Source organism: Esox lucius, chromosome 10, assembly GCF_011004845.1.
Source record: "Esox lucius isolate fEsoLuc1 chromosome 10, fEsoLuc1.pri, whole genome shotgun sequence".
In the NCBI taxonomy this organism is placed as follows: domain Eukaryota; kingdom Metazoa; phylum Chordata; class Actinopteri; order Esociformes; family Esocidae; genus Esox; species Esox lucius.
Genome location: NC_047578.1, coordinates 5,525,130 through 5,597,011, shown reverse-complemented (window position 1 = coordinate 5,597,011; position 71,882 = coordinate 5,525,130). Strand labels below are relative to the sequence as shown.

General features: G+C 44.7%; 3 protein-coding genes across 4 annotated transcripts in view; all 3 read left to right on the top strand.

The window, feature by feature from the left end:
• The first annotated feature begins 26,374 nt into the window (after positions 1 to 26,374).
• c10h18orf21 (chromosome 10 C18orf21 homolog) lies at positions 26,375 to 43,581 on the top strand. 2 transcript variants are annotated; one of them, XM_010891530.5, is made up of 5 exons: positions 26,375 to 26,700; positions 30,997 to 31,019; positions 31,947 to 32,158; positions 42,717 to 42,913; positions 43,083 to 43,581. In XM_010891530.5, the coding sequence occupies exons 1-5, from the start codon at positions 26,603 to 26,605 to the stop codon at positions 43,240 to 43,242; spliced, it is 690 nt and encodes a 229-aa protein (XP_010889832.2). In that variant the 5' UTR covers positions 26,375 to 26,602; the 3' UTR covers positions 43,243 to 43,581. The 2 variants fall into 2 exon arrangements, with proteins under 2 accessions (XP_010889832.2, XP_034150712.1); XM_034294821.1 differs by lacking the exon at positions 26,375 to 26,700 and adding an exon at positions 28,970 to 29,043.
• Positions 43,582 to 46,224: 2,643 nt separating this feature from the next.
• rp9 (RP9 pre-mRNA splicing factor) lies at positions 46,225 to 56,559 on the top strand. Its single transcript, XM_010891529.5, has 6 exons — positions 46,225 to 46,552; positions 46,816 to 46,846; positions 47,080 to 47,209; positions 50,111 to 50,202; positions 50,987 to 51,048; positions 55,633 to 56,559. The coding sequence occupies exons 1-6, from the start codon at positions 46,407 to 46,409 to the stop codon at positions 55,826 to 55,828; spliced, it is 657 nt and encodes a 218-aa protein (XP_010889831.1). The 5' UTR covers positions 46,225 to 46,406; the 3' UTR covers positions 55,829 to 56,559.
• A 4,090-nt stretch (positions 56,560 to 60,649) lies between these two features.
• elmo1 (engulfment and cell motility 1 (ced-12 homolog, C. elegans)) overlaps positions 60,650 to 71,882 on the top strand; it is a 90,731-nt gene continuing 79,498 nt past the window's right edge. Inside the window, exon 1 of the mRNA XM_029122971.2 lies at positions 60,650 to 60,774. The gene's annotated coding sequence lies outside the window, so the exon portion shown is untranslated. The remainder of the gene's footprint in view (positions 60,775 to 71,882) is intronic.

The window sequence follows — 71,882 nt, the reverse complement described above, 5'->3', positions numbered from 1 at the left end:
TGTTGGCTCGTTGTTTGAATACACCTGTGACTGTTGGTAACCAGCCAGGGAGCTTGTCTTTCGCCTTCGCTCTTCCACTGTCTCCCGTTGAAACCAGTTGACACTTCTTTCTCTCCCAGGAGCCCCCAGCCGGAACTTTAAGTGTCTTGTTTCCCTGAAATGAGCCGAGATCTCAAGCAACCGAACAAGAGGGACTGTTGTACATAGACAGTCTTATATTTCCTAGATCCGAACGCTTAATTAGTTGCAGTCCCGGAATTGTTCAAGTTCGCTTGCCCATGTGTTAATAAATAAATAAGTACAAATCATTCAGTGAATTTAATAGAATGTAACATCCAATTAAACATGTTATTATCATGTGTTGCCAACTAATATATGTAAGCACATAGGCCTATGGGTGCCAGGACACAGCAAGAGGTTAGCCATGGTATATTAGCCATGTGTATTGGCCATAATGGTTTTTGAGTACGGGAACAAATAGTGCCATCGCCAAGAGCACAGTGCGTTTCTGTTTGAATGCTGGATTGTTTTATGAATTATTTATAGTGGACATACGTGTGCAGGTGGGCCTGACAACTTATTGAAGTGATTTGTTTGATAATCAGATACAAACATGGTTTGGAAAGATGTCTGGCCAGTTGAATGGGCTGATAATGTGACGGTTGTTCAGTGTCGTTACTGTCGGCACACCTCCAGCTTGAGCTGATGAGTCGGTTGGTCAGGTTAACAGGATGGATGAGCCAATGGATGGAGCTGGCTTTAAATACTCTGCCAATGTGTGACCTGATGTCACGGTAGACCTCTTCCCACCATGTCTATCGTTGATAGTCATTACAACTTAGCAAAACCTTTTACAATGGGTACACTGCCATCTAGAGGATTGGTTAAACAGTACAGGATATTACAGCGGTACAATAAACAGAACCGCACCCCATTGGCAACTCTTCAGCCTGCCAAGAACTTGGGATGATCCTAAACAACACCCTGTCATTTCCTGCAAAATTCCAAGCAGTGATTCCCTTTGGCAGATCTGTTCACCAGAAATCAGGGACTGATTCATACAAATATGAAGATGTATACACCCAGTATTTTATTTTGCTCTGTATAAGAGTGTCAGCTCAATGACATTTATGTAATTCAGACCTGAGACCACAGAGACTAAAATCACCATTTGTGCGTAGCCTACTTCCTATGCAAATTCCCTGCATTACCATAACACGCTGTATGCCTGGTAGCTAAGGGCAGTAGCATATGGCTTTAAATTAATACGTTTTTGGTTTCCTATCCCTAACCTTAACCACAGTGTAGTGAACCTTAACCCTTATCTATTGTTTGTAGCACAACACTTTAATCTCCGTTTTATCTTGGTTTAACTGCAGACAATTTTGGTTCATCCAGGTATTTATGTGCTCTATACAATGACACAGAGAGTCTGTTGTGCTATTGTCATACAGTTCGAGAGTCATATGTGAGTATCATCTGCACACAGTGAGGGAAGAAAATACATTTTCTTCCCTCAATATGTTATTCTGTCTCTCACTGTTCAAATAAACCTACCATTAAAATTATAGACTGATAATTTATTCGTCAGTGGGCAAACGTACAAAATCAGCAGGGGATCAAATAATTTTTTCCCTCACTGTAGCAAAGGTAGTTAATGTTGTTCTGTAGAATTTGGCCCAGAGGTAGCATATAGAGATTGAACAGAAGTGGTACGAGAACTGATCCCTGAGGAACTCTGCATGTCATAGCCACCATATCAGATTCATGATTGCCAATGGTGACAAAGTAACTCCGGCCATCTAGATAAGATCTGAACCAATCAAGTACTGTCCCGGAGAGTCCTACCCAATTTTCCAGCCTGTCTAGAAGTGTTCTATGATCTACAGGGTCAAATGCTGCAATGAGATCTAACAGAACCAGAACTGTTATTTTATCCAACTCAGTATTCAGCAGTATATCATTTAAAACTTTTATCAGTACTGTGATGAGGTCGGAAGCCTGACTGAAATTAGTCTAAAAGGCCACTTTCACAAAATTGCTGAGTTGCATGAGTTTGGTCAGATAGTAATCGATTACAGCTGCCTTGCTTCGTCGTGCTCTGCTGTCTTCTTGCGGCAGCCAGGAGCCCCTTGTCAGCTCAGTTGAGGTACAAGGCCCGGAGAATGTGTTCCTTCTGGCTTGTAGGGATTCCAGTACAGACATTTTGGTTGAGAGAGCAGCAGAGTAATACCATAACAGCATCGGAGGTGTTTTGGAAGATACACATGTTGCAATGAATCAGGGCCTTACAACACTAATAACATGTTAAACTAATAAGATGTATATTTTTAAATGTTAGAGAAACTGGGTAAAATGCTAAACAATAATGGGGTCCTAAGAATATTTTTTAGTGTGTGGCACTAGAGACCTTCTAAAGCTGGGGAGTGTTTTCAGTTAGCCTAGGGCTTAGTGAGGAAACAAGGTAACGTGGAAAAGGTTTCTGGTCACGTCGGACTAAAAAAGAGACCCAAACCAAGGACTTCTTATGAACCAAGCTCAGCCCACCCAAACAGATGGTCTCAGTTCAGTTTGCTTCAGGGCTGCTTTGGGGTGTGTATGTCACAAAATGTTTGCAAACCTCTTTTTATTCTTACATTTCTTTTCTTACATTTGACATGTATTTCACATGTATTTCACGTGTTTTTCTTTTGCACTTCAGTAGAGTACACTGTGTAAACTAATCTGAATGTTGTGTCAACCAAAAGTAAACCACATTTATTCCCCCCAGCATGGGTTTTGGGTGTGGATCGACCAGAACAAGCACAGCCGAGCATCTCATCAAACCTCACCCATGAATTTCTGGTACATGGTTTGTTAAAAGTTGGCGGCAAAACTGTGAGTACGCCCCAAATCCAGGGAGTGTCACTGTTGCATTTCAACACCACGCTCAATAATTAGATATTCAATTAGGCCTCACTTAACTGCACAGTGATTTAATTAATCTAGTGTCCCCACACACTGAACTTGCTGTTCATTTGGTTCAGTCAAGCAATAAATCACAGGGAATCAAGGTCTATTGTGGCTTTGGCTCCTGGCCAACATTCTTAACCCGGGTTCAAGTACTAACTGAAATCTTTCAAATGCTTTCACTCACCCTGCCTGGATGGTCAGAATAGTCAGAAACTACTATAACATATATTTTTTTAATATTCAGTAGTTCTTATTGAGTCCTAGAAGTTCAAACAAGCCTAAAAGCATGTGGAATAATGTTGAATAGTGTTTGAACAAAGGACTGTCTGTCTTCTGACTACTCTGCTTATGAGGTTCAGTCATAGAGAAACTACCTATGACAGGGGAACTTAGGCAACCAGAACTGGCAAGGCATGTGAATTACAGGACTGACTAATGGGTTTTCCTATCTTTTAACCTGGGTCGGCACAGCAAGTGACCGATTATGACCAGACTCTTCTTTCAGACCTTTGCTCTCCCAAAAGGACATCTTAAGCTACTGAGCCCAAAACACTGGTTAATGTTTCACATGCTCCAGAAGCCTCCCACTGAGAGACAGAGAGTTGGCATCTGTTTTCCACAGTGTGTGTGTGTGTGTGTGTGTGTATGTGCGTACGTGAGACAAGTACAAACAGTGAGACTATACCAAGTGGTCCCTTATTTTCCTCATTGGGAGCAGTTAAGGTAAGGCGGTGTCTCTTGCCCTCCCAAGCCCTGTCCCTGTGCCAGCAGCTAATGCTAGTTGTGACTAGTGACCAAGAAAAAGTTGCAAAGAGGCAGGGGTGCCATCCGCTGTTTATGAGGCAGGGGTGCCATCCGCTGTTTATGAGGCAGGGGTGCCATCCGCTATTTATGCAGCAAACCTGCACCAGAGTCCTCTAAGTGATATTGTGAGAGGGCTTCTTCCAAAATAGCCCACTCAGCACCCTCTCAACTCCAGCCCCAGGCCCACTAGGAGACCTCTGTAAAACAAACCTACAACACGGCACTCAAACTAACCCACTTTCATTAAACCTACCCCCCAAAAAACGCCCACCTCAAACACACACGCAGACACAAACAAACACACACACACACACACACACACACACACACGCACGCACTCCAAAAATGATCACTTGTACCAGTCTCCCCAAGGCTGTCGTCCCGTTGTCCCGGCAACACAACAATGTCTGCGAGGCGACAGTCTGTGAGCTTCTTGTGTTGCACAAGGGACAAAAACAGGTGGGGTGGGGGGGCGGTGTGAGGCTTGTTGTGGGCAAGCTGCTCAGGCAGAATGAGCCTCAAACAAAGTTCTAAGAATCCTTTGGAAGAAAGAAAGGCAAATGGCCAGCTATTGCTTTTTGAGCTGGGATTTTATATTATAAACCTTTGTTATATTTAGTGGTGTCTTTGCAACCAAAAGGGCTACAGGTTGCCATGCTTAGAACATGACTGAATATTTGCTGGTTAAAATCCCCAAGTCAACACTACAGAAAAAATTAAAATCCGCAAATGTGCCCCTGAGCAAGAGACTTTAATTGCTAATGTAGGTCACAAGATTAGAGCATCTGCTTAATGCTTTAAATATAAATATGCTCTTGTGCATTTTGAACACACTTTAGATGAACCACACATCCATCACATCTCACGGAGGTCTCATCACATCTCACTGAGGTCTCGTCACAGAAGATATTCAACTGTCATCGGAACAGATGTTGCAGATACTTTGAACCGTACGGGAGCAAAAGAAAATGCCACGATCAATTGTCAATCACTTGAAACAAAGAATAACAGCATACAGAGGAACGTTTTATTTCATTGCACGTCCCAGACCATCAGCCCTTTCCGTTACCCTTGGTGACGAATGAGCCCAGCGCTATAGAGTAACACATGCCTTCAGGAAATGCATTCATTGCTCTTCCGCAGCTCCGGCTTGTTTCTGCACAAAACAGACAAGGCTTCCCAGGGAAGTGTTGATGCCGGAAGGGCCCGGCCAATCAGCTGTAATAGTACAGCCTCTGGTCGGCTTCTAGACCGACGTTCGATCTGGAGTCGGGCACCGTTCCTCTCCCTCTCGGTTTCACACACGGAGAAGCACGTCGTCAGTGCCAGTTGGGTGAGTCATGGCCCGGTGGCATTGGCGGGACCGAGAAAGCCGACGCACTCTGATCTGCCGCCCCCCAGTGGAGCTAGATGCCCCCAGAATCCTTCTGTTTGCACCTGATAACACTGCTGGAATTGTTCCGTCCGCTCTTACTCCCTCATCGCATTTATCAAAATGCACGGGACAATAAGATCGTTCAGAACCAGCTCTCACCGACGCGCTTGTTCACCGCCGCTGGCCTCGTAAAATGTGCCCGCATCCTCTGCCCACTGGCGAATATCAATCATGCGCGCAGCGATATTCAATCGCTTGAAACTGAACTGTCTGCCAGTGCATGACAGAAAAGCTTTTGTATAGCTCTCTTTTCCTTCTCTGGCCCCTATGCGGTATTTGGTTTGTTGTACAACCATGGTTTTCTATCTATCAAAGTTCTGTATACACATCTGCCACGGATTTAAGCCAGTGGCATACTTTGTGTAGATAGGCAGATTTTAATAAACACTAAAATAGGGGTTTATAATAGGTGGTATATCAAAGTACAAACTTGGAAGTACATGGGAAACCACAGCATACTGTTTGTCTTGAAATGGTCAAAACCTCCCCTGTGTAATTGCGGTGTAATAACAACATGTGTGAGAATGGCTAACCAAATCACCGTTGGCTTCTGGAAGTCATGGATCGTGTGACTGGCCGGTATTCGGATGTGATTCATTGATTATCTTCAATATGACTAATGATGAAAACAGAGTCTGACCGTTTGACATGAGAGAAACACTGCGGAGGCACATTTTTGAGACCCCGCACGCCGTGCATTTAACTGCTCTAATTGTGTGCATAATCCCTTGATTACGATTCTAATAAGTTGAAATCTAAAAAAAAAAGAAACCTTTTTGGATTACATCTTTTTTTTTAATTGACTGACATCAACTCGATTTGACTTTAATTCCCACCTGTTATTCCCCCCTAATTTGGGATGCAGGCTGTTCCGTCATCTGGGCGTAGTTGGCCGATAACAATCTTAATCCCAACCGTTGAATACATTATCATCCTGTCGGTTTGTTCCTGACAGATGGGCGTGCGGCTTCATCCAAGGAGTAATGCCGTCAGCCCAGTATCAAATGTATCTCTCATCCTCCCTCCGAACACACCCTCTCCTCGACAAGAAAAACAACCCATTAATTTCACAACTCAGTGACCTAACACTGACTGCATTTCATCTTCTTCATTGTGGGAGAGGACTTCCTGAAAATAGACTACCCAGCACCATGCATTCGTTTAACATTTGGATTTCACCCTTTTTCGCCCGGGGTAACCTGCTCATCCCAAATGACCCATTACTCCCCCACATTGCGCACAACTTCTGAGTCCTGAAGCGCAGCACTCTACCTGAGAGACAGAGAACCGCTGGGACGCGGGGGAAGATGAATAAACCATGCTGGTGCCGGTGGGGCTTGGTGCCCCGTCTGTCCCCGGAGTCTGTAAGTAAATGCCCGTCAGTGTCAGCAGTGTACCATCCGCAACCCCGCTCCCCCCGAAGAGTCACCTTCACGTCTTAGCGGCCGGTGCCCACAGCTCAACCACTCGGTCAAGCTCCTCGGGCCGTGGGGAGGGAAGAGGAGGATGCAGAGTATTCACTGCCACCCCCCCCCCCCCGTACATGCCCCCTCTCCTCTGGGCCCCTGCACCAAAAAGCGGCACTGACTGGATCTGAAACCTTGGAAGAGATGTGAACAGGCCGCAGAATACGCCGTAAGATGACTACGGCCATTTATTTGGAGTAGTGGCAGGGGTTTTCTACTCTGTTCAGAGACAGTAAAAGCTGTTGAGGCGGGACAGTTTAAACACAAACAGTATGTTCTCACGCACATACATTTTGTCCGCAGTATCAAATGTGTGGCGTTATCCCCCCCAGAAATGACAAAACAGATTAGCGTTTATAAGCTTTGTTACCTTGAGGAGGGAAGGTGTTTAGGGGAAACCAGTATAGGGGAAACATCCGTCTCTGTAAATATTAATACGTATTAAGTACTTGTGTGACTCCAATACTAAAGACGTTTTACGATGATGCCAAGTCAATGATTCTCATGCAAGGCATCAAATCATATTGGCCCAGCAAAACATTTCGGTGTTAGCAGCAATGGCGGTTTCAGTTGTGGACAGAATTGTTAAAACATTTCATGAAATAGAACAAGCTTATCATCTGGGAGTTGGTGGCGAATAAGAGTTTTTTTGGATAAATAATCGTCTTGTTGAAGATAAACTTCTGTATTTCTGGCTAACGGCTCTGGTCGTGCACGGCCTGCAGCCTTACAAATTCAGTCAAGAACTAGAAATTCGGCCTCAGGCAGGTCGGGCATCCTTGTCATACAGTTGAATAGTAGTAGCATTTGAATACAAGCAAGCCACTCAGTCCCGCTCCTGACTCCTACAGGTAACTACAGATATCTGCAATGAAATTCTGCCTAACTAAAACCCCAATTCAAGATATCTGTAATACCATTTTGACTAGGCGGAATGAAAGTTAAAGATATCTCCAATTTGAGATATCTGAAATCAAAATTCATTCGGAGATATCTATAACTTGATTATAGATATCTACAATTACATTATGACTGTCTTTAATTCCATTTTCAGATATCTTCAATTTAATTCAGACTGGTCAGAATTCCAGTTCAAGGTATCTACAACTGCATTATGACTAGTTACAACTTTATTTAAGATATCGCAAAAGAACGATGTAGAGATCTTAAATTGAGGGGGATTTAAGATATCTTGAACTGGAATCGTGACTAGTCAGAATTAAATTATAGATATCTGGAACTGTAATTACAACTAGTCATAACTCAGTTGAAGATATCAATAATAGATAATGCGGATATCTGCAACTGATTTAAAGATATCTGTAATGAGAAACCTCATAGAGATGAATGGCAATAGTCGTTTTAAACTGTCTAGTCAAAACTGAATTACAGATAACTCCAACTGGCATTTTGACTAGTCAGAATGACGTTATAGATATCCTGAATTTGAGTTTTGACTATGCGGAATAATGCTGCAGATATCTGTAAGGAATATCCAGTTTAGCGAATAAATGTTAAAACGGCTTGCCATATGTTTGGCACCAGTGGAAACGAGGCACAAGAATAGCTCCGCCCACTGTAGCCGTGATTCGCTGGCTCTCGTTGGAAATTAATGACACTGCGTTCACTCTTGCATTCGGAGGTATTTCAACAAGGAACTTTTCAGACACTTGTCACATGCCCTAAATACGAGGTTTGTGTCAAACTGGGATTTTACATCCTTGAGGCGGGGTTTCCAATCCAGCTTGACCTCTCATTGGCCTTGAAAGGTGCAATTGAAGTACGTGCTAAATTGTGCATGCAGTGATACTGTGTACTTCATATGTGTCGTACGAAAGTGACCCCCCCAATGTGGGAACGTGTTATATCATTCCACCAAATGTTTCAGGGAATTTTCCATTACCTCTATGCGCAATTTAATTTGGCCTGTCCTAGAGGTATATCTCTGCATTTCTCTGTAGATTTTTTTTAATTAAAATACTGAAAAATAATTTCCCCAAACTGCGGACGTCAACTTCATGGAGCGTAGCATATGGTGAAGTTTACATTATCTCCGTCACATGCTCCAACTCCTCGAAGACGGACTGCTTCCAGGGGAATCTGTGTCTGCTTGTTTCCAGACACAGCTGAGCGGTTTCACAGGAGCTCTGCAACTCTTTCCACATCAACACCTGGCGGCGTCCCAAACGCTAACTTATCTGCAACAATGACAGCCACGGAGTCTTCCAAGGGCAGTCACATCTTAGAGTAGTTTGTCCCCTCAGAATTTTTTTTCTGAGGGGACATTGCCTCCACTATCTAAAATAATTTTGATTACCCCACGCGGGTTTGTCATGAACAATGTGACAAGTCACAGCTGTTGCTGGAATACAGTCCTGAGTTCATTTTTAAAACATCCCCTTCATCCAGCCCTCCCTCCGTCTCTGTTCCTCATAATGCTCTCCACACTTTAATCTCCCTGAGGTGAAATGAAGGTATTGTTCTCAAATGGAGGCACTGTTCCTCTCCTGAGAGAGTCAAGGTGTTCAGCCTGCATGGTGTTCTTGTTTGTTGCCAGTCTCTGGTTATATGAGGTATTTCCCTCTCTGTGAAGTGAACATACCCTAAGGTAGAATTCACAGAGTTACGGTGAGAAGACAAAACATTCTCTCTCCTGCTTTCTATCTCTCACTAACAGGATACAACGCACCAACCGTGCTCTTTCACCTCGACAGTTTAGGATACACAGCCATTCTTTCTCCCAGCAGACATTTAAACAATATTGTTGGCTATTATGCTTCCAAACATTTAATAGTTCAAACATCTCTGTGGGAAAGAAATCAGTAAGAAAATCAGGAAAACAGATGTTATTGATATATCAGACTGATTATCACTCAGAAGCCTAATTAAGCCTCAAACAGACTGAAATCTCAATCACATAGTAATTTGTTGTGCCAATTTGTTGTTTGTTTATTATATAATTTGTTACTACAGGCCTATAACTAGTAATCAGATAGGAAATGTTAGAATCCAAGCTGCTTCATACATTGTTGGCTGTATACTTATATACAGCTCTGGAAAAAATTAAGAGACCACTGCACTTTTTTCTTTCCAAAAAAGTCAAAAAGGAAGGTCTTGAGTGAGGAACAGAAGGGTTAAAATTAAGAGACCACTGCAAATTGAACGCTTCTGTTTCTGACTCAAAACCTTTGTGGAATCTGAGCATTGACAATTACAATATGAATGTACGTTTCATTGGAAGTGAATGTGCCTAGATAATGAGAACAACAGAAACCTCTCTGTTTAGATTATCTCTCTGTAGGTTGTGCTCTAATGACCAAAATAATGTTTACGATGGCCATTTGGCATGGGGGTTACTGTCTTGGAAACCTGATCTTTGCTAGGTAGACACACCCTTCAATGTATATATCAGCTTGTAACCAACATTACAGTGAGAAGAGATGGACTGAGATGAGATTGGAGGTTGTGTAAGGAAGACCAGGTCCATAACCTCATGAACAAGACTATCTAATGCTGCAATAAATAATATCATTTCTCTCTCCCTTGACAAACGAGTATGCTAATTATTACAACCACTATACGAAATGGCCCATTTCTAACATGATGGTGCCGTGACCCGGATGGATATGTTTTAACGATTCTGCTGAACTTCGGCTGGAGAGCTTAGGGGCTAGATTTGCAATCGCGAGGAATAAGTTGTTTTTCCTGGTTACTGGTTGCTGAAAACACCTGAACAGTGAGTCGTATAACTACGCCATAGAACGAACTGTCAAGATTGCAAAAAGCGTTTGTTTGTCAAAGAAGCCCTATGACGACCCGACTAGGCCGTGATTTTTATTGAGTGGAATCTGTCTGCGGGTGCGGACAGTCCGTCTCAATTTGTTGGGGCGTTGACCGGTGTGTTTCAGTGCTGAACTGTATTCCATATCGCCATAGTATGATGACACTGCATTTTCCTTTTGAGGATTAGTGTGTTATATTGTATTTTTCGGCAATTATGCAGTGACTTGTACAAGTAAAAATATAATGCCATCCAGTTGTACAAATACAACAAGAGGACTGCAGCCTCTGACGCGCATGATGCGTTCATGTTTAAAAAGCAAGGCGCGAATAGGATACCATCAAGAACTAAAATGATCAATAACAACGATGCCTGGACTCGAAATGGACAGAAAGAAAAAGAACGTTTTCCGGCTAAACAAGATGGATTCCGAGGAAGTTGTATATGGACAGATGGACAGTGTGGTACATACAAAGAGAGAAGACAACGGAAAGTTAAGATGGCAGAGAAAAGACAACAGTCGAAAGGTGGGAAAGGAGACAATCAAAATGGACGAAGATTCATTCTGTTTGACCACCTGGCCGAACGACAGTAGTCTCAAGATGGAGTCTCTCTTATGGGATCCTGGAATTTCTAACACCTTCCTAGAAAAAGGTGGAGGATAGAAAAAGGTGCAGTGGTCTCTTAATTTTTTCCAGAGCTGTATACTCAAGTTTGTTGAGGAATATGACTTAGAAATGCCTCAGAGGCTTAATTCAACTTATTATACTATTAAACTTAGTTAAACTGTCAGTCGAAAATGTTACTGTAAACAAGCATTACAGAGGCATAAAAAACAATCAAAATGTCAGCATGTCTGTAAACCCATAGCTGTTTATATTCATTTGAAAGTGGTATTTCTGCAGATCCGTCCCTCAGCTGTTCTGGGGGGATTTCCACTGTTAGTTAAAGGATTTTACTTTTACAGGTTTGTCATTGACTTGATGCTATTGCTAGATGTGAAGTACACAAACAATGTTCACAGTATCTTGGAAATTGTTTACTGGGCAACCCAGGAAGGAGTGACAGGAGACTGAAACAAACGCATACCTCACCATTTCTCACTTCAACTGAGAACAAAAATGTATTCCCTGTTTAATGAGTTTCTCCAAAATTGCCATTTTGTCCGAGGAATTAAGGTGCAATAATTAATGGGTATAAATACGGTATATCAGCAATATCAAAATATCCAAATAAATGTACCAATCTCAGACTCATCACATTTAATGACCTGAAATGAACACAAGGCCAAGAGGGCACCAGACATTTTGTGGCTCACTATCTGTAAGTGCACAGAGCCCACAAGGAAATGTGCACTGGTATGGAAAACTCCTAAATATGCAGTGCAGGCAGCAATGTCTGTCAGTAGACAGGCAATCTGTGAGATCTTCCTTAGCATCTCACTCCCCTGGACTTTCTTTGATGACTTTCCTTAAAGGCATAGTGCAGTGAAACATAATCCACACTGAGAAAAGGATGACATTGCACTTTTGGTTTAAGGACTTTCAGAGGAAGAAAATTCTGGAATTTACGGCTTGTTGGGTGGAGAAGGATGTTACTTCATTGACCTGAGTATGGTGGACAAAAAACTGGGCTCTAGACTATCTGGATCAGAACACTGTCTGCCAATCAGAACACTGTTTGTTAAATATCCTAAAATGTGCATAACACCCACTTCATCACATTACAGGAGGCTAAAGAAGGCTCAGGGAAATAAACAATAAAAATAAAATATGCTCTGGAGTTCTACTCATTAAATAAACACATATTGGTTTTATTTGGCATATCACTATGTATTAAAAATGAAACAAGGCAACAACAGAAGTCAGACCTCGGGAACAATGCACCACTCCCCAAGGCTCATCTGCTTGTTTGTAAATGAGGTCTTTACATGCCTGTACGTTTCAAGTTTTTTCGTCTGGGGACGGGGGGTTCGGCGCAGTGAGCAGACACGCCCCCTCATTTATACAAAATGCACCCTCAGTTATTTCATCCTGGCGCCGGCCCTGCACACTCATGCCAATGGGCATCACTCACTCAAGTTCAGTCAAACACACGCCAGGAGTGTCTGAGAAACCACTCGGTTACCGAGACTCTCTGAGCATGTGTGGCAACCAGACCAAGAGACACACGCAGGTCTTGAATTTGCTGGCTTCAAGTCCAACAGGTGAGGGGCGTGACCGTGAAAAAATTTGGATTCACTTGGTATAGCGCCACCAACTGGCCGTCCTTCGTATCTCTTGCAGGACACCGTTGCCCCAAATCCAGTCCAAATCAGGCCAGTGGCGCCAGACGCAAGTACTAACACAGGCATGGATTGAGACTAATCCAAAGTCCCACCCCAATCTTATCACCGGGTAATAGTACCCGCGGAATAGAGATGTCGACAGCGGTAACCATACCGACTCAGCTCAGATGGGACGAACATCAAAGTGAACCAAATGGCGCCCTATCCCCTAACAGTTTCATAGTTTTCACCGGGGCTCAGGTCAAGCATAGTGCACTTTAAGGGGGTGTGGTGCCATTTGGGATGCCAGCCATTTAACACCGTTGGCCAATAGCATTGCATTCACCGAACTGCCGCGTTCAAATCCCTGCTTTGACTAGGCTACAGCTCAATTCCTGGCCTAGATTGAAAACAGCCTGTAGTCCGCTCACTGGATTTACATTCCATTCTAACGGCCAACCCTTTTAGAAAATGACTTCATTCCTCAAGTCAAAATGATGCCCCTTTGTTCCCCGCTGTGCCATGTTCCCCGGAAAAGGCTCAGTGAGGCACAAAGCCAAGTAGGAACATGAGGCGCATTTCTAAAGACCGCGCCCCGACGCCTTCCCCCACCACTGCCCAACCCCCCACCCGCCTCATTCCTCTTACCTCTTCGCCCCAGTTTGCAAAGGCAATCTCGTGCCTCCTCATCTGTGCTGCTCATCCATAACCTTGAGGGAGACGAAGAATCATTAATACCAGCCCCGACAGCCAGGCAGCGCGTGCCTCCAGTAGCTCGCCACCTCACCGTGCAGACCCTCGTTGATCTCGTCTAATTATATCGCCTGACAATCGTGTTTGCCTGATTTGTTGGCAGAAAGACAAACGCGGTTCCCATCAGTTGATTCTGCAGGTGCTTTCCCTAGAACTCATTAAAACTCCTGTTTAAACAGCTGTCCAACTTAAAAAAGTAATCATGAAGGACTTTTACTTCACAATGAGGCATATGTGGTATATTGTTCATGCCAGGCATCAAGGAGCAAAAGAGGGGATATATTTAGGGCTCAGGGGCGCAGGTAGGTAGGACTTAAATGACAATAATATTTGATATATTTTGATTTATAAGGGCGAAATCGTTTAGTTTTGCATAGGCCTATTAGCCAGCCAGCTCTAAAAAAAAACAGCCTAATTGTTATTAAGTAGCCATAGCCTAACTAGCTCAAACCACTTATTTTCCTTTCACGATAATACATATCAAAAGTAGCCAAGTGCCCATACAAAGGAGGAGAGCAAGCAACAGCTGCAGAACCACCGAACCACATAGGAGGCAGCCAATGCCACCATAGCTCCGCATAGACTCCACCCACTCTTCTACACGCGACGCCGGGATAATGGCCCCACAGCGCCCACAACCTCCGACTGTTCCAGATAATCCTTTTGGAGTACAGGAGCCAGGTACCATGTACGTTTAGCCTAGAATCCTATCCCAGCAGCAGGTTTTCTGTCCAAAGATGTTCATCTAATTGCAACCGGTTCAAAGCCCTGCTATAGCTTAATTGATTACGTAGCTAGTTCGAATTTGATTCACATAATTGTATTGAGTCATATCACAACTTGCTTTAGCTACTATGAATGGCATGATCTTCCTTGTTTGAAGCGGGCATATGGGGCAATTTATTTAAGACCGCATGGCTGCATTTCCATAGATATAGAATAGTGAATAGAATTTACTCGTGTGTGCGCGCGTCACAGTAGGTGCGCGTCTTGTTAGAATGCGTTACGGGCACTGCAGAGCGAACTCATGCAATGCAACGGCATGGTTCTATCTCCATGTCTTGGCTATGCCATGAGGATGCATAATTTTCTCTCTTAAAAGGTCCATTGGTGTGAGGGAGAGACTGGGGGTTGCATATACTCTAATTATTCACATGCACCTAATTGTAACAGGCCATTATGTAGTGGTTATTTGGGTCTTGCGTTGGTTTATTGTTAATCTAGCCTAAATATGGATTGAAGAGTTCATTTGATATTTTGTTTAATTGTATTTTAGCTATTGTCTATTATTGTAGTTTAGCTATTGTCTTGGTAAGACAACTGTTCTGGCTGCAGCTCCAGTGATTTTAATAGGTGAATGCCCTTTCTATCTTGCAGCCTGTATTGCCAATCATTTCTTATGAGTCTGTTTTCTGTCAGTGGTGCTTAGCTGAGTTGGAGGTAAACATGTCATGCCAAATGTCACCTCAAAATCACTCAGTGGTCTCAAAATGTGAAAAAAAGAAGATTCGTTGAGAGTGACAATCAGCAGAATTCAATACAATTTCAGTGCTAGAAAATGAAGACGAATTGGCCCCCTTGCTAATTTAATCTGCCCCATCAGTCACTCTATCACAGAGACGGGCTTCACTAAACATTTCACCCACAAACATGACAAGGCTGATCTTAAATCTTCGCCTGCTGAAGATGTGAATAGAGAGAAAAGACCTCGGTCGACAGCTTGTGACAGCTCGTTTGGGGAGAGGAGCGGGAGAGGAACCGAAGGGGTCCACGGTTGATCGGGTACAGTGTCTCTTCGGTGTAATTTTGGTGTCTCTTCGGTGTAATTTCGGCGTCTCTCTGTGGTGTTAAAAGCAGACTGTTCCACTGGCTGCAACACAAGACACGAGCGGGTGGGGGGGGCAGGCTGCTCCCATGTCCTGTGTTGCAGCCCATGGCCCAGACATAGGTCACCTTCAGCCTTCAGATACACCCCTTCAACAGCTGCTACTGCCGCTGTACTGGAGAGGAGACAGAACAAAGGAGTGAAAGGGAATGGATAAAATGGTGTGTGGGTGTGGAAACAGAGGTGGGGAGAGAACTGGTGAAGAAGTGAGATGGTGAGGAAAGAGACAGAGGTACAGAGAAGGAGAAAAACATCAAATTCACATTGCATTGAAAATAACATGTCGCCTCCTTGACCCTGCCACGTTCTCGCTCGAACGTCCAGACGAAAGCTCCGCTTTGCAGACAAAAGCACGGATTGCTCAACTGTTGCTATCGACTCAGGGTGCCAGTAAACAGCGACAAAACACATCCTGAGTTTCACCTCCGGGCAAAATAATTTTTGTTTGTTTGTTTATTTTTCAGAAGAGGAACCACTCTGAATGGATTTAAGTTGGGTTTAGATGAAAAAGAAATGCCCGTGAAATAATTTAAGACAGACCAAGAGAAAGAGAGTGAGCGAGCAAGGGGGGACAGCTGTACAGAGCATATTAAAGGTCACGGCAGTGTGAACTCCACTCTGGCTCTATTAGACTGAAGGTCTCTAAATGTCAAGCTTTCTTAGGCATTCCTTGACGTTCATTCAAAACAGCCAAATGTTCCACAGAACCAATCTGGTTAGTTAAATATCTTCCAATTCTTATTTCCATCACTTTTGTCTTTCCACCAAACCTAACCTCAGTAGAATCCCCACACTTAAAGCAATGGAATAATGTCACTCTCGCTCTCTGACTCTCACTCTCTCTGGTTTTCATAGTGAGGTACAGTTATCACAGAAGCATCTCTCATCTCCCCGTGTGGAAATTGGTCCAACCTAGTTTTGTTAGACTACAAGGATATGAGCTCACAGAGGACAGCCAGCCGAAGGACGAACAGGAAGGTCCAAGAAAAAAAAGGCAGACAAGAAGAGCCGAGGGAGAAATTCAATGCCCACCTTTCTATTCAAACAAAACCAGCCAATCCCAGACTACATGGAAAAGAAGTAATGAGAAAATGAAAGAGTCGGAACTTTCAATGTGGCCTGAAAAAAAAAGAAGATCAGTATGAAGAGAGGGGTTGTGGCGGGGAATACTAATTTGAAGTCTCTCTGCAAGTCACAGAACATATATTTGACATGTTTTGCGTTGAGGAGCAAGACCACCTATTTTAAGGGAATCAGCCACCTACTTAAAAAATCTAATATTCTTTCTGATTTGCTTATTTCAGTCTTCTTGTACTGGAAAGCATGATATTGGAACTTGCTCGAGGGAACTCTCTGGTGTAAAAGGCCACCCGTTTTCCACATTTAATCACTTTATCTGAGCCGCCTTTCATTACTCAACCAACAATGGAATCAAATGACGGAACTGAAATGCGTTAGCACCCAAAATATACCGGCAACGCGGCACGCAATTAATGAGACCAGTAATTAAGGTATTGATGTACTTTATTAAGCACCACTTATTTTCCACAATCGCAACAATAAAAGCTCAGGGCGTAGCGAGTACGTGCCCGGCACAGCTTTCACAAAAAAAATTATCACGCAAAAAACATGTCCCGTAATCACAGAACCCATACAGAAAAACGCACAATGATGTATTGTACCGTACGTGGTGTGCTAATGAACTGGCTCCACCGTGAACCAAGTGTTACAGCGTTTGCTTCCCTTAAGCAACACGGGTGCCATTAGTGGCACAAACCACGCCCGGGGAAGAATGTACACATCAGACAACCTTGGCTGACGACAACGCAACACAGAAAGGATACGGAGTCAGACAAGGCTCGGACCACATGTTTATTCCCCATATACTCTATAAGGTAGCGCCCAAATTGCCTCACACTCCCAGTTTAGCGGCAGGCCCGTTGCACCGGTGCCTATAAAAGGAATAGGATGACCTTTGAAAGGCAGATTTAGTTCTGCCGCAGCCCAGTACTACGCCTGGTGTTCTCTGGGCCGCCGCCGTTCCTGCTTCGGCTCCTCCCACTTTCTCCGCGGGTCACTGGGGTGTGGGCGTGAATCCCACAAGGTACGCCGCTAGCACCGATAACAAGACGCATGTCCGTCCCATTGGCCCAACCACAGGGGCGCATGGGGCGACAGAAAATAAGTTAGTTGTCCGGACTTTGACTTAAAGGGTTGGCCCGCATTCTCTAGGTGTTCCAAATGACAACCGGTTCCCTGTACCCAATGAGCCACTGTAGTCCCACACTCTGCGGAGTACCATTTGGGACTCGGCTGGTCTCGCAACTCACCCTAGTGTCGAGCGATTCATCATATTGATTGGGCCGGCGGAACAGCCAGCTACCAGGGTCCTGACAAACAAACAGCAACAGATCTTAACAAAGGATGGCAATGACTTCAGTGTTGCTCGACAGAGTAGTCGCTCAGTGGAATGTAATGAGAGCACTGCGACAGAGGATTATACAGGCCTTCAGCACAATTGCCATATTTACAGAATGTCCGCTATCTGAAAAAAGCTCAGCTTTTAGATCCAACTGTGGACTGGGATGTGCTTGACGACCGCATATGAGGAAATGCAATAATGATTCTTTTAATGTGGTCTTTTGTAAATGCATACTAAAGCATTAAGGATGTGCTCGGCTATACAAGTAATGGTGTTACCCAGTCTACAGCTGTGGTATACTGACCATGTTACACAATAATATAGTATAGAATGATCGACTGTAGTATACCTTTAAAGGTCTAGAGCTCCACATTAGGAGTTGGCAGCCCACTCATGATCGCAGTATTGTAATAGTATGCCACTATAATAGTTTCACATTATTTTAATTGGTAATAACTACACTGTCACTTTAATAGAAAAGTAACCCTTTGATGGTTTGAAGCTTGTTGTATATATGCTGGCCTGGTTTGTCCACACAAAGAGCCTGTGTTTCGCCTCCGGGCTGGACCAAACAACCACCATTTGTAAAGCTGGAAATCTTTGTCCTCTTAATTCGGATTATGCATGGCACAGACTAACAGCTGCATATGTACAAACTCTTTCTCTCACACACACACACACACACACACACACACGCATGCACGTTTACACTTAAACACAGGGAAACATTACACCAGGGGAGATTACCTATTGCCCCAATCTGCACTTTAATGCTGGGTTTTTAACAAGCCTGTTAAACTGTGGGAGAAATAAACAGAACATTCTGGAACATGATGCAGTCAGAGGGAAAGACAGCGGATGGAATAGTTAATGAATGTAGGCCCCGGAATCAACATTTTCAGATGCTCTCTAAGTGGGAATTGTAAACAGCATGGTTTGCTGAAGCAGTGGTGTATCACACAATAGGGTGGCTTGGTGTTAAACAATTCCCTGGGTTAAACACCGAACCCCACTGTAATGCTCCACCAATCCACCAAATTAAGGCACATTTTATTTCCCCACATTCCATGGTTGCCACTATTCCTGTTCATCTTGCAAGTGCTGTTGAATCATCTCAACTGAGCAAGTGATTCCATAAAAACGATTCGTACATTCGTCTTATTTTTTGTCATTGAAGTTAGACCTCTAAACTGATTTTGATATGTTAATAGGAAGGCCTTAGGCTAAGTAATCCACTTGTTCAGAGAAAAAAAAATGATAATACTTTATTATAGTGATGCAGTTTTTTTGTGGTGATCATGTTTGGCGCTAAACGCCCCCTCTCCTTGGGGTCAAAATGCCCTGTTGGGTATATAACCCCTGAGAATATATTGGTAATACTTTTGCACAGATAACATAACATATTAATAGTAATCAGAAGTTGTTTGAAATTGTAATACATTTTATACATAGTTTTTTGCATTTGGATATTGGAATGTGCAATATCACAGTATAAAACTGGTTTGTTAACTCACTTAAATACTGCTATCAAGACTGAATTATCTTCAATCTTATACATTATATTGATAGAATGATTTTGACACCTAAAAATGATATACATCTAATGGGGGTTTAAAAAAACAAGGGGCATTTTACCCCATAGGCAGGGGCATTTTCCCCAGATAGTGGGGTAAAATGCCACATTTACATAGTTTGGCATTTGATTAAGTTGCAATAAAATAGAATCATTCTGCCCAATAATGTTTTTCTAAATGTATTTGTCTGACTATAGTCAATATGTTCATATAAAAATCTGATTAAACATAGCTTTTTTTGGTCAGGAAATACAGGGTTAATGGGGACAAAGAAGTAATCGTGAAGTTTATGATGTTTTAAATAGAAATAAGGAACCTCTGGTGGTATGGTTTTATTTTTAATAATTTTAATATTGCTCATTCTTAATTAGGAATGAACAAAAGGAAGACCACAAGATCTGTTAAATGGTGCTGTAAATACAGTGGGGAGAACAAGTATTTGATACACTGCCGATTTTGCAGGTTTTGTAATTTTTATCATAGGTACTCTTCAACTGTTAGTGACGGAATATAAAACAAAAATCCAGAAAATCACATTGTATGATTTTTAAGTTATTAATTTGCATTTTATTGCATGACATAAGTATTTGATACATAAGAAAAGCAGAACTTAATATTTGGTACAGAAACCTTTGTTTGCAATTACAGAGATCATACATTTCCTGTAGTTCTTTACCAGGTTTGCAGACACTGCAGCAGGAATTTTGGCCCACTCCTCCATACAGACCTCCTCCAGATCCTTCAGGTTTCGGGGCTGTCGCTGGGCAATACGGACTTTCAGCTCCCTCCAAAGATTTTCTATTGGGTTCAGGTCTGGAGACTGGCTAGGCCACTCCAGGACCTTGAGATGCTTCTTACGGAGCCACTCCTTAGTTGCCCTGGCTGTGTGTTTCGGGTCGTTGTCATGCTGGAAGACCCAGCCACGACCCATCTTCAATGCTCTTACTGGGGGAAGGAGATTGTTGGCCAAGATCTCGCGATACATGGCCCCATCCATCCTCCCCTCAATACGGTCCAGTCGTCCTGTCCCCTTTGCAGAAAAGCATCCCTAAAGAAAGATGTTTCCACTTCCATGCTTCACAGTTGGGATGGTGTTCTTGGGGTTGTACTCATCCTTCTTCTTCCTCCAAATACAGCGAGTGGAGTTTAGACCAAAAAGCTCTATTTTTGTCTCATCAGACCACATGACCTTCTCCCATTCCTCCTCTGGATCATCCAGATGGTCATTGGCAAACTTCAGATGGGCCTGGACATGCGCTGGCTTGAGTAGGGGGACCTTGCGTCTGCTGCAGGATTTTAATCCATGACGGCATAGTGTGTTACTAATGGTTTTCTTTGTGACTGTGGTCCCAGCTCTCTTCAGGTCATTGACCAGGTCCTGCCGTGTAGTTCTGGGCTGATCCCTCACCTTCCTCATGATCATTGGTGCCACATGAGGTGAGATTTTGCATGGAGCCCCAGACTGAGGGAGATTGACCGTCATCTTGAAAGCCTTCCATTTTCTAATAACAGTTGTTGCCTTCTCACCAAGCTGCTTGCCTATTGCCTATTTTAGCCCTGATGTCCTTACACAGCTCTCTGGTCTTGGCCATTGTGGAGAGGTTGGAGTCTGATTGAGTGTGTGGACAGGTGTCTTTTATACAGGTAACGAGTTCATACAGGTGCAGTTAATACAGGTAATGAGTGGAGAACAGGAGGGCTTCTTATAGAAAAACTTACAGGTCTGTGAGAGACAGAATTCTTACTGGTTGGTAGGTGATCAAATACTTATATCATGCAATAAAATGCAAATTAATTATTTAAAAATCATACAATGTGTATTTCTGGATTTTTGCTTTGTAAGTAGGAAAACCTGCAAAATCGGCAGTGTATCAAAAACTTGAAAAAATACTGTGATTGAAAAAAGAAAATTATGATTTAAATTATATGATTTATTATAATTTGTACACACTTAATTAATAGTTTTTTCCTTTAGAGTGAGAAACCTTTTACCAACATCAGTTGAGGACCACTATGAAACACTGACTACATGTGGTGAAAAAGTGGTTGATTTTGTGTCTTGTACTCGTTTTTTATGCCATTCTCTTCAACAATTTTGTGATATTCAACTTGTAAGACTGTGCTTGATGTTAGCAACTCACAGTGGACTCGGGACAGTTGAAGTCAAGATATGTGTCCTCCAGAGCACATTAGCTGTCTTTCTGTTTCTCATCATACTATTCCCTCAACCTGGAAGTCTACACCAAAATCATTACGGGCCACATGGAACCTACTCTCTGAGAACCTACTCTCTGAGAACCTACTCTCTGAAAACCTATTCTCGGGGAACACACTCTACGACAAGAGCTGATATCACTAATTCAACAGAGGTATGTTTGTTCCAATTTGTATAAAACAATTCTATATTAATCTTGGTCAACATTGTGCAGTGCCTTGGTTGTCTTTGTTTACTTTTTCCTTCATGGTGTTTAGTCTTGTATAGAATATCAAAGCATTACACTGACATTCACATTGAGAGAATGACTGCGAGTATGAAAGAAGCGAATGCCAGACTTGCTTTTCAACTAATGCACTGGAAGGAATCAAAAGAGAAATGTTTTCCAAAGCCCTTAGAGGAGGCACTTTGGCAGCAGTCAAGAAAAACACATGTATGCACACACACTGAATCAAGATTGAGTGGCTGGCAAAGGAGCTGAAATGGGCAGTGTCTTTTTGTAATGGTATCATGACACATATGCAGTGCTGAAATAGCAATTCCTTTTGAGAAGCAATGATTAAATAGACAGTGGAATTTGAGGAGTGGACTTAATTATGAGTTATGGATGGGGTCAGGGGTTAGGAAGAGTCATGTTATAATAGGCTACTTAATTGAGGCAATCCACAAACGATTAACATAGTCAAAACATGAATTGATTAAAGTAATAATAACATCTGATGGTTTTAAAACGGTGTGATGTCCGCACAGAACATCTCTTCATATGGTTCTAAGACATCTTGATTTCTTCCGTCTCAGCACAATCGGAGTTGGTGTTGCGTTACGGTTTGCCTTTATTCCTCTGCATGCTGACTGTACACTTTCCGTGTCTTTTAGCCAGGACTCTTGGTACTGACGCTTGCCTTACAGCAGACACTTCATCGCCTCTTCAGCGTGCCCGCTATGAGGACACGAGCAACTAAATACACGTGCGCGCGTCAGGTGGGCATTTCAGTTTCATGCTATCTTTTTGAAATCCTTTAAAAAATGTATTTCAAACCAGGTTCATTATACAAGGCAAATGTTTAGAGGTTATCTTTATCATCTGAATGTTTTTTAGTCTGAATAGCTTTGTAACAGACATTCAAGAGCCCATTACCTTTCATCATTAAGAAGAATGATTGGTGAGACTATTTAAAATGATGTGATGTAGGAACTGAACAACCGTTATTGAGGCTATACGCAAGGGCAAGCGCGTACCCGCCAATTTCTTTCCTCACTTCTCTTTCCCTCTTTACTTCAGAGACAGCCACATAACAAAATATTAATGTAATGGAACATTGCAATCAAATTTAACATTTGAAAAGAACACCAGGGTATAGACCAGTATTGTGTGCGCGGTAACGCATAACTGCTATGCTGGGCAGTTTCAATCTTGTTTAGGATGGGGCCATGCATGTCTGACAGTACCCCATTAAGTGGAACATTTACTCTCCTACAAAGTGAAAGGCCATCACTAACACTTCAGTCTAGGCTATTCCATGTATTCCCGCCGCATCGCAGTCATTCATTGCGTACGTCCGCCACAATAATTTGAGGCTAGTTAAATGTAATAAGGCTAATTAACACATTGTGTATCATAGGCTACGTTGACCTCAGCATCAAATTATATACGATATACGATTTTAATCCTTGCAGTAGGAATCAAAAGAAAAAGCACAATGAAATAGCAAATAGGCGTATCCTAAAAACGGTGTAATATGCGCATAATTACCAGTAGGAAAACTCCTTGCAGTCCATGAGAAGATAACCCGAACCTCACTCTCGTTCGATGCTGCTCCGCAGATCCCGTCTGAATGAGCCTAGGCGCTCCGGACCCGGGTAGTCAGAACAGCCTACACTCGTCATCAGATCTCCGAGAATCTCATTCGTTTTTAACAATGCCCCAAACTTACTCTGTTCGCTCACGTCTCCGCGCGCCACGGGCTGTAGCCTAGTTCGTCGTTTTTTTTCATAGCCCGTCTCCACTCTACGTGTGTCCTCCGTTCCTTTGTGAGCGCGCGGTTTCCACATCGCTTAATCTGTCCAATTTCAAAACCACTGCCCCTGGGGCATTTTTTGCTGGAGTCAATGTGATGATTTCCCTAGATCCATCAAGTTAAGCTAGTATACTAGACCAGGGAGGTCTGGCCATGTGATCTCCGAAAAAAATTTAAGGGGATATAATTCCAAAACCGCCAGTGGCCTAATTGCGCAGAAAACTCTATTCCTCGAACAGGATCATCCTCGATTCGCATGACAGGGTTCAGCTTCTAACATTAGTCAGTTCAGGTGGCTGTTTGCCTAAACTATGTCCCACATTTCATGAGATTAATTTCAATGAGAGGACAGCAATCATTTAATTTTACCTTAATGACCTAGGCTAAAATGAAGTTGGCATTAGATGCAATCGGTCTCTTTTTTTGAAGGTCGGCTACTGTGCAATGATTTTGTCATCCAGTCTCAACAGCCTTCGCAACCTGCCGCTCAACCGGCTCTTAAGGCAACTCTCCCGGCTCCATGCACGCACGGCTCCCACCAGGGAGCAGGGTTCAATAGCTGTCTCTCCACTTTGACTCCTCTGATTGATAATGTCTATAAAATACTTTTTGACAACATCAAAATTCGCGGGTTTCGTAACCTTGCACCAAAAAGAGCATACTAAATATAATCTTAGCAATTGTTCAAGGGGTGATACAAAACAACATTGTAAGCACATAAAAAAAAAAAAAAATGTTTTTCTTTAGAATTTTTTTTGTATGTGTAAATGTAGGGTTTAAGGGATGACCAGTCTTTCTGTCACCATGATGCAGCAATTCCTGATGTCAGTGTGTGCACTCAAATGCATATTTGTGGTGCCTGGCCAAGATTCGTTTTGGGGTTTCCCCCACCTCTCAGTAAAACACTTTAATGTTCATTAAAGTTAATTTAATGAAATTAAACAGATTTTCCCAGATTTAGCCATTCAATAACAACTTTCACTGCAATTCTACCCATTGATTCTCTTATTAGTATCAGAGTGAGAACGACTATAAGAAAATCAGTAGGGGCCCTCTGGAGCCTTGCATGTGTTTAGCCATGATTACAACAACTTTAGATGCTCTGCAAGACTATACCAATCTAAAAACTGTTAGCCACAAGGGGTAATGGAGTGACTGTCTGTGAGACAAAATCAAGCAATCAGTCAAATGTATTTCATAAAGACCTTTTAAGATCAGCAGTTGTCACTAAGTGCTTTTACAAAACACCCAGCCAGTAACCCCAAAGAGAAAGCAACAATATAGGGTTGTTCCACAGTGGCTAGGAAAAACTCCCTAAAAGGGTAAAAACATAGGAAGAATCCTAGAGAGGAACCAGGCACGGAGGTGTGGCCTGTCCTCTTCTGGCTGTGCCGGGTGAACATTTTAAGAGTACAAATTGTTATTATTAATAAATGCATGTGGGCTGTGTCCAGAGTCTAAAAAACATGATATAAGTCAGAAGCATGAGGAGAAAGGAGAAGGAGAACTGGATGAAACTTGACCAAAGAGGACAGCAGCTGAAGCGGAAGGTTTGCAAGTGGCTGTGGGTGCTGGCGTCTGCTAAAACGTGAAATATATACCATCTTAGAAAGAATGGCCATAGCAAAGAGGTCTGCTAAATGTTTCCTCATTTTAAGACATTCATTTTCCCATCTAAATGCAAAAAGATGCCCATGGCCAGGGTTTTCAGAGGTCAAGTAGGAATGAAATGCAGGCATGAAGCACTCTAATATCTGGACACCCTACTCCACTGAACCCCTAGCTGAACGTGAATGAAGATGTCTCTGGGGGTGCTGTCTCTAATCTCTCCCTATACTTCCTCAACTGTCTCTGGGATAATCGGGAAATCACTTGTCTGTGTGGAGCGGAGTGAAGGACTGTTTTGACCACAGTGGGCCAACAGACAGACCACTGTCCGCTTTTGGGAAACCGCTAGCTCCCACTGTGGAGGGCTATCTCTCTACTGATAGCAACTGGCTGCACCGCAGCTTAGGCCTATTTAAAGATGCATTACCGGCTTTCTGGCCACTGGTTGTAAAAGTTGCATTGTGGAGCCAGAGAAGGTCCCTGAAAACGGTGTACTATGTCTTTCATGTGAGTTAGAGTTCTAATGTGAGTTAGGAAATAAGATGCAATTTCAGAGAGTGCCCATATTTTTCCCTTGAACATAATCCCAATGAAGTGGAAATCTACCACTGTTGAAGCCCTCCTCAAGATGAATCAGGCACTGACAAAATCAGAGTGTTCTCTCCAACCTCCGTTTCGGGCAAAGCAGCCGAGAGACTTGTCCCTGAGTGGGCAGTAGGAGACGTCTTTCCCAAAATCGATGACCGTCAATTTATCTCCGACAAGAGCCTCTCCAGCCTCACACCCCATTATACCACCAAGCTGGGCATGCGCACAGACAAGGCTGCTCCTTCGGAATAGGTGTGGAACGCAGATTATTTATATTCCATGTTAGTAAGAAAGATAAGCGGGATAGCCGGGATGTGTTTGGCAGTGCTTGACTTGGCCCTACTTCTAATTTTAGGGAAACCGCGTTCCGGTTCCTTTTATAGGCAAAAAGAGACGTCTGGGATAGACTACTTTAATGGAACAAGCCTTATTAAAAGATACATTTAGATGAACATAGTCTAATGTGAGATTTGTCAGTTCCTTCACTTATTCTGATCCAAGTCATGCGCTGATGTTTGGCAAAAACACGTCACGGTTTGACTTCCGAAACACAAAATTGGGGCGGAGTTTGTGAACCTTACATTCAGTCACAATTTACCCATGATACATTGCGGTTTTATCCTGTAGAACACTGTCAATAATAACAGGTTAAACCGAAGTAAAACTAGATACCGTATTGATTTATATTACGCTTAAAACAATCTGCACGACAATTTGACGGCGACATTCCTATTATTTCATTTCTTAATGCGCCAAAAAGGGTAAAGTGAGGAGTCCAGGAAAAGTTACCGAGTTCCCATTCGTATTCTTCAGTTGTATAAACATAGAAATAAGCATGGCATTTACAGACACCTCAGGATCACGCCAAAAGTTTTTAATGAAGGCTTCGCTTCTCTATCAAGATATTTGTCCGGAGCAATCACGTTTTCTGATGTAAGTTTACTCTCTTTTGCCAATAAACAGCAAGGTAGCGATCGTTTCTTTCGCTGGTATCATCACGTGTTGATGTAATGATCCTATTGTGACACTAGGTGGCGGAGTAGCACAGTTAAATACATTTTAAGTTTAATCGTGGCTTATGGCTTTACAGGTTGGGTTATTTTGTTAAGATTGTTCCAAATGTTCACGTTAAGCCGATGTCAGTGAGTCACACACTCAAATGTTTATGCATTTCGATATGAAAGTTATATAGTGGTATGATTTCACCAATTAAATAGTGGTTGGTGAGGATTCTCCAACCACTATGGCCTCTGGTTTGACATGACAGTTATTACGCTTAAAATATTTATATTATAAGTATAATTTTCACAAGACTTATGTCTTTTTCATGGGGTATCAGTAACATAATATTACACCATACATACCAAAATGCGTGTTGTGTAAAAGTTTTCCAAGACAATTTTACTGGAAATCAAACACACCCCCTGGTCATGCCAGAGAGACTTTTGCAGAGATCGGAAACATCACTAGAATGGTATTAAAGGCCACTGGTTACCTTGCTGGTAGGTTGTCAATGGGGCAGCACAGTGCATTTTGGGTCATTGTGCGACGACGTCAGGTTAACACTGTGAGCCAACTGTATGCTCTCTGTCAGAACCTCTCAGCGCCCTCTTCTTAGACCTGCAGTTTCTTCCCGGTCAGGTGATCAAAGTCCCAAACATAGGGTTAGGGTTAGGTGTGTGTGTGACTCATGGAAAAATACTTTTAGGGATATTGATGTAGGCTATTGTGACCTTTAACAGACACCAAAAGAACTGGCTTGCTCATCATGAGCAGACCAAGGTCAACTAACTTGACACGTGCCAGGTGTCAACCTCTGTCTTTTTGTTAATCAGGTGCTGGGTTTAACTGGAGGGAAAACTGAATCATAAAAAAATCTCCTTAAGGCCTGCTTTTTCCATCAGTTCCAGCTCTGTGCCTTTTACTGAGACCCTCTAATCAAAACAGGAACCTGTTTGGGTTTTCAACACCTTCTCTGTGTCACACAGTGACGAATGTATTAAACTGCTGTTAAAAAGAGGAAGCTAAATGTAATTGCTGTAGAAATCCTATAAGCCTCAGGCTTATGGGGCTGCTATGCTGGCCGGGCCTGTGTTTAAGTTGGGTTTGGGCCAGTGACATCCAAATTTCCCTGGCCCGTTACTGCTCTTACTCACCTTAGCCAGGAAAATTGTGGGGGAGTTTTAAAATGGAAATGAAAATCAGCTGTTTTTTTTAAAAGGCCCCCCTTTGGGATGGATTTAGGAATTGTGTTTTTATGGGTCGTTGCTTTTGCCCGTTAACTGTTTCTCCAGGTTTTAGTCTTTTTGTGTAAATGATTGATTTTTAGAAGATGTGTTGTACCTGTTGTCCACTGATCACACCAGTCTGTAGCTGGACGGCTGTTTTGGTTCAATAGATAATAAGATGGTAATTTTTTTTTAAGCCATTCAAAGGGAACTCCACCAACACTTATTACTATAATTATTGAAAAGCAACAGGGACTTATGAAACAAACCCCCCCCCCCCACTCCCATGTAGTTTCAGGTTAAAAGTCCTTTGTTTTGGGCCTCTTACGCAGCGTGATGAGAGGCTTGTCGGGCAGAGGCTCAAGGGCTGACGTGCTTGTTTACGTTACAAAAGAGAGAGTAAAATGCTAGATGGACATTTTCTTTAGTTTGCACAATCATTTCCATTGTGTTTTTACACCACACAGGATTGTGGGCCGTCAATAGTGGGAAAAATCGAGCGAGGCGGGAAAAAGGGGGTTGGCAATAGAGCGATCCCCGCCAAAGCAGCTTGGCGACGCGCCCTGTAAGAATGTGGCGTGCATTGATAACAGTCTTTATAAAAGTGTATTTATCTTCACGATAAGTCAACCCGCAATCCACACTTATGGCCGTCCCCTGAATCTCCACCCGGGGTTTCAGCCGTGCGTCACTCGACTGTTTGAACGTCAGTGCCACTGCTACCACTCACTTATTACCACACGCGGTTTAGGGGCCTGGTGTCGGTGTCCTCAATCCGCAGCCGCTGTCGTCTGGGGGGGGGGGGGGAGGGGCTGGCACGTGTTCAGGTGAGGCGGTAGACGCGCTGAGATGCCCTACGGCTTTGTGCCAGTCACACGCGGTGAGGGGGGGGGGGGGGGTTTGTGGTTCGCGACAGAGCTGACCTAAGTGCGCACCTCCCCCATCCGCGTCACAGGGCGTAGCTCCAAGGCACCGGTGGTCACTGTGTGATGGCCCCCCTCTCCATTCTCCTCCCGCTGCGCCTCCCCTCTCCAGCCCCCGTCATTCGGTAAGTGTCTCTGCTTCCCCTCTCCAACACGTTCATTAAAACCCCGTCTCCTTCCCGGCCCCTGTCAGCGGTCGGCAGAGTGTCCCATTGTCCTACATGTCTGTTACATCTCGGCTTTAACCGCCCCGCCCCGCCTGCCCCAACCCCCCCCCCGTCCATCCCAAACCCGGGTCCCTACAATGGGTCCCCCCCACTTTTCCCCCCGCCAAACTGTTCTGTCGGAGCATCATTATTACTGGGGGCTTGGTTAGTGTACACAAAGTTCCCCCATCCTCCACACTGTGATCCTATCAGGTGTCTGTAGCCCCAGTTGCATTCCCCACTGTAAACTCCTAGCTGATAGAATCTCCCCTCAAGTGGACTCTGCTATGACGTTTGAATCTCCCGTGCCCTTAAAAGGAGATACATGTGAAGTATGTTAATTAGATTAGCAAGCCCCCCCCCGCCTCCCGCTACCACGTTTTATCTCCTGGGGCTGGCTCGTCAGGAGAGTACAGTAGGGTGAGAGGTCTGCCGAGAAGAGGCTGAAGGGCTGACGTGCTTGGTTACATTACAAAAGAGAGAGTAAAATGGTAGATAGACCTTTCTTTAGTTTGCACATTTCCGTAGCGTTTGAATTTACACCGGCCTGTTGGAGACGCACCACATGGCATTGTGGCCATCAATCATGGGAAATCGAGTGATTAGCTTGCGCAGTCTATAGAAACTTGATACAGTTCTGACAGAATTGTCTTCACACTTGCCAAACTCCTGGGGTTGCATGTGGTGCATGTGATGCATGTGGTGCATGCGACCCCTGAAGGCGGCGCCTTTAGCTATCGATATCTGCAAGTTTACAAAACCAAATCATCTCAAGTCTTCTTCGATATGTCTCGAAGCGCGTAGTGCATGGTTAACAAGCCCTTCCTTTGTTGACGGAACCGGGCCATTTGGAAATTCACAAATTAACTTGCGGTTTTGTAGTTTTATAAATGAGGTCACTTTGCTGTTGATTTAGGTTCTGAAGGTTTCAGAGGCTGTGTGCTGGTAGGAGGCCTAAAACAGTGGTTCTCAAACACCTCCCAGCCATTCCATATATTGGCAATGACTGACGGGCAGAGGTCCGTCCGTCCGACATCTGATCTGAGGCCAGTTCTCAAAGCCTAATTTCTCCACGGCTGCAGAGTGCTGCCAGTGTGGCCGCGACAGCTGTCCTTGGGCCGAGTAGCGCCGTGAGATCGAAAAAGCCCTTTCGGAGTCTCCCGTCCCGCCTGTTACTGATGCACATGCAGCTGTGTTTGCTGCCTTTACCGCAAATATCACCCGTGGCTTTGGGTGGTGGTGTAATGTGGCTAATTTTAGTGGGACTTGGGAGAGGCTTAGGAAACTTTTTGTCCAGATATTCCTGCAGGTTCCAGAAATAAGAGGTAGACCGTTTCCCCCCGACCTGGCTACAGGGGGAGAAGCTATTCGGAGGGTTTGGAGCCATGCTCCTGTGTGGTATATTGAGGACCTTGGTTGCTTTTCTGCCGGATTTATTCCGCCGAACTTAGAGCTGTAGTGCCCAGAATAGTATTGTCCCTTAGCCCCCCCCATGGCCTCACCAGTTCAAAAGTGAAATCTGTGGGCTGATTTACGGTTTAGTCAGAATGTTGAAAATGCCGTTTTAAAACACCTCAAGTTCTGCTCGAGTTTACAGTTGAATCAACGTCAACTTACGAATTTAGCTTTTGCTGCGTTTTCAGAAAAGTACACCTCGTCTTTTGACGTGCCCCTGTTTAGAGCCTTCAAGGAGCTCTGTGAGGGACGTAGGACGTGAAGGAGAAACCAGCCGAAAACACTCCCAGCTACAGGGAGTCTCCTCGCATCAAACAGTGTTCTGTCTAACCGCATGAATTATGCAGCGACTGCAGTTCCAAAAACAGTAAACCAACTTTTTCTTTTGCCTTTTTTTTTTTTTTCTCCGTTTCACAGGCGCAGTTGCGAGGCTGTGAAAGGTAAGCGGTGCGACTACGAGACCTTGAGAATCATCCCATGTCGTCCTCACTGGCTTTCCTCTCAGAAATGTCCGCCCCAACCCCTTATACAGGCCCAACACCCACGTTTGGCCGGAGCCCTGCGCCCCCCTGGTCGAAAGCTAAGTGAAGGGAGTTAGGGGTGCGTCCTTATCTTCTGCCCACGTGCTGTTTAAGGGGTACAGTGTGAGCATGCCAGTAATCCGTGGTGCTAGGCTGGAGGCAGGTGGGAGAACACACTGCAGCCGATAACACACTGCAGCCGATAACACACTGCAGCCGATAACACACTGCAGTCCCATGCTGATCTCACTGACTTGGATGCTGATAGCGGTCCCCGTCACACTCTCACAGAGTACTGTACATGACCAGCTCCTGACAGAGTAGATGTGCTTTCTCTTGTTACATTCACTTTCCCCTCAGACTCTGGTATGTTCAAATCAACACTCATATCTATGACGATATGTATTTTACTTATGTCCCCTGGCCATGATAGTGGCATTCATGTTTTTTTTTTTTTTAAAGTCTTCTTTTTTTGGGACTAATTTTCTACTTGACAGTATTAACACAACAAACATTGTTTGAATTAACAACACGACCTGCTGCCCTTTACACCCAAATTATTTCCATGACACTACGCATGTAATTTAGTTCCAGTTGTTTTCACATCACTCAATGTGTAATTCACATCCAGTTGTTTTTACATTATTCAATGTGTAATTCACATCCAGTTGTTTTCATATCATTCAGTGTGTAATTCACATCCAGTTGTTTTCACATCATTCAGTGTGTAATTCACATCCAGTTGTTTTCACATCATTCAGTGTGTAATTCACATCCAGTTGTTTTCACATCACCCAACGTGTACTTTACAACCCAGATCTGTCCCTCTCCTTGCTCCTTGCTCAGCTCCAGCCAAGACCAAGCCTGTCTTTGAAGAAGAGCTCTGCCCCTTCTGTTTTGAGTGGCGTCGCCCAGACAACCACCACGTCCGTCTGCGTCCCAAGAGGCGTGCCTCGGCCCGGGTACAGGGTGTGCTACGGAGGCAGGGCAGAGGCAGGAGACTCAGCCTGACTCAGATGGCCATCCTGCGGAGATTCAGGGGCTCTTCCTCACTCCTGGTGAGACTCATAACAGCAATTTTTGGATGTCATGCTTCAATACACGTAATGCATGATGTGAATATATTGGACAGTTCTCCACTGGACCTCTCGGCCCACGTTCTGTGAGAGTTCATCCTTAATCCTCTCGCCACGCCACTGTCCGGGAGAACCGATCAGTCATTAAGTGGTTGAGGAGCTGTGGGTTTGCTGGTGAGCTAGTGGAATAGTGTCCTGCACTCCTGGACAGTGTCATGGACACTCGTGTGTTTCCTAGCATGGAAAGGTTCAGATATCTGCCACACCTGTTTTGAAAGAACCTTTGGTTTCTTGGTCGTTTTATTTGTTATTTAATCAATATAATGCATTGTACAATTGAATGGGTTTTTGTCTGTTTGTGCATTTACTTTGGGATCCAACCTGTGTACATCAGGCTGCGTGAGTGGGGAAGGCAGAAGGAAGACTTTGTTCCATTTTCCGCACGTTTGCATCCCCTCTCCTTGATTACCATTGGCATTTTTATGAAGCAGTACAGACAGGAAGGGAAACCGGAAAACATGTCAGTCAGTCTTGTCTTTTCAAACTGTCCATATATTGTTCTCTTATGTCAAGTAAACAATATACAGTCTGAATGGAAAGTGACCTGTGTTCACAAACTAAACGGGACAGGTGTGTGTGTGTGTGTGTGTGTGTAAATTGATTGATTGTAAGAACGACGGTCAGTGGTGTTTGTTTGTGTGTCAATGGAATGTGTGTGTAGAAGGGCCTCTGCACTGGGAATGTAAGCAGCTTGTTTAACAGTCTGATTGATTGAGGTAGAAAGCTGTTCTTTAGCGTCTCTCCTGGATGGTTGCAGCTTGAGCCACACCTCTGCCCACCTCAAAGGGCTGATACGGTCGTGTGTGTCTTCTCTGCATCACACTGGTGCATCTTTTTCGCATGCCTGAGATTGAGGAAGCACTGTTGCCTATTCACTGACCCTGGTTGATGAGTTCCCTGGCGAGTCTTTCAGGTTGGTGAAATCTCCCTGCAGCGTGGCCTACCCCTGTATAATAAAACCCATGACTGTTTATCTGGACAAGAGGGCGGGCTCTAGGTAGTTCTATTTAGGGAATCATGTTGTGCTAATATTTACAAGTTTCCTAAAACCCATGTGATCAGGCTAAGATTAGACTACTTCTAGGTCCGAAGGATGTTAAATAAATGGTTTCAAGTATACGTTGATTTTTCATTAAACAATCACACATAGTGATTTATTAGACACAGGAGGTTAATGATTTTAAGAAAGCTCAAAATTTTTAAGCCTTTGCAGAACTGCAGTGATTTTGCAGCGATGTGTCTTGTTTCTGCACTGTCTTGTTCGGTGTGAAGTAAAGGAGCCCCAGATCTTCAGTCTCTTCTCCCTGTGATTGGCCAGCCAGATAATTATCACGGCCAGTCGGCTACGGTAAACACGATAATGATCACCTCAATAGTGGGCTTATGATAGACTAGGATCCAGATAGTGATCCCAGCTAGAATCAGTGCGTGATAGGCCGTGGTCCTGATAGTGATCCCAGCTAGGATCAGTGCGTGATAGGCCGTGGTCCTGATAGTGATCCCAGCTAGGATCAGTGCGTGATAGGCCGTGGTCCTGATAGTGATCCCAGCTAGGATCAGTGCGTGATAGGCCGTGGTCCTGATAGTGATCCCAGCTAGGATCAGTGCGTGATAGGCCGTGGTCCTGATAGTGATCCCAGCTAGGATCAGTGCGTGATAGGCCGTGGTCCTGATAGTGATCCCAGCTAGGATCAGTGCGTGATAGGCCGTGGTCCTGATAGTGATCCCAGCTAGGATCAGTGCGTGATAGGCCGTGGTCCTGATAGTGATCCCAGCTAGGATCAGTGCGTGATAGGCCGTGGTCCTGATAGTGATCCCAGCTAGGATCAGTGCGTGATAGGCCGTGGTCCTGATAGTGATCCCAGCTAGGATCAGTGCGTGATAGGCCGTGGTCCTGATAGTGATCCCAGCTAGGATCAGTGCGTGATAGGCCGTGGTCCTGATAGTGATCCCAGCTAGGATCAGTGCGTGATAGGCCGTGGTCCTGATAGTGATCCCAGCTAGGATCAGTGCGTGATAGGCCGTGGTCCTGATAGTGATCCCAGCTAGGATCAGTGCGTGATAGGCCGTGGTCCTGATAGTGATCCCAGCTAGGATCAGTGCGTGATAGGCCGTGGTCCTGATAGTGATCCCAGCTAGGATCAGTGCGTGATAGGCCGTGGTCCTGATAGTGATCCCAGCTAGGATCAGTGCGTGATAGGCCGTGGTCCTGATAGTGATCCCAGAGGAAGAGAAGGTATTTGGTCAGTGCAGACCCAGTATATTTCATGGAGACAGAGGTTGGATACAAGGACAAACGAGATAAGCACTTTGTTAAGTCAGTGTTCTCTTTGGTCGAGAGCGTGGTTAGTTTGTCAGATTCAGCTCTCTCCACACACTCAGCGTAGAATACTGTATATATATACACTTTTGTTTGAATTCCTAAGCGGTGATCTGCTTTAATGTGTGATTAATGGACATTGTTGGTATTTCCACTTGTAGGACTTCCCTATAGCCATGTTTTTCGCCATATATGAGTTTGATTTACGTCAACGAAGGTTCGTAAACAAATCTTTTAACGAAGATGAAGAAATAATGCCCTCAAATCACGGAGAAATATTTTTTTGTTTGTTTGTTCACAAGAATCTCGCTGAAACCTGAAATCCAAAACAGCGAATTGAATTCGAATGGCCCGAGGTATTCGCCCCATCCAACTTCCAGGGTCGGAGGTCACTGGCCCAGGCAAAAAATAGAAGCGTGTAGAAGATTTTCACTAGCTGTGTCTACGTGCAAATCCACCAGCCCCTATTAGACAAACGAGTTTGGGAGTAAACTGATACCGTTAAGCAGACATGGCACTTTGAAGATAAGAGGAAGAATGCCCCCGGACTCTTTTCCACCTCACTAGGGGGGCCGTTTCTTTGTCAACACCTTCGAGAAGCACAGCTGTCATGCCCCTACTAGGCTGACCTCCTCTCTCTCTACATCCACCCTAATCACGGTTATTCTCCCTCTCCGGGCCGACACAAGACCTCGCCAAGGAACGGGGATAAAGGACAAAAGGAGAGCGAGAAGGATGGTCACAGAGCCTAGCTTTACCAGGGCTTGGTATATGTCAGTGTTGCATTTGTTGGTTGTTTTAGGATTAGTGGAGTTATTAACTGGACTTCCATGGCTGCTAATTATGACTTGTTTGGTGGCAATCACTTGGCTATTCAGCCAGTGAAAGTAGGAAGGATTTGCTATATGATGCTGAAGATGGCAGTAGTTTCAGAAGAAAGCCTCCACGTAGTCATTTCCAGAATGCTTATTTGCTCCTGTCCAAACACAACAAACACATGCCTCATACGGGCTACATGCTGTTCTCATGTGACCTATTTACAATAAAGCAGTTCTATGGGGACATAAGGAATGCAATGTTGTAGATTTCCCTGCTTTCTAATGCATCTCAAACAAACCACAACAAGTGAACTGTGTATGGATGAGAAATACCTACAGAAAGAACAACCCTACATGAACAGATATCCCTGAATAACACTGCAGATGCCGAGGATATTAAGAGGAGGATGTCGGAAGCAGCACACACTCTTTCTGTTTTTAGCGTGGCAAACTATTTAAACGGGAGGGTCTGTCGCTCTGTTTACGTGGCATCGCCCTCCTCTATTTTTATCGGCGGGTTGAAAACCTATTGATTAAATATCCCTCCCAAACGCCAGCCTCACTGTCCCCAGAGAAAGATGATTGCGTCTGCTGTTCCTTTCATTCTGTGTAGTGCGACGCTCGGCTGGCCATTTAAATCAGATGTGTCTATGAAATTGGTCGTAAGGACTAGGCAGAGCACCGAGAAGGAAATGTCTCATATCTGTCGCTCCTTTGTTTTCCGGTTTCACTCGTCTGACGGTCCTTTTCGAACGTTACCCTCTTCGTCCTCAAAACCCTTAACATTGCAGACTTATTTTAAAGGCCAACCCAATCATGCACGTCCTTATGCCTCCATGCACCTCCTTATGCCTCTATATACCTCCTTATGCCTCTATATACCTCCTTATGCCTCCATGCACCTCCTTATGCCTCCATGCACCTCCTTATGCCTCCATACACCTCATCATGCCTCCAGGAGCTGCCAGGACAGCAGGTGGAACATTCTATTACTCTGCTTCCCTGTCGCCTGGAACGGGAGAAAGCGGTGCGCTTTGACACGCTGAGAGAGCAGGAAGCGACCAGGGAGATGGCAGAGCGATGCCCTTGGGGCCATTTTAGACAGGCAGTAGGAAAGCCGCACCATTCTGATGGACCTCATATCAGGCTGCATGTGTAGGGATTGGCCAGGTGGTGAAGGGAATTATTTTAAGCATCTCGCATCAGCATATGAACATTGCCGCCACACACACACACCTGCACCTCAGCCCCATTTTTGTACTTACATGCACACACACACGCTCCACAGTTCCAGCATCCTCTCTTTCCCAGCCAGCTGGGCTAATTACTATTTCATCTGTAGCCTCCTCTCACTGGGAGGAATGAACTCTCCGTGACACGCGGGCACATGCACACACACACACACCAGTCCTGCAGATGGGCTCTTCACACACAGTGTTCACACTTTTATTCACTCACTCACACTCTTTCACACACACACACACGCAGTGGGCTCTGGGCTCTGTTAGTGTTCATAGTGTAGGTGTTAAACAGGGGGTGTCTCCACACACCGACCGATCCTCTCTGTGTAATGTGACCAGGGCGGGGCTTTGGCTGTTCTCCCTGTCTTCAAAACATGGCGGTGTCACTGAGGGGCCGACCGGCAGGCAGCCAGGATGTCTGAGCGTTGCCCTTCATCAGGCTGTAGACCATATCAGGTTTGGTCAGCGAACACTGTCCTCAATTTTCCCTCTATTCAACAGGGCCTAGCAGGGAGGAGGTGGGTTGTCATTTGGGACGCAGGCATTGTCACTATGTCCAGGATACAATTACTCTATTACTGTGACCACTTGTCGTTCACCGTGTGTTACTGTGACCACTAGCCGTTCACCCTGTGTTACTGTGACCACTAGTCCTTCACCCTGTGTTACTGTGACCACTAGTCCTTCACCGTGTGTCACTATGACCACTAGTCCTTCACCGTGTGTCACTGTGACCACTAGTCCTTCACCCTGTGTTACTGTGACCACTAGTCCTTCACCCTGTGTTACTGTGACCACTAGTCCTTCACCCTGTGTTACTGTGACCACTAGTCCTTCACCGTGTGTCACTGTGACCACTAGTCCTTCACCGTGTGTCACTGTGACCACTAGTCCTTCACCCTGTGTTACTGTGACCACTAGTCCTTCACCCTGTGTTACTGTGACCACTAGTCCTTCACCCTGTGTTACTGTGACCACTTGTTGTTCACCGTGTGTCACTGTGACCACTAGTCCTTCACCCTGTGTTACTGTGACCACTTGTTGTTCACCGTGGGTTACTGTGACCACTAGTCCTTCACCCTGTGTTACTGTGACCACTAGTCCTTCACCTTGTGTCACTGTGACCACTAGTCCTTCACCCTGTGTTACTGTGACCACTTGTTGTTCACCGTGGGTTACTGTGACCACTTGTTGTTCACTGTGTTACTGTGACCACTAGTCCTTCACCGTGTGTCACTGTGACCACTAGTCCTTCACCGTGTGTCACTGTGACCACTAGTCCTTCACCGTGTGTCACTGTGAACACTTGTTGTTCACTGTGTGTTTCTGTGACCAATAGTCGTTCACTTTGGAAAAACATCCACATGATAAATCCATCTAAAGCCAGCCTGTCACTATCTCCATTATGTGTCTGTCATAGGCAAGATTAGTGTCTTCATAGGCATCTCTCTCTGGTCTCCAAAACACCTTCCCTGGGGAGGGGGGGGGGGTTTCCAGTCTAACTCACCTACTGTACATCTGAATTCATTTAGTGGATGGACATGTTCCACACTTTGTACGAGGTTCGGAGGATGCCGACCCAGACAGAGTTCAGTGTTGAGTTAGTGCAAGCTCAGATCTCCCTCTGGGTCCTGACGTATCGATGACTCCTGAATCTCCCAGCTCACTGTGATGCCAGGGTGTCACCCCAGCTGGAGTCAATGTCATGGCGGTTTAGAACTGGCCTAGCCTGGTCTGCTCTGCAGCACGGGGAGGGCTGAGACAGGAAGAGCACAAACTTCTAACAGAAGACAAAGAAGTGTGTGTGTGTGTGGGCGGGCCTGTGTAGGACCACGTGATCCATCGTCTATGTGAGCCATCTAGTTTATGCATTTGTGGAATGTGCCTGAAACCTCCCAGAGACTGACTGGTTGAACATTTTCAGTTCCTCTTACACAGGCCTGACAGACATGGAATGGCAGACAGACATACTAGCAGATGGAGAGACAGGACAGACATACTAGCGGATGGAGAGACAGGACTGACATACTAGCGGATGGAGAGACAGGACTGACATACTAGCGAATGGGGAGACAGGACAGACATACCAGCGGATGGAGAGACAGGACAGACATACCAGCGGATGGAGAGACAGGACAGACATACTAGCGGATGGAGAGACAGGACAGACATACTAGCGGATGGAGAGACAGGACTGACATACTAGCGGATGGAGAGACAGGACAGAAATACTAGCGGATGGAGAGACAGGACAGACATACTAGCGGATGGAGAGACAGGACTGACATACTAGCGGATGGAGAGACAGGACTGACATACTAGCGGATGGAGAGACAGGACTGACATACTAGCGGATGGGGAGACAGGACTGACATACTAGCGGATGGGGAGACAGGACAGACATACTAGCGGATGGAGAGACAGGACAGACATACTAGCGGATGGAGAGACAGGACAGAAATACTAGCGGATGGAGAGACAGGACAGAAATACTAGCGGATGGAGAGACAGGACTGACATACTAGCGGATGGAGAGACAGGACAGACATACTAGCGGATGGAGACAGGACAGACATAGTAGCAGATGGAGAGACAGGACAGACATAGTAGCGGATGGAGAGACAGGGCAGATAGACATACTGGTGGACGGACAGACAGTAATGATCTAATTTTTAAGGTTAGGATTCTAGGTTTGTAATCACGAGAAACGTCCTTACAGAGCTTCTCTACTGCAAAGAGACTGATGTTAAGGGCTGTTTGGGACAGGACAGGAAGCCACAGTAGAGGAGGGCTTGGGTTGCCACTTATCACGTCAACCTGAAACCTATAATTTTATAGTTAATAGATGGTCATTTGCCTTATTTCATCACGATGCCTCTGTAAAATGTATGTATTGTCATTTCAGAAAACAACCATAATATATCTCTCATATATATTACATACATTGTACTGTGCAGAAGTCTTAGGCATCTGAAAGTCAAACTAAGGCCATTTATTTGGAGAGTGTTTTAATTTAATATATATAATATACAGTATAAAAGTACATGAATATTATATATTATACACATTCATGTACTTTTATATATTATATATATATATTAAATTAAAACACTCTCCAAATAAATGGCTTGAGTTTGACTTTCAGATGCCTAAGACTTTTGCACAATACTGTACATTCCTGCCAATTGCGGCAGTTACATATTAAAAGAGTTGGGATGTGCTTTTCTAAGTAGGCAAGTATATTTTATTACCCTGATGACAGCCCACATCCCAGTACCCCCCTAACACAATGCATCACCAATGGCTCCATTATCACCCACATTCACCCTAAATGGTGTTTATGTCTGCTTTCCTAAAGCAATTGCTGTTGCAGCAAGTGGTGGTATTTAAAGCAGGGGTTTGGAGTAATGCTTCTGTTGGGGAGGTTTTGTAGTCGGCTGTCCTCACTTCATCTTCAGATCAGCTGGCCCATCTACCAATGGCACTTTTAATTGATGGCCTGTTTCTATTTGTAGCTTATTTAGAAATGATCATGAAGTTAGTAGTCCTCCGTGTTGATGTCTTGTCTCCATGGCGCTGTTTTCTTATGTTTATGACCACCTGTAACTTTTACAAAATGAAACTGTTCCTGTACTGACGGCAATATAAGTAAACCGCTGCCTGCTAGTTTGCTGAGTAAGAGTGGCAGCTTTACTACCAAAATGGATTTCTACTGTATGTTATAATAGTGACCAGAGTGGGTTGAGTGTATACTCAAAGTCCACTATTTAATATCCAGGTTGAAATAAAGTTTATTAGTAGCTTTATGGATGTTATGGGCATTCTTCTTGAAAAGACTGAACATATTGGTAAATGTCTTTCTAAGTCTTAGGTTAAAATAGTTGTCATTTTGAAGAAAAGACTTAGGGTGATCGCAAACTATGTAATTTTAAATGTATTCATTTTCTATTATTGCTTTAAATAGAATAATTTACTGGAAGTTAATCTGAAATTGACATTCAAATATGACTAATGTCTCAGTTCAAATGTGTCATAACACATTCTTTGTCATTGAGGTTTTTTTTTTAAAAGGTCATCAGTCTGAATAGCGAACCCCCCCCCCCCAAAAAAAAGAGAAACCCACTGCCATGTATGCCAAAAATGCACCAGTAAAAGCATATAACTAACGTTTTCAACATATGTATTTATTGAGGTGTATCCGGCCTACGATGTCTTTAATGTGCATATGACACCAGCCATCAGCTGCCTCTGATCAACGTTCCCGTTAGGCTTCATCTGAACAAACAAAACAATGGTTTCGACACCTGTCAGTCATCACATATCTAATTAGGGCAGCCTTTTACACATTTTCAAATGTGTTTTTCCACAGCACTTTAATCCAGACTTTTCTGGAGTGTGTGTGTGTGTGGATTATAGCTGTTGACTTGAGAAGTGACATGTCAGTGACATCACAACAGTGTCAACCGGTGTCAACCCATCTACAGGCTCCGCCCCTGCTGTTGATTGATTGGCTGGAGCAGCTGATGGGCTCCGGGTGGGCTTGGTCTCTGTGCTGCTTTCTGCTTTATAAGGACAGGCATGTCTTCATAGTAGGCATTCTCCCTCGCACTGTCACTCAGGTTCAAAGACAAAGAGAAGCTCTGCTTGCTCGATAATTAGGTCTGACAGGGCGTCACAGGTCCAGCTAAACTGCAACTCTGACAGTCTTTGCTACCTGGCTTATCTGAACTTTACTCCGAGAACTTCTCTGTCACTTGTTTGAATCTCTCAGCAACAGGATGGCTACCTTCATCTCGGTGAGTTTCACATCGTCAAAATGCAGCACTGACAATACTATATTTACGGAAACTACATTTTTATTTATCAACGTCTGTGGGTGTGATTCCTTTTCCTTGTGTGTGTTTGGATGTGTTGATGTCGTGGTAGACGTGCATCCCTGCTATTGTGAAATGGTCGTTTTTTTTTTGAGGGTGTTGATATTGTCGGTTGGGGTTGATAAACTAGGATTGGTTATCGTTTGGTCGTAGTAATGCCCAACGTAATTTACCACTTAAAACATGTGACCTGCATGAGTTGGCTGTTGCTGACTGTTGGAGGATGGGTGCCTGTTCTGTTTGTGTTCTGCACTTTATAGGTCCATAAAGCGTCGAGGACCACGTGGTCGGGCTGTTGCCGGGCTGTTTATAGTCGCCTCTCATAAAATACTTTCACCTAAAGGGCACAATGGGTTGTTGTCGGGCAGAGGCTCCGGGAGGTGTCTTCGACAACATTTTATGGAAAATTGGCACAACGAGAGGATGCTTTGTCATTCAGAAGTCATCTCTGGTCAGCTACTTTCATCTCTGGAAAAAAAAACCCAGAGATGATTTAGGGAGCAGATGTTTTCCTCCCAATGGCAGAAGTCGTTTTCTGCTTTGAGTCAGAGAGGAGGAAGACTGTGAGAGAAGGACTATGAAGGCCTCTAGATCCATTGCCTGGGGCCAACCTAAGGGGTATCAGTGCCGTGTCCGGTCAGCTGTGGCTGTGTTAGTCTTTTTATAAAGGTGAAATAAAAAATGTAATGTAGCCCTCTAGTCACACTGGCCTCTCACCCCGGCCTTTCCACCCACAGGCCCTAGGGGTCAATTTGTCACTCCAGTCAATGTGATGGATAGAATGGGGCAGTTGACCCACCTGACTCAGGCACTGTAATAGTGCATTGGCTTGCACTCTTGTGTCGTAGCTGTATGGAAGATCCTCTGTAAATGCATATTGATGGGTTTTATCGGAAAAGGGCTGGGTCTGTAGAGGTCCGCTAACCTGCCGTGAAACAACTGTAAGTTTGACTTCCACTGGGGACATCAGTAAATAAAATTGAGCCCTTTGGGCTAAGCGTTTGTTAAATGGGGTTTATTACTGTTCTCCTTCGGTTATTGGTAGAGGTTTCTGAGTGAGGTCTGGATGTGGGTTTTCTGCCCCGGGAGACGGGTGTGTGTCCTGAATGATGCACTGTAAGGCTAGAATTTCAGGTGCACACGAGGAGCTAACAGGAGTCTGACAATCTCCTCTAACTCCTGGAAATGATTGTCATGCGTTCACACCCCCCTCCTTCCCCGTCCCAGATGGCTACCTGCCACACATGTAACAACACGCTGAGGCACGCCGGTGTCAACCGGGACTTCATGAGGGCCCTCTCCCGGAGCCCCGCCACGCCCCGGAGTGCCTGCAAACCCAGGACTCCCCAGTCGGTCAACAAAACCTACAGCGTGGGCACCCCAAAGTACGGCCCCAAAGACCAGACACCCAGTGGTACCCCAAGGTAAGTGCAGGCATTACCACGGACCCCACAGTTCGTCTATGGGTCGTGTGTTTGATTTCTATAACGTCTCGCTGATTAAGTCCCGGTAAATGCACACTTTGAACGCGGAAGTGGGTCCCTTCTACTCTGACAGGTAAGCGTTACCGGTGCTGTGTTTATGTATTACCAGATCAGTTTCCACTGAGACCACCAGCTCCTCCTCGTCTGCCTCCAAGCCAGCCAGGGGGAAGACGTCCGCCTTCTCTCGCCTGAAGCGGCTACTCGTCCTGGAGGATAAGCAGAAGACCAAAAGCAAGGGGGGGCTCAAAGACTTTCTCTCATCCCTCTGAAGGACGAACACGCTGGCACCCTTTCGCCCCCCCCACCAAACCAAAAGGCACCATTGGTTTATTATACGTCACGCTTTTACCAAATGAATCTCAACAAAGACACTTTACAAACAAACAAAACTAATATAGGGTTCAGGCAGTGGCGAGTCTAGATGGATGGTTTTCCGCAGCTGTTACGAAATGCAGTAGCGGAGCACGGGTCAGAGCAGATATTACCCAGCAGCACCAGGTTCACTCAGGCCTGCTTGCAATTCAGAACGGCCTTTTTGGAACTCCAGCGTCAAGGCTTAAGATGTGGCGGGGGAGGTGTCACCTCTTAATCAGTCGTTGGGGGGGGGGGGGGGGTCTAGTTTAAAATGGTCCAGACTGCCGTGTTTTGCACCTGCTAACAGTTGATCGCATGACGCTGTCAAGTTGAGGGGTGAAGAAAGCTCAAAATGTAAGGCACCCAATCAGTGGGCGGAGTAATGAGGATAGGGTTTTATTCACTTGGAAAAGTGATTGTATTTAAAAAAAAAAAAAAAAAAAAGGGATTTTTCTGTCTTTCAAATAAAAACTGCTTTGAACATTCAAAGGTATTTCATGGGATAGAGATGGTGTGTGTCCAGACAAAAATCGAGGCATTGTGCTGCTTTGTTGACAACAGGAACTAGTGGTGCAGTTGCATGTTCAATTCCAGGAGGATGCCCCCCCCCCCGCCCCCCCCTTTCTTCCACCCAATGACGTGAAGGGCAGTAACCCTGTGTAACCTGCGTACCTCAGGCCAGATTAATCAAACACCACAAGTGCTTGCAGCACCTCTTGTTGACGCAGTTAAACAAAGATTTATTTTATTTTTCACATGCCGTCTTCCTACCCGCTCAGAGCACAGCCTCGATCAGGAATTCTGATGTCCCTATCGGATGGTGGGAACTGCATCTCAAGCAAAGGTCAACACTCCTCCGTGGCATTTATTACGCTGCAAGCTGAGTAGCTTGTTTGGAGTTACACATTGTTTTCCATGGAGAGGGGTAACATTTTTACAACCACATTTACATGATTAATATGACTGCTACATTTATATAAATGGTTCAGTTTCAAGCTTCTAGATTTGTTTGTTTCTTTCTTTCTTTAACTTATTTTTAGTTATGTTCTTGGTTGGTTTAATTTTTTTGCTGAATTTTCAGCGGGGAGGAACGATCTCCTTTTGTGAGGTCAGCCGACAAGTAGGGCTAATATGGACATTGTTGACACATTTCTTTATGTGGCTCTGCGATGTGGTGAGCATGCTACTTTCATGTAAGGGCAACATCTTTGCATAGTAATGTGCAGAAGTCTTAGGCACCTGAAATTCAGCATAAGGCCATTTATTTGGGTAGTAAGAAAATATAATATGTAAATACATTCATATATTATATGTGTATTTTTTTTGCAAACGAACACAAACTATCCTAACAAATGACTAGTTTTACTTTCAGGTGCCTAAGACTTTTGCACAGTACTGTATATTGATGGTTTTGAGAATCATGACTGGGACTAAGGGAACGCATGCCCTGTTGTTTACATTGGAAAAGGCTCCTGATTAGCCTGAACTTGTTGTCAAGAATTTCAGTAGTTTCTGTTTTTTGTTGAAGATGCTATTCGTGTTGAAGGCTAAATGTTTTTTTACCTGTGAGATTAAACAGTGTTTGTAAAACAGCGTTTTATAATGTTGTTATGACATAATTTATAATGACTTTGTTAACAGAAAAATATTTCTGTTTTGATTGTTTGTAATAAATCTAATGTGTGGCTCTGTATCTTTGCACGGCCTGAAATACCTCATCTGTATTCCTTCTACGCTTATCTGAAATAAAAACATTTTTAATATTTTATGATGTTGAATAATGCAACTAGTGAAGATGTACTTTAGTTTAGGACTAGACTTAATAGAAAAATTCAAACTCCATGGAGCATTCCACTGAGTTTGATGCCTAGTCCTTGACTAAAAAAAATCTAGTTCAATATAGAATTCCACTGAGATTTTTGTTGACCAGAACTGGGCTAAATGTTTGTCAGCTAAATCGGCCTAGAGTCAGCCTTGCAAGGTAGTACAATGCTTTGTTTAGTTAGCCATGAGATCAATGTATTTTAACCGATAACGCTCATGAGATATTGCTAACATTTCAGTAATTTAAAGCGATTGATAGGTTCTATAGAGCTACAGGAGTTGAATACTGATATAGTTGACACCATATAATCCCATAAAGCCTAGCAGCAAAATGTGATACTGGCCCTATTTGCATTTCACCATTCATTTATCCCATGAGGAATTTTAGAATCGCTTCAAATAATATATTTGTTAGGTTTAGACATACCTGGTTTAATAACAGTGTAAATCTCTTCACAACTAGGTGACTTTGTCAACATATTTGCTACAGTTAACTCCACAATTTTTTTTCTTCTTATAGGTTAATGGGGATTATGTTTTATACTATTTTATTCAATTGTTAATTTAATAATATTGTTCAAGAATCAATAGCATTTTTTAAAGTAAAAAAATTGATTAATCAATCCAAAACTACAAAGACAGGTCATAAGCATGTTGCTGGACAACAAATAGATATTTTGGATAACACGGAATGGGGAATAGTATAGCGGTCGTTAGGCTACACTCAAAAGAAGGGGAAGGATGGAGGAATTCTGCTCTTTATGAGCCCCCTCAGACTTTGTTAAAACATTTATGATGATCATAAACCTGTTCATAATAATACTGTATTAGCAAACAAGTTTGTGGAAACATGGTATTCATTCCACCAAACAACATTTTTGTCAGCAAACGCTTTGCCAAAAATATATTGGATATATTTAGGTAGGCCCCTCCTCGTTTCGTTCTATTTGACGAAACGTTTCGCAACCCAAACATTTTATTTGGTCGCATGAATAAACACTTCATTTTCTGGTGGAAAGGGAGCAGGTTGTTCACGTGTGCACGACTCGCTTTAACCTGCAGGCGGCGCTGCGTTCACAAATTGCATGCATGCGCATGTAGAAACAGGAAGTAATGTTCTAGAAAAATGTCTGATCTACCTTAGCTTGTAGTACTGAATATATTTTCCCTAAAAAGTGATTAACTACGAGTTTGTTTTCTTAGAAACTCAACTTAAAGGGTTATTTCTCAAACATAGTCGTCCGATGTCAATACAATGTCTAGCACAAGTAGATCTCGTGAATCCGAGGACAGAAGGGACCGCAAAAGGCGGAAGGAATCTAAACAAGATGTTGAGAAACTCAAGAAACAAGCCAAAAAACTGAACCAAGAAGTACAAAAGCTAAAACACGTGGAGACGTTGTAAGTGAAGCACACGTTTTCGGTTGTGTGAAACTTGCGTTTTAATTAGACACAACAGTGTATTTGATCGGCCTCATAATTTAGCCGTATGCTAGTAACGCAGATATAACTTTCAGGATGGAATTGCTCTGCATGATAGTCATTCTGTGCTGTGTTCGCCCAGTAGTGATACATATCCCTCTTGCTCCGGGTATCTACCTAACGTTACACACAAAGTATATCATTATATTGATTCTCACAATTATTTTCTTTCCTCTATGCAGCTATGAAAAACCCCCTCCTGGACTCATAAAGGTATAGCTAGATACGTTGTTTTAATGAGCTTGCTTTAATAGACCAACGCATTTGCACAGTAGATCAAGTTTTATGGAATAGCTAATATATCTGTGAAACCAAATCTTTTAAAAGCTACTTTATCATTTGAGATGTGATGTATGACCCCTGTCCCAAATCTGCTTTTGCTCAATATAATCTGTGAACGTGAGTTAGCATTTGCTTCAAATACAAGTGTATATATATATTTTTAGGAGGAGGTGTACAAACCAGAGGACTGTATTCCTGCTGATCCAGGAAATGAGGATGCCAGGGACTTCCTGGCACACGCCCCGACCAAGGGGCTTTGGATGCCTCTGGGAAAGGAGGTGAAGGTGATGCAGTGTGAGTATAAAAACGGGACGCAATAACGAGGGGTGTCCCAAATGGCTCCCCGTGGTCACATTTAGCGTGCAATCCAGAATAGGGTGCCCCTTGGGATGCGTGCCGTCTTTGATTTGGTAAGGCACAGCACGACTGGCTATAGGGTCCGTCCCAAATGGCTCCTTGATCCCTAATTTCTACACAGTGGCTGATCGAAAGCGGTGTGCTTGGTTGATGAATAGGGAATGCAATGCCGACACATTATCAGTAATGCGTTTTCGGTCCTTAAGGTATACAACCCAGGGGCTGGCTGGACTTGAAAAGGGTTATCCTGGTGGAAAACAGGGGGCTTCGTGGTCCATTGGTTACACGATTAACCTCCAGTACCTGGGTGTTTAACTCTCAAGAACGATTTCTGACGGGCTTTTGTACTTAAAAACACATAAAAACAAAGTAACGTTGTTTGTTGTTGACATTGCTTAGTGCTGTAGTGTTGCCGGGAGGAGGTGGGTCTATTATCATTTTATTTGGATGTCTAGCTGTGACACAGAGCACCCAGTATGTATTGTACCAGTGTTTTGTTTCCCAATCCTGGTCCCGGGGATCCCAAGGGGTGCATGTTTTTGTTCTTGCCCTCGCACTCTCACACCTGATTTAAGTTTTGCCCCTACCACTTACACACTTCATTGAAGTAATCAACCAATCATCAAGTCTTTCATTTATTTGAATCAGGTGTGTGAGTGCTAAGGCAGTATCTAAAAACGTGCCCACTTCTTGTCCCCAGGACCAGGATTGGAAAACACTACTAGTATTCATTTTATTGCTTACCTGTGCCTCTACCCAACCCCATCCCCCTGATAGTGTCCTGCCTCTGGCTCTGACTCGCTCTGCTGAATAAGTCAAGTAGGACTGTCCGATAAACAGAGTGGACATTCCCTCTGCACTTCAGATCTAGCCAGGATATATTTATTAATGTTCCTGTAGTACGGACTGTTGAATACTGATGTGCCCTCCCAGTAACTCCTGCAGCTTGCTTTTGTGTTTTCAAAGAAATGCCCACTGCCAACCTTCCTCTTACTCATGATTGTTAATGTTGAAACTAGCCTTCATGCACTGGCTGCAAAATACCCTTTGAAAATGTATTATTATTTTTAAATAATGGGAGAAAGCTGTGCCATTGGTTCTTATCTCTGATAATACCCCACTGCTAAGGAGTTACGGCGAGGTCTGGCTTGCTAACCACAGCCTTGGGTGGCGACGTGTTAGCTGCTTGTTGCACTTGGTGCAATGTCTGGCTTTCCATTACATATAGGTTAATGCATTATAGAAGGGTAAACGTGTGTGTGTGTGTGTGTGTGTGTGTGTGTGTGTGTGTATATATATATATATATTCAGTGTCTGCCTTCGTACAGCAGCCCTGAACGTGGGGTCACATGATGACCAAACCTTTGGGTACCTCTGACCTAGGCTGATGTGGAAAAGCCTTGAAAAAGCTTCTGTGACCGGGAGTGAATGGCGTCCTCTTCATAATTGTGTCCCTTTGGCATTTATTGAAACAGGCATTTATTGCCTTCAGAATTGGAGGTGGAGCTAGGCCGCTAAAGCGATTGCAGAGAGATGAAGGGTAGAGATGGGTATTGAACAATGGCTTGCATGAGGCCGGGAGTGGTGCCACCGAACGGCGGGTTCCCACAGTGTGCCACTTCTCACCGAGGCCGACAGGGCCCGTGTCAATAGTATTGGGTTGTACGGGTGATAGGTTGTCATTTTGGATGCACCCCAGCCTTGTTTAGCCCTGTTTTTAATGAGCTCAGGGCGGAGTCGTTGTGGCGGAGACAAGCTTCTCTTTTGCCTTTCCCTCGAAGAACAACGGCTTTCACTGTTGCTCAGTGTTAATTCCTCAGTCCCATTCGTTTTCTTGGTATGTGAGGTGACAAGGCAAAGAAGCCTAGTCCACAAAGTTCTAATTTGTTCATCTGCGGAATTGCGAAGCCTTGTGTCTCCCAGGTGTTAGGTTGGGGACATTTGTGGATTTGTGGTCTTTTTTGTTGATTTCAGAGATTAGAAGAGAAAGAAGTCTGTATGTTGGTATTTAAGGAAAATTCTAATCACAACCGGCCGCGGTCAAACAACAAAAATAAATGTTTTGATTACTTTCATAAGATTGTGTGGTTAAATGGAATTTTTATTTTACATTTATTTGAATATATTTTATATTGTCATTATTTCCAATTTGGAAGATTTTTGAAAAGCAGTGTGTTGGTTTTCAGGCATGCTATGCTTTGTTTCCGCTCCATACAATCAATGTTGTCTATATTATAATGTGTCAGGAATGCCCCTTCTGTGGCCTGAGGTGGTCTAGCTGTCTAAACCGCTGTTTCAGGATCAGATGCAGCATGTCCTATACCCTACCCTCCTACATTTCCTCACTGTCTTATGTAAAAAAATAAAAATAATTCATAGACTGAAGATATTAGAGTTGGTCTGCGCCACTCCTCAGAGTGTTTGGAAACAGCTGCTTTGTAGCCAGATATTTTACTGAATAAAATATTTTAAGTGGTGTGATTGATCCATTTATCATTTAAGTATTTTCATCAGTGTCAGTGTTTTCACCCAACCTTGGCCTATAATGTATATAAAATGTTTAGGTAAATTTTTTGTCAAAGGTAAAGAAAGGTATTATTTGTGATGTTGGCTTTGGCTTGAAGGCACCATTGTGCGATGCAGGAGCTAACGGCTAACTATATTGACTTTTGGGCCTGAAAGAGTTATTGCGCCTAGAGGGCTCAGCGCAGTGAAGAACTGGTGTCCAAAAAGGTCCAGCTAATAAACAAGTAACGTTTTCAAACCAATAACAATCTGAGAGCGCGGTAGGTGTGTGCACGCGCGCTGTGGTATGTGACCATGTTCTCCCTCCGACAGGTTGGCGATGTAAGCGCTACGGCCACAGGACGGGCGATCGAGAGTGTCCCTTCTTCATCAAAGGGAACCAGAAGCTGGAGCAGTTCAGAGTGGTGAGTGTCATCCACCGCTTCGTCTTCTCACCAATCGAAAACAATCCTTTCGACCGAACAACGCAGAGTTGCCCAGGACTGCTGCCCTTGGCCCAAACTGACGACCGTGTGGAGGCGTCTGTGTTCCTGCTCTGTCGCCAGGAGCATGTATGTTTGATGCAGCTGGATGCCGAGTGTTTGCGTCACCCTGCTCCATAGACTATGCAGTACCTGAGGGGTTTTGAGAAGCCCTTTCTTTGTGCATGCCCGTCCACTTCTGTTCAGACTCTACGCTTGTGTCATTAATATCCTTTTGCGTTTTTTTCCCCGTTTAAGATCCGCTTACATCGGGAAGACCCGTGTTTGGGTTAGTCTTTTTATTGCGCTTGACTGTAAGACCCATTTGAAATCGAATGTAGTGCAGGGGAATTAGGATGCTGTACAAGACACCGACGGCATCTCTGTCTGCTTCAGCCAGATGCTTCTGGGCTCCTCAGCAGATTCGCAGTGCAGTTGTTCTGTGGCTCTGTAAGCCACAACGCCCACTACAATGATTAACATAAGTGCCAGTGTATCATATTTCCACACACTTGTTTGCATCGCAACCAGATAAAAAATAAATAAAAATAAAATAAAATTATTCTGCCGTGAAGAGAGTTGAGTGGGGCAGCTACATTTGTTGAAATAATATTGTCCACATCCTGAATGAGAATGTATTTTGCTCTGTGGGTTACAGTTGGAGTGTTTGCAATGTTCGTGATTCAGTGAATGCTGTAAGTCTGTAGCAAACTGTCCTTTTTTCCAGGCACACGAAGACCCAATGTACGACCTTATCCGAGAAAACAAAAGAAATGAGAAAGAAACCAGGTACCCGTTTTATTTTCAACAGAAATGATGAAAACGTTGTCATCTAACCGTCTGTTTCACGATCATGTCTTTGATAGGTAGTCATCTCTGCCACTGTAGAAGTCGGTCGTGGTGGATGTTGTCTGAAGACTGAGGCGTGGGGTCACTTAGAGGACATTGGTTGTGCTACATTGTTTCAGACAAGCTATTTCGGACCATGTTCACAGGGGAGTTGCTGATTCCCTTTGTTTTGCTACCAAAGATGCTGATGCTGAGCTGTGGCCAAGTAAACACACTCAGATCTTCTGCTGCCGATTAGGAGTCTCTGCTTCTGTAGACCAGGCTGTTTCCCAAGTTGTTGTGGACCAACAACTAAATCAGAAAACCAACTCTTCTTGAAGTGTGGAATCTGACCAGTCCAAAACCAAGGAGAATTTATATATTTTTTATATAGTTTAAATGATCTAAATTGTGAACATTTTAAAAATGCATTTCATGTAAAAAAAAAAAAAGACCAAACAGAATAGTTATCTTTTAAATTTGGCCCTTTTCCCTCTTTCATAATTCCTATTATATCTATGGCCATTTTTCATCTCTTGTTTCACTCCCAACCTATTCTGGAGATTTTAGGACAATATTTTTACTTTTCTCCTAGACATCTGAGCCAAGCCATTGTTTTCTTTGTTCCCTAACTATTCAAAGTTGACGACTGAGTCGCTTGATTCCGATGAAGATCGAGGAAACCTTCCTGACTGTCTCACACTTCCCGGGCGATGCTGTCCAGTTTGTATTGTCTATTGGGCTTCCCAGTCTGTCTTCTGCTGGAGGCACAATGAAGACTTAAACCTAGACTCTGATGGTCAGCTTGGTGCTATAAAAGAGCACCTCAGATCTCTATGGCACCTTGGAATTTGAATATGAATTGTATTTGCCTTAATAATACATGGACTATTGGCTTAACTGCTGTTTTTTATTAGGCAAGTGGGTTTGTTTGCATCATTATTGCACAAGGAGGCTGTCCATGTGTAGTTGTGATTCTACGCTTTTGGAGTCTGTGTTTGGTGTCTGACAACATGAGGAGCGTGTGTAAATACGTGTCTGTGTAAATCAAGTTGGCAATCATGAAGTAACAGGGCTGTTATTTGTGAATGGTTAATCCAATATGGCTGAAAATACCGTCAAGTTAAGTCTGCCCTTTAACCCCATAGTCACTTGTTTCAATCATTTAGAATTTTGTATATTACATGTTTGGTTTTTTTCCAGGCATTTTACAGGTTTATTTGACAGGAAAATAGTAAAAGAGAGAATTTTTGCTGAAAGAATAGTGGTCAGGATTCATAACCATGTCGGCATCTAAAACCGCTGAATCACCCTAGTTAGTGAAGATAGTGAGTCCGTGATTTAAATGCATTACATAACATTTTTACCAATCAATTGGGCTTCCCGAACTTTACATTTCTACTGTTCCCAATTTGAAGGATGTGGTCTATTTTCCTTATTCCACAGTTTAAAATAAGTGCCTTAAAGTACAGAGAAGTTTGGCTTGTGTTTCTCAATCTCTTGCAACTTGTTCGAGCTGCCTTGTTCTTCCCTTGGCATACTAAATCAATGAGAATTGAAAGTTTTGGGCTAATCAAAGAACATGGATGTCTCCGTCTGTGATCTGTTTGATCATTCAGGTTTCTTGATGATGCGTTCATCTTTTATTGAAGAATGCTGTGTTTCTCAGGCAGTTTGGACATCTTCATATTTGATCTGGTCTTGTGTGAGTTACAAAGATACAGTGCTGCTTTTCTTTGCTGCCTGAAAGAAACTTTTTCCCTTTAGTGTTTATGCCTCTCGCTTCCTCTGCTCTTTCTTTCCTGTCTTATTCTTTTTCTTCCATCTATCTGTAGTGGCTTCTTATCCGCAGTCCTTTCCCTTTCTACACATTTTGTTGTGTTGTAGACCTAATTTATAATTGAAAATGAAATACTGAAACATCTAAACGCAGTGCCAGGAATTTGATTTAAATCCACCTATGTGGTTTGAAGTACGAAGTGTTTTTGTGGTTTTTGAAACATGAAATTCCATTAGAGTGTTCAGGCTGTTCAGGCTCCAGGAAGAACATTTCGTTTGGAATGAGTCACCCCAAGCTACCGGTGTGATCGAGGCTTTAGGGGAAATCTGATATGGCCAATTAGATTAAAATAACACTGTTGTCCAAGCAAGAGGTTATTTTGGCTTCACCTCATGAAAAACAACGAAACACCCCCGAGATCGCAACTTCTTGAAGATCATTAAGTGAGCTTCTGTGTACAGTGTGGCCTATTAAATGGTTACCACTGCCAGTCAGAGAGTAGAAAGCGCTGACTTAACCATCCAATGGGTTTTGGGAAGTGCTGAGAGAGGGCACACAAAGTATTGAACTGAGAAATGGCCCATGTCTCACCGTATCTGAGTTCAGCATTTTGTCTGCTTACACAATATAGCAGATGTTGTTAACCGTGTAGTAAAATGCTTGTGTATCATCTTCTGGGTAATGCTGTATACAGGGTATAAAGCATTACCGCTTTTATTTGCGAGTATTTCTGTACATTCTGTCACCATGTTTTTATTATTTGGACAAAATTACACTTGGGTTTAGTATTGGGTTGCATATCCTTTGCATGCAATTGTTGCTTGAAGTCTGCAAACCATTTCCCCCACAATATGCTGGGTATGTTTCTTACGATGCTCCGCCACGCCTACTGAACCCATCTTCAGTTGATGTTCGTTTTCTGATGTTTTTGCCGTAAATCTCATCTCCACCAAATTAAAGGCCTGGATTTAAATCTGGAGATCAACTTGTCCACTTGAAACCTTGTCATTGTCTTGTCTGATGACGCCTCGGCTAATGAGTTTGGAGGCATTTGCTTTAATTCGGCAGGATGTTTCTGTACTCTTCATAATTAACGTTGCTGCTGGGGTCAGTTACATCATCGGTCAGTGTTACTTGCTAGGCCTTCCTGGCTATTTTCGACTGACTCTCATCGCATCGTCTTCTGTCTAGAATAATTTTATGACACAATGATAATGGCTCATTTGTGTTCTACTCATGTTTGCATACTTCAGCAGTGTCATCGTATCACCAACCGCGTGTTGTGTGACTTAGACAAAGCTATTATTAGCCCATTAAAAGTAATTTGCCCCCGTTGAACTTCTGGCCATTCTTTGGTCTGTAGCATTTTGGCAACAACGCGACCGAGTGATAGAGGTTCAATGGATGAGTTAATCAAACATCATTATTACCGTTTATCTACACCATGGTTTCAGTATCAGATATTGTTGTAATGAACATAACTATCCACTAGCTGCCAGTTTCTCATAAAGCATTGGCTTGCATGACCACTGACTTTAGTAAAGCACTGAGAGCTTCTGCTGAATACAAAATCTGACTCTGGTGTCGACGAAATGAACTTTATCTTACTGCATGACAGCATCAGTTGGGAATTTGAGAACAGAGCAGGTCTGCTGTACTTTGAGACTTTACCAACATGAAACCAGTGTCCCCATAAAATCTAATTTGCAGTGTCAGTGTCTTAAAATGATATTAAACAGAACAGCACTTCTGTGTACCGTTTGTAATTGGTCAGGTGTTTAAATACTTATGCAATGCATTGTATTACCTAATGTTTCTCTTTGAATGGTTCTAACCGATCTCCCCTCTTGCTCCCCATCAAATCCCCCACCCCTCTCTCTTTCATCCACCCCCCCTCTCTCTTTCATCCACCCCCCCTCTCTCTGTCATCCAACCTCCCTCTCTCTGTCATCCACCCCCCCTCTCTCTGTCATCCACCCCCCCTCTCTCTGTCATCCACCCCCCCTCTTTCTGTCATCCACCCCCCCTCTTTCTGTCATCCACCCCCCCTCTTTCTGTCATCCACCCCCCCTCTCTCTGTCATCCACCCCCCCTCTCTCTGTCATCCACCCCCCCTCTCTCTGTCATCCACCCCCCCTCTCTCTGTCATCCACCCCCCCGCTCTCTGTCATCCACCCCCCCGCTCTCTGTCATCCACCCCCCCGCTCTCTGTCATCCACCCCCCCGCTCTCTGTCATCCACCCCCCCTCTCTCTGTCATCCACCCCCCCGCTCTCTGTCATCCACCCCCCCGCTCTCTGTCATCCACCCCCCCGCTCTCTGTCATCCACACCCCCCTCTCTGTCATCCACACCCCCCTCTCTGTCATCCACACCCCCTCTCTGTCATCCACCCCCCCCTCTCTGTCATCCACCCCCCCCTCTCTGTCATCCACCCCCCCCTCTCTGTCATCCACCCCCCCCTCTCTGTCATCCACCCCCCCCCTCTGTCTGTCATCCACCCCCCCCCTCTGTCTGTCATCCACCCCCCCCCTCTGTCTGTCATCCACCTCCCCTCTCTGTCTGTCATCCACCCCCCCCTGTCTGTCATCCACCCCCCTCTGTCTGTCATCCACCCCCCTCTGTCTGTCATCCACCCCCCTCTGTCTGTCATCCACCCCCCCTCTGTCTGTCATCCACCCCCCCTCTGTCTGTCATCCACCCCCCCTCTCTCTGTCATCCACCCCCCCTCTCTCTGTCATCCACACCTCTCTTCCTCTCTCTCCAGGATCCAGCAGTTACAGCAGCTCTTACAGGACACCACTTCCTCTGACTCCGAGAGCTCTTCCTCTTCATCGTCCACCGGGGACCGCAAGAAGAGGAAACACAAGAAAAAGGAGAAGAAAGGGAAGGAGAAGAAAAAGAGGAAGAAAAAGAGGAAGCACAAGTCCTCGAAAACAAGTGACTGTTCTGAGTCAGATTGAGCAATAGGAGCCTACCTTGAGTGTCCTAGCAGGGAGAGAGAGCTACACTGCAGTGTCTTGGCCGTCAGTCAGCAGAGATGGTGCTTCTTGCACAACGCCTCAGGGTCACCTCAGTAGGGCTCAGTGCACAATAGAAGACTCTCCAGGCCTCGCGCTCTCGCTTCTCCTTCCCTATGTCTGAATCTTTAAATAATGCACGGCTTGTCCCTTCCCTCAAATATGTTTTGAGTTAATCAGGAGCTCTACTCCGTTAGATCGCACAGAACAGGATCCATGGATGTTTAGTGCAGATTGCATTCAGGCCCCTCAGATGAGTAACTTAGCCTGATTATGAAACGAGGGGGTTTGAGCCAGCCAGAAGAGTTGAAAGGAGTTTGTAGCTGTTATGATGGAATTTGATTGTAACCCTTCTGAATGAGAGCCATTGAGAAGGCATGGCATGTTGTTAAAGATGTTGTTTTTCTTGGGAAGGTTTCCTGAACTTTCCTTTCAAATGTCGAGTTTCAAATGACTTGATTGTAGGCCTACATTAAAAAAATGAGGGGGTAAAATTGCATAATTTATCCCGATGAAAGGCTACTGTTTAAATTCTTACTACTGTACATACTATTTAGATTATATTGAGGTTGGAATTTACTTGTCTTAGTAAAATTTACTATTTCCATGTGTTCTTTGTGTCTGAGGGTCAAAGCTGTTTTTCTCCTCACATTTAACTTTGAAACCACAAGTAAAAAAAAAAATGTAAATACTTTGTGTGTTTCGTATATGTCTTTTTCCGGATGATGTTGAATGACCCGTGCGTGGCGGGTGTTGTTCGGTCTGGCTCTGAGTATGACGCATTTAAATCTCCATTCGATTGCAACACTAATCAACGCCAGACAATAAGAATGACTGGTATGAGGCAAGAACAAATAAATCATGTTTCTTTCTTGATACAACACTTAGTATCCCCGGGTAGTAGGGTAGGCCCTTGACCCCGAGGCTTCGTGTTCATTCGCTCCACCGCCGTTTATACTCGTGTGCCCAAGCCGAGTGACGGAAGATGGTTGAGAGTGTAGGGGCTAATTGGACCCTCCAGTGGCCCCCATTCCAGCTGTTTGCAACAACGCTTCCTCCGTGTGACGTGGAATCCCATGAGGCACTGTGGTGTTCTTGAGCTTTCGCAATATCGCACAAAAGAATGGAGTGGTTCGCGTTTGTCCGACTCTTTGACCTGAAACCGAAGTTGGCTTCGTCGGGTCCGCTCTACGGGAGTCACCCATATATTTCCTGCAGCAGTGCCTGACCGCAAAGGGTGCTCAGGGAGCTGGTATGGGCTGCTTTGGAATTCGTGGTTACTCACTCGTGCTGTTTTGAGGTTTTTTGGATGCACCACAACGGGACGTGCCAACAGGGCCCTATTCACAGATCCATGTGAAACACAAATCTGCAATAACCAAGTACTTTGTAAGGGTAATGATTGTGTGGAACCTCCCTCCTATCTTCAGCTAATTTAACTGTCCTGTATTAAGTGGTGTCTGTATTTTAATGTGTTCAAATGTCTGTAGGTGCTTTAGATGCAGGAGGGGATGGATGTGGGTGGGGGAAGATGGTTCGAGGGCCAAATAGAGAATTTTGCAAGGAGCTGCGTTGTCTGGCTTCAAGTGCTTGTCTAGAAATCTGATGTGGGAAGTTAATTAGTTTGACATGAATTGTGTTTAAGTGCTTTGGAAACCAGAAAAATCGTATTTTTGCCAGCTTAACGTATTTTATAACATTGCTAATACTCAAGTTAGCTAGCATACATATCATTAATCGTACAGGGTCAAAAGGCAAAATATCTATGTTGTGAAGTCACAACTGGGAAACTCAGGTGGGAATATGTTCTCTTGCTTTACCACTATTGGTTTCAATTTGAGGATTGGCCTTTCAAGTGATATTCCTCACTGGGAATTAGGAGATTCCAATAAATCTGATAGTATTGGAATATATGGGATACCAACCCTACTCTAACTGCTATGGGCTCTTTAATGACGACCGAGTGTCAAGAAAGCTATTCACCTTACAGAGGGCAATGTCCTCAATCACTGCCTCAGGGCATTGGTATCTCCTTAGACCAGAGGAAAGAGTGACCCCTACTGGGCCTCCAACAGCAGCATATGATCCCCATCCCTCCTGGGACTCACCAGGACCAACGTGTCTTGGCTTCACTGGGAGCCAGGAAGGTGGTTAATTTAAAGACGTGTGCTGTAAGAACTAGGGGAAGACGAGAAATATTTGCATCCTATTTTCACCTCCATGACAAGATTATTTTAAGCAGTCCTTCACAGGGGGAAGACGTTTCTGAATTTAGATTAGCATCCTAGTGATTTCTGCATGTAGTTAAGTCTGAATAGGTCTATTTCTGCATCCGTGTGTGTGTGTGTGTGTTTCCTAGTAACTGAAAGCTTCATGTGATCTCTCTCCCCATCCCCTCTTCTTATCCTCCTTTCCATGGCAACTCCCTCCTTTTCATTCTGTGTTTCTTTGGCCAAAGGCCAGATAAATCAGCAGCATTAAAACAGCGTGCCCCAGCTGCACCTCCTTCCTCTCTCTGCGGAGACAGACATGAATCTCTTAGTTGACTTTCACTGAGGATGTTGCTCGCAGGGAGTTTCTCATTTGCTGCTTTAGTTGAAAGTTGGAGCCCAAAAACCCCTCTATATTAAACCAGGAAAATCAGCAGTCTTCAGGTCAGGGATGTTAAAGACATTTAGGATACCAAGGGTCTGTTAGCGTTGCCATTTTGCTTTGCTACGAAGTGTCATCTCATTAGTCCCTAACATGCGATATAAAGCACAGAACATGTCCAATTGACAGGAACATAGCTATGCTAGCATTCCCATTGACAGGTCCTGAGATATATTTTGTTGTTTTGTTATAATAAGATACAAATATATATATATATATATATTTAATAAACCAAAAATACAAAGACAAAACAATGACAACACAATTGGAAACTTATTACAGCTGCTCATTTTTGTGGTTGTATCCAACTGCAGCCGCCCAAGACACTGGTCAGACGAGGACCCGAGCCCAAAGGGGGTTTTCCAGTTGCAACGAATCCTTCAATTTGACCGTGTTGTCTTACGAGGTTTTAAATCTTTGTGTATTCTTTCTGACAATTTTGCCCTGAAAATAAACACACAGCCAAAAAATAGTATCATATTACACACTGATGGATGTATTGGTTTAAGATCCCCTATAGTAAGTAAATGGGCTATAGCCATTTCTGGACCTGACTCCAAAACCACACTACCACTGGGCAATACCAAAAGAGGTGATCTATTCGTTCAATTTCCTCCTGGCAGAGTGTACACATGGCTGACTGTTCCCATATATTGAGCAGTTTTTGTAGCGAGAATGCTATATAAAGGTTTAAATGGAACGGTTTATATATGTCATATTTAGATTGCTCTGACATCAATGTCTGGATCAGGCGGGGGGGGGGGGGGGGGGGGGGGGTTAGGCTTGTGGTTTTTACTCCATTCATTCTCATGGTGGGCGAGAATATAACATTTTTTTGGGCCACATTATGTGAAAGTCTGTATCAATCAAATGCACTACACAGCACCATGGATTACTGAGCAGTTGTATTGATTGCATGGCTTCATTCATCTGGGTTTATCTTGTTCCAGGCGGGAAGCCGTGGTGTATGCTAGTGAGGGTGTTGGACCATCACCATTAACCCAGATTATATTCCACGCAGGGGATGGCGCCACGCGGCCTTGTGTTAGTCCTGCTGCCGTGAATTGTGCAGAGTGGTGACAGAATGGCCCGGTAGGCTCATTCATTTCACTCACCCTTGGATGTCTCATATCCCTTCCCTCTCTGTTCTCTCATCTTGCTCTCTTTTTCTCTCCATCTCTCGGCGGGTAGCCTAGATACCGGAGCCGGTAGGTGCAGCCATGTCACGTGAATTTAATAAAGTCTGGTACTGGCTGTGCATTATAGGCTGCATGTTTGTCCTCGTCTGTTTGTTCTCCTGTTGTCATCTACTGTATATCTGTACTTTATCTGTGCCTCATCTCGTTCTCTCTCTCTCTTTCTCGCCTTCTTTCCCTTTCTCACCATTCCATGATAGTATGATTATCACAGTTAAAGTGTCCCTAAAAGAGCCATGCAAAATCTATAATGAAACGCGAAGAATGTACATGCACAGAATTTCATCAGATATGACAGTAATTTCATTTTTATATTGAGGGATCTCTGCCCAATCAAATTCAGTTGTACCCCTTTTTTCACCAAAGCTCCTAAAGCCTAATTTACTTAACAACCCAGTGTTAAAAGCCATTATCCCCCATACCCAGATGCTATACAATGTATTATGTATGAAATAATCAATGGCTATGAATTATTAAATTCGTTGTTCCCTGAACCCCCAAGGTTCATGACATTGTTAATTTCACTTCTTAATATTCAGGGCTACATACCTAAGATCACCATGTCTCCAAGAGTTTCCAAATCAAATAAAAGTTTATAAGCTGCATAAGACAATTGCAGACGTCGTGGGTGCAGAGGAATGCTTGTTTACAGCACCTTAACAACGCTCAGATAACAGCAGTAGATAGGACAGTGCTGTGGACATGGCTTAATGTGGGCCCAGGCCAAAAAAATATCAAATGATTTCAAAGGTTGAATATATGAATTGCCATTGCCACACATCAACTGGGAGGGAGGGTCAAGTCTTTGCATTCAATTGTCAGGATTTGTTGTGTTGTAATTGGTCGACATCCATCTCGTCGCTGCTCGAGCCTCGGAAAAGAGGAGCCAACCAGCAGACGGCGGAGAAAAGGGAAGTGAAAACATCAGCACTATCCAGCGAGAGGAGGAGAGGGAGAGAGCACACGACTGACTGACTGTGACAAACTCCGAACATCAGTGCTTTGCTACAGCCTGCAGGAGAAGTCCTCGCGCTTTGCCAGGTTGGTAAAAATTAGAACGTTCTTTCATTTAGGCCACATTGAAAGCATGCGGTTGAGTTTCTTCGTTGGTTCTATTGGTTTAGGCTATTGAATGAACTGCAGTTACAGAAATTGCGAATAGTGGTGAAACACCTCGCTACTCTAGCCAGCGTTATTGCCAACGCTACACTGTATACTGTAGGCTATTCTCTGCGACCTGGAAATACACTTTTCTGCAGGAGTGCCCGCCCGCAGTTCTGGACGTTGCCCCGATTGACCAGATCGCTCAAAACAATTCAGCTGTTCGTGAAGTTGGCGCGTCCGCGGCCAGTTTACAATGCCCGCACTGCAATTCCATTCTCGGATGAGGTCGTTGTTTGAAACACAAGTGCATATATTGTTTACACAATAGCCAAGTCCTGACCTGATTCTGTAGGCTATTCTACTGGGCAAATAACTACTCACGATCAGTTAAGATGGGTTATTTATATCAATTAGACAATCATTACTTTCCTGTTTTGTTTAAATATATTTTGTATTCAAACTTCAGACTGCTGTAAGAGGTTTCTTATTTTTGCGGTTCAGCATTTGTCACTGTAAACAAAGCTGAATTACTGGAGAGAGGTTCATAGAGAATGATAGAGCATTCTTATTTGTAACTGTCGCATAATGCACCGTGAGCGCATGGGCCGCGTCATTAGAACGTATGCTGTACGTTGATAGTTTTCCCATTTCTACCTATCCGTGTCATTATGGCGTTTGTGAGGACATTGGAATCGCCACTAAGGACATCTCCCTTTTGAAGTACTTCAACTACGAGACGGTAAACAAACTGAATGGACACATGGTGTCACCAGGAGCTGAAGGCCCCCAAAAGTTATATACCTGGACACTGGGAAGGACTTACAACAATTGGCTTGAATGAGGACTCAGGTTCTGTTCATTCTATTTCTATGCATTCAGTATATTCTAATATGTAAGGTTATTCACATGACATTTTTGCCTCATTTAGACTAGGATGTGCAGGCTCACATTTGCACAGCAGTCATTTCAATGTGTGGCAATCAATCGCATTGTTGAGACACACGCACACACACACAGACTGACAGAAAGAGAAATGTAATGACAATCTCATGTTACTTGAGATGCTTCTTCCGCCTGTTAGTCTGTGTGTTGACAGTAGTGTGACCCTGGGCTGTGGTGATGATCTCAGAAGCCTCCTCCCAGAGGGCAGCGAATGAGCCCCTCATCCATGCAATCCTAACCAGAAGAGATTGTGTGTGTGTGTGTGTGTGTGTGTGTGCGCGTGTGTGCGCGCACATGCGCATAGATGGCATAGCAGCATGAATGCCAGTGTCATCATGTAAGGTTGTGATAACACACTTGGCTGAGTCGGGGTATAGGTGGCGGGGCGTGTGGGTGAGTCGGGGTATAGGTGGCGGGGCGTGTGGGTGAGTCGGGGTATAGGTGGCGGGGCGTGTGGGTGAGTCGGGGTATAGGTGGCGGGGCGTGTGGGTGAGTCGGGGTATAGGTGGCGGGGCGTGTGGGTGAGTCGGGGTATAGGTGGCGGGGCGTGTGGGTGAGTCGGGGTATAGGTGGCGGGGCGTGTGGGTGAGTCGGGGTGTAGGTGGCGGGGCGTGTGGGTGAGTCGGGGTATAGGTGGCGGGGCGTGTGGGTGAGTCGGGGTATAGGTGGCGGGGCGTGTGGGTGAGTCGGGGTGTAGGTGGCGGGGCGTGTGGGTGAGTCGGGGTATAGGTGGCGGGGCGTGTGGGTTGACACATTGTTACAATAGATGTGGGGATCTCTTGACACCTATACTGTGGTCACATCCTATGGTCACATCCTATGGTCACATCCTAATTTTACATCTCATATACCCTATGGCTCATGTCCTACCTTTCCATTGTGTCTACTAATATTAGTAAATATTAGTAGTATTAGTGATATTAGTCAAATTAGGTCTGAAAGCCCTTAACTAGCAGCCCAGAAGCGATGCTTGTTGGCTCAATATCATAATTTTCATAGGCACCAGAGGTACAGTGTGTTGAAGGAATGTATACACTGGGGAGAATGCTGTTTTACTGGTACGCAGGCATGCACACTGGAAAATACTGTTTTACTGGTACGCAGGCATGCACACTGGAAAATACTGTTTTACTGGTACGCAGGCATGCACACTGGAAAATACTGTTTTACTGGTAATAACACGCACACGCACGTAGAAGGGAAAATTGTGTTTAACCTGTCATAACAAGCTTCTGCCTGCCTCTCAACATGCCCAAATAAAATTTTCAAACCCCTGAAGTGTCTTTGAGTGAAAATGACCCGCAGTTAATAGTATTTAGATGGGACTTTTTCCTGCCTTGGCTTCCCCCTCATGTATCCCAGTATAAGCGTCAGTGATGGGGAGGAACTACTCTTGAGCACATTATCTATGTTTAAAAATGGGCAATCAGGGGTTTTAATGACCAACGAATTGTCACCCACACTTTTTGTTTTTGGGTGAACAGCTGAGGAAAGGGCGTAGAGAAATAGAACTATATACAGATCGGTTGATGCCAGAAAGGGCCGTCAGTTATTTGGAAACATTTCATTTGAACATGTTTGACTACAGTGTAGTGTTTGTTTGGAATTGAAACAGTGTTACATATGTGGTTCTGTCTGGGTTAGGTAGTCAAACTCATTTCCTGTGTTATATATTAGTCTAAGGCTACTGTACAGTCTATTACCGTCAAAATATATGCGATGTAAAAGGTTGACGTGCAGATGTTTGCTCTCGCAGCTTGGGCGCAGGGTCTTTTGTTTTAAGCCTCGTAGTAATCTACAGGTCAGATAGTTCCATGTTGTGGGGTGAGGTGTGCTTCATTCAGATTCCTCACGCATGTTCCTGAGTGTGCATAAATGACACCGCAGTCTGTCGCTCCCCCTCCCCTCCAAATACATCCTGGCCAATTAGCACCGGGTCTCCCTCGTTCTCACCCACACTCCCTGCATCTGTTCTCGCTCCCAAGGGGAGGCAGAGGCATGGAAATTGTTGTCCTACTGATGTACTGTGTATTCTTCACTTGTCTGCTATCTGTTAATCTTAATGGTTTCCCCCCACCAGAAATCCTCTGAAAAGGCCTTGAATTGCCAAACTTTTTTGATTTAAACCTCATGGTCATCACACAGGAGGTTTTACGAGTCTGGGTTGGCAGGGTTAATATCTTCTTAAAAATGTCCTACTTAATTTCCTAATATAGGCTAGTGAATGTCTTCCCGCAACATAATTTTGTTTTTTACATTACCCTTCATACTGGAAAGAAATGGGCGCCCCCCACCTCCCATAAAGTCAACTCCCAAATGACTATGAACACAAATAGCAAAATGAATAAAAATGCTGTCAGTTCCTCTTAAAGGATCAGTTAATTTTCCAGAAGCACCGTTGTAGTGATGTGCCATCACCAATGTTGTGTAAGAAATGAACTGCTTTATCCTGGGACAGTTCGTGTTGGTGCAACACCACAGAATCAAAACATTAATGACATGGCAGAACTCTTAGCAAATTACTTTGCTGCCACTCACGGAGCTCTGGATTGTGGGTTTTTCTGCTTTTCTTCCGATTTTGTATCTGTTGCTCGGGACAGTAGTTTGTGCCCTTCAGTACGGGACTAATGTGATCATAGGAGTTGAATTAGGGTGACTCCAGTCGCTCGTTCAAATAGCATTGGCCCTCGCAAAGCTGTTCAAACTCTACGGCACCAAATCATCTGCGATGCTTTTGCCTTTGTCTTCTGACATTCCAGCTGTGCTCAAGAAGACGGGTGGTGCCGAGCTGAGTGTCGGCCATATGTTCCTTCCTGGCGTTTTTAGTATCCCGTCACCACAGACCGTCTCTCCCAGAAGATCTTTGAACCGGTTAGCTAACCGCTAGTTATTTGGTCGGCCTCCCCTTTCCAGCTCAATGTTGAGAAGTTGGTGTGTGGCACTACTGTGTGTGTGTGTGTGTGTGTGTGTGTGTGTGAATTTGTCATATGGACATTATTGTTGGCCATTTCTCCAAGTGTATCAGTAGCTGTGTGTCTGCTTCCTTGTTATGTGGGCAGCTGCACGCGTGTGTGCATGCGCTGTGTTTTGGGATGGTGTTGCTGCAGTTGGCTGCTGCCTTGGTCGTATTTCTCCAGTTATATACAGGTCATCTCCATTGACTGCATGCTGGTTGACACTGCCCTGGCCTCCGTTCCAAATTGTGCCCTATTCCCTTTGTAGTGCGCTACTTTGTATTTGTAGGTAATGGGGTGCTGTTTTGGACACAGAGGGATTTTCAAACAGGTTTGCTCCAGCTGTTGTGCGTGCATGTGCGCGCGTGTGTGTGTGTGTGTGTGTGTGTGTGTGTGTCTGTTTTGCCTCTTACTAGTTTCCAACCAGGCCTCTTTGCTGTCACCTGCTATTGTGTGGTGTAGATTGGCCTTCTCTTGTCACAATGCTCTCCTTCATGATCTTCTCCTGCTTTCTCTCTTTCTGTACCTGTCTCTAGGAGAGGAGAGGTTTACAGTTTTAAAGCTTAAATCACATTTAGTCTTTGTAAAAAAAAAAAAAAATTTAAGAAGTTCAACTAGAATTTAGCTTTGCAGTTTAAGTTGCTCAGGCTTACAAGTTGTTGTGACATGAAAATAAGTTGATTTGATCTGTCTGTCTTGAACAATTACTGTTTTTGGGTTAATTAACATGAATCATGCACATTTATATGGTCATAGTGGATACATGTTGAAATGCCCTTAGTTGGGACAACCTGAACATGAAATACAGCTGGTTTGTTCCCTGTATCTTGAACTGTTCCAGAGAAAAAGCTCCTGTAAGTGTTCCCGCTAGGTTGCTGAAGAAATCTAATTAAAGACGTCCCATTAAATTCAACATAGTTCATAAAAGGCTAATATTTTTAAAAGTTTAACAGCCCCAGTAAAAATATGCCATGGATGGCAAAATCCCTTTAAGCCTCCTAGGCTCGTGATTGATGACAAAAATGATGATAATAATACACTGTGTTCCATTACACCCCGTTTCCACAGATCCCCTCGCCCAAATCGTTTTAATCTGTTGTCCTTGGTAATGAACAAACAGCATGTATTTATGTTTTTAAGCAGATTATACCCCGGTCTGAGGAGGCTGCTCTAGCCAGACTCGGTTTCCCCTGTCGGCCTGCTCCGATAGTGATTCACGGGCCAATCCCTCAAGGCTTCAGCTCTCATTAGACACACTCAGCCACTTATGGAAACGCACCGTCGCTATTAGCAAAGATCAACCGTCCTGCTAGCTCGCGGTCACAGCTGTCCGTCTCGTCAGTTCTGCCCGCCTGCCTGCTCCGGGTGAGTTGTCGGCTTTAGAGTGACGGTGAGCGTGTGGCTCTCATCCCTGTACGTGTCTGGCAGAGCTCCATCCTCCTTGTTCCTTCTCTAGCACCTCTCGCTCTGTTTGTGTTATTTAACCGTTATTTAACCAGGTGAGTCGCTTATGAACCGATTCACATTTTCAACGACGACCTGGCCAAAGACAACACAGAACATAGGCCAACATAAGTCCCCTAATAAAAAAACCAAAGACAAGAGCGGACTCCATTAAGCTTTTATTTATTTACCCTTTGTCCTAGATTAGGCTTGATCTTTATTTTAATTTTTTTGGGTGAAATTGTGCCTAAATGTTTATTAAAACATTGGATTACGCTAAATGCTCAGGGACGCCTTTACTAGGCTGCCATTCACAGAGGGTGGCTCTTATCAAAGCAGCCCCCTGATTGGGGAAGACAGGCCAAATGGACGGCTTTCGCGCTCAACTGGAAATAACACGTGGCGTTCAATGGGGTGAATGGCTGGAGAGGTGAGATCCGGCTGCTTGGTTTCTAAACAGATTGCTTCCCCCCCCTCCACCCCCCCCCCCACACCCATCCCTCCATCCCTCCCTCCCTCCCTTTATCCCTCTCTTGGTTGACTCTCCTTATCTTTTTGATCTGATACTCATTTCCACTCCAGTATTGTCCGGCTGCTGTTGAAGCCTAATAAAACAACACTGCGTGTAGGGAAACCAAGCTTATGGGTCTCCGTTTTTACCACAAAAAGAATGTCGAATGAAGCCGGCGAGTAATTATTGCTAGACAAAAGGCAGGTAGGGTAGATGTTTAATTTTAACGAGACTTATATTTCAGAGATGTGTTTTACGGATGTCTTTTTTGAATGAATTCTGCCGGTTTTCATTATGGAGCGTTGGTTGTGTTGTAAGGTGAGAAGTTCAGCGTGTGTGCGTGTGCGCGCACGTGCATAAGCACCTGTGTGTCTCTGTGTGTGACGTTAGGGGTGTCGTGTTCTCATGCCAGTGATACACTGTCTTGTTGAATGTGACATTTATTGGAGGCTAACCTTTTAACAACAGCTCTCAGCGACGCGTCTTGGAATCTGACGGTCTGGTGATGAAGAATAAAATAACGTCAGGTTCCCTCCCAAAAGGCAACCTATTTCCTCTGCACTGGATTGCTGTTGAAAAAAGCCCACAGAGATCCGGTCAAAATGAGTGCTCTGTGTTGGCAGGGAATAGGCTGGTGGTTGGAATATGTGTGGGATCTGTTATGTCTTCTCAGTGTCTGAGGTGTTATCTGAAATGTTTCCTTAGAACCCAGATTAAGGGACCTGTGTGGTTTCACTGGGGTGTGTCGAGGATACGTAGATTAAAGGCAGGCCTTTATCAGGTGCCTGGATGCCGGAGAGCTTTCCTGTCACAGTGTCGGTCACCCGGAGGCAGGCTGAAAACATTCCAAGGCTTGCTGGTCAGACCGCTTTCTGAGTTGATGCGGTAGTTTGGACCAGTGGACAGGGGGCTGTACGGCATTTGATTCCCTGAGAAAAGACCATCTCTGTCCGGCTGACGATGAGTCTGGTTAATTGGGATACTCAAGGACAATCAGATCGGAGACTTACCGTAAAATGTGTCTGTTTTGTCTGCCTGTAAACATCTTTGTCTCATGACTGATGTTGTGGGCATATATCTGTAGGAGACAGTCTTTCTGTCTCCTATTTGACGTTGCCGGCAAATATGTCTGTCTGGCGCCAAATAGCAGAGCTGCCGTTAACCAACCGAATCGATCTAGTCGCAAAGCAACACGACTGACACAGGGCGGTGCAGCTCGCTTGCTGCTTTCAACGCGGCGCCGATCCATCCAACTTGGCCCGGCTGCCTGTTTAGACTCCCCCGTTCAGAACCGTTCTAACCAATCGCACTCTGAAAGCCTTTCGACAGCGGTCGGCGACATGACAGGAGCAGCTGCCCGGACGCCCGTGGCGCAGATCTAGGATCTGCAATGTTGCGTGTTTTGCAGCGGAATGTGGCGCTTTGCTTTGTCTGGAGAAACATCAGGCGTTTACAGGTCCCGGGATAAGACGCCAGCTCCTCAGCTGGTGAAATGCTGTGGTGGGGAATCCTCGCCTGACTGGGCGACACAAGGACGCGGGAACCTGTGTACAGCTGTGCCATCATCCGTTGACCAGCTCCGGGGGGCCGTGGTGGATGCCTCTGTGTTATCCATCTTTTTTCCTGATCCCGGAGCTTGTCCGTTGTCCGTGTCTGTCACGGCTGTCTGCCGCAGCCTGGCTGTTGTAACAGTCTAATGGCCTGGGACTGTTTGTCTGGTACTAAGCCTGGGTTACTGACCTGTCTGTCATTCTGAGCCCGGGTTACTGACCTGTCTGACTGAGCCTGGGTTACTGACCTATCTGTCGGTCTGAGCCTGGGTTACTGACCTGTCTGTCGGTGTGAGCCCGGTTTACTGACATATCTGTCGGTCTGAGCCTGGGTTACTGACCTGTCTGACTGAGCCTGGGTTACTGACCTATCTGTCGGTCTGAGCCTGGGTTACTGACCTGTCTGTCGGTGTGAGCCCGGGTTACTGACCTGTCTGTCGGTGTGAGCCCGGGTTACTGACCTGTCTGACTGAGCCTGGGTTACTGACCTGTCTGTCGGTGTGAGCCCGGGTTACTGACCTGTCTGTCGGTGTGAGCCCGGGTTACTGACCTGTCTGTCGGTGTGAGCCCGGGTTACTGACCTGTCTGCCTGAGCCTGGGTTACTGACCTGCTTGTCTGTCGGGGCCAGGGGCCTGTGTTATTGACCTGGTTCTCAGTCTGTCTTTCTGTATCTGTCGTTCTGGGTGTCTGTTTTACTGACCTGCTTCTGTCTGTCTGTTTACCTAATGCTGTATTGCTTGTCAAATGTTGTGCGTTCCTTTTATATGGAATAGGGTGCCATTTGGGAAGCACAACTAAGACCTGTTTAACCGCTCTGTATGCTTTCGACCGACAGACAGACAGACAGAACAACCGACAGACAGACAGGCAGACAGACAGTAAGAAAGGTGGTAGGAGCTACAGTAGAGAGACAAGATGTAAGGGTCCCTAAAAAGAGACTGGGGAACTCCACCCCCACCACACACACACACACACACACACACACACACATCCAATTAGCAGAGCCACTTTCCTTTGATGCGTCGTGATTCAAATCCATTTCCTGTACAAACACACTTTGTTGATAACGAGGCTGCGTACAGGGTCGCCCCGCAACTTTGCTACTGTGCTCTGTGGTAATCTGTTGGTAGGAGCCAGGCCCCTTCAGTAGCATTTACCAATGTGAAACGCAATCTGTTTTTCCCACTGCATTCGCAGCATCGTGACAAATGGATGCTATTTGTTGACATCATTTATAATGGCATGATACCAACTCCAATGAGAGCTCTGTTTGAAGCACAACAGGGTGACCTCGCTTTTAATGTTTATGTTCACTCTCGCTCTCTCTCTCTCTCAATCTCTCTCTCTCAATCTCTCTCTCTCTCTCAATCTCTCTCTCTCTCTCAATCTCTCTCTCTCTCTCAATCTCTCTCTCTCTCTCAATCTCTCTCTCTCTCTCAATCTCTCTCAATCTCTCTCTCTCTCTCAATCTCTCTCTCTCTCTCTCAATCTCTCTCTCTCTCTCTCAATCTCTCCCTCTGTTCGTTTCTCCTTCCCTGCCACACGTAAGTATGGCTTACATACAGTTAACCCATAAAAGGCAAGAAAAAATTATGGCGTTTAGTTTTCTGATGTTCGTGTCCCAAAATAGACAGAGGCTCGATGACATGTAACTGAGCTGTACCGCTGGCGGGGGGGGGGGGGGACGTGTCCTGAGCAGGCTGGTGGACGGCCCAATAACAGGCCTCTGCAAACCCCAATGAGCGGTTCAGTCTGACTAGAAGTGGAGGATGAAAGGGTCCGTATTGAATAACAAACGGGTCTCTGCTCCGGCGTGGCTCACAGTGCAGGAAATGCCCCCCCCCCCCCCCGGGGACGACGACACAGGAAGAGCCCGCTGCATTCCGTCCGGAGAGAGGGGGGCATTGTCCTCGTCTCCTGCTAAGGCCGGCCCGGGGAGGGCTGCGCCTCGGGATGATATGAGCGGCGTGTCCTGGGAGGGGCTCCGAGGAGCAGGGAGGAGAGCAGGGAGGAGAGCAGGGAGGAGAGCAGGGAGGAGAGCAGGGAGGAGAGCAGGGAGGAGCACGCCGAGGGGATGGCCGAGGTGTAAGTGGTGGTTTGGTGCTTCCAGCAGCATACAGTATAATTTACTGGATCGGTCCAACACGGTGCGGTTCATGGAAAGTGATGGACGGGTGTGTGTAACTAGTAGCTACCAGGTGGCTGTTCAGGGAGCGGGCGCAGCAGGGCCCGGTGAATAACCCGGCGGTCCTGGTAACAGGACTGGGGTCATCGGGGGAGGAGGAGCGGCTTGGTAAAACTCTGGTGAATGAGGCAGAACCAGCTGGTGGGCCAAAGGGTGGCTGTGTGGCTGTGTGTGTGTGTGTGTGGGTGGGCGGGGGGGGGGGGTGGAGTGCAGGAGGACAGCTGGCAGGACGGGGCGGTCCCCCCCCCTCAATCCCCACGACTACTACGTGTGTCCATGTGACTGAAAATAACAGGGTCTTCTTTGTTCCTCTCTTCCTGATCGTCCGTGCCGGTCAGACACTGGCTCTCTGACCAGCGGGCACTGGTGACTGGAGACATTCACAGACCTCGGGAGGGGAGGGGAGGGGAGGGGGGGGGAGGGGGGGGGCGGGGGCGGCGGTGGTTGTTTGTCATTCATTGTGTACATATTTTTCCTTTTTACTTTGTGTACGTGTCTCTTACTATTTACCTCTTCATAAAGATTCAGATGGTCCAGTAAATAAATGTTTTACTGTTAGTCTGCAACCTTTGTTTACCAAGCATGTGGAGAGTGACAGAGATATACTTCTCCGACCAGACCGTATGCGTTGTCATTTTTTCCCCTGTGGGTGGGTGGGTGTGTCTGTGTGTGTCTGTGTGTGTCTGTGTGTGTCTGTGTGTGTCTGTGTGTGTGTGTGTGTGTGTGTGTGTGTGTCACGTTAATGACCGTGCTGGATACCATGTAAGGCTGGTCAGCAATGGCCAGTCATGTGTTTAATGTTACTTATTACTGCCACTGATCACAGTGCTTAGAGATATCCATAATTATAGCAGCAGAAAAATAGTAGCCAGTCTCTGTCTTCTGTATTCTAGGAATGACTGTGTCCTAAATGGTGCCCTATTCCCTTTGCAGTGCATGACTGGTGGACACATAGGGCCCTCTAGAATAGTAGTGCACTTTTGGTGCACATCCTTGCTGAGTGTCTTGTTCCACAGGGATCGTTCAGTCAGGCTTTTGCCCTACGCCTCGTGATGACACCGGTCTCCGTCAGACGGTTCGCTCTGTGAACGCAAACACGGACAATGCAGAAGAGTTTCATATTACCCAGAGTGCCTGCTTGCTTTAAGCACGTGCGTTCTTGTTGCCCCGTGGAACGCGTTTGTTTTTACGTAAACAGGGGATAAAGGAGAGCAGTGATCCTCATCTCTGTTGCCTTATCAAGGCAGCTGCTGGGAAGGCCCGGTTTTTCAAGGCTGAGATTCCCTTTTTTCAGGTACCATAGTACTTTTATTTCAGTTCCATTTGACTAGAATGAACTCTTTCCGGGCGGCCTCTTGTTTTGAAGTTGACACAGTCTCTGTCTGTAGAGTTTATATCAAGACATGTAAAAATAGCTCAAATCAATCCCAAATGTTCCTTGCCCTCTTTCATGTCTCAA

Excerpts from the sequence above, each read along its gene's own strand:
- c10h18orf21 (XM_010891530.5), top strand. The coding sequence starts at position 26,603 with ATGGCATTTACAGACACCTCAGGATCACGCCAAAAGTTTTTAATGAAG. Across the intron at positions 31,020-31,946 it reads CAGTTGCGAGGCTGTGAAAG|CTCCAGCCAAGACCAAGCCT; the intron begins GTAAGCGGTGCG and ends CTCCTTGCTCAG. Across the intron at positions 32,159-42,716 it reads GGGGCTCTTCCTCACTCCTG|ATGGCTACCTGCCACACATG; the intron begins GTGAGACTCATA and ends TCCCCGTCCCAG.
- rp9 (XM_010891529.5), top strand. The coding sequence starts at position 46,407 with ATGTCTAGCACAAGTAGATCTCGTGAATCCGAGGACAGAAGGGACCGC. Across the intron at positions 46,553-46,815 it reads CTAAAACACGTGGAGACGTT|CTATGAAAAACCCCCTCCTG; the intron begins GTAAGTGAAGCA and ends TCCTCTATGCAG. Across the intron at positions 47,210-50,110 it reads GGAGGTGAAGGTGATGCAGT|GTTGGCGATGTAAGCGCTAC; the intron begins GTGAGTATAAAA and ends TCCCTCCGACAG.